Source organism: Crinia signifera, chromosome 5, assembly GCF_055691185.1.
Source record: "Crinia signifera chromosome 5, ASM5569118v1, whole genome shotgun sequence".
Classification (NCBI taxonomy): domain Eukaryota; kingdom Metazoa; phylum Chordata; class Amphibia; order Anura; family Myobatrachidae; genus Crinia; species Crinia signifera.
Genome location: NC_139221.1, coordinates 292,304,010 through 292,371,679, shown reverse-complemented (window position 1 = coordinate 292,371,679; position 67,670 = coordinate 292,304,010). Strand labels below are relative to the sequence as shown.

The 67,670-nt window shown below is 46.6% G+C and overlaps 1 long non-coding RNA gene across 1 annotated transcript; it reads left to right on the top strand.

Moving 5' to 3' along the window:
- The first annotated feature begins 8,829 nt into the window (after positions 1–8,829).
- Positions 8,830–45,144, top strand: LOC146079735 (uncharacterized). The gene is made up of 3 exons (XR_014474723.1): positions 8,830–8,957; positions 9,406–9,639; positions 44,964–45,144. It is a non-coding gene; the product is annotated as an uncharacterized LOC146079735 (long non-coding RNA).
- The last annotated feature ends 22,526 nt before the right edge of the window (positions 45,145–67,670 follow it).

Here is a 67,670-nt window from a genome sequence, read left to right as displayed (position 1 = left end):
CATTATTATTTGTAAACACAAGTGTGTTAGATTTTCATCGCAATCCAACGAGTTTATTTAGAGCTAATCATTAATAAATCAGTTATGTATGTTGATTTTTTTTTTTATTAAGTAATCTTTTTTATATAAAAATACTTTTTTATTAATGAAATATTTAATATCTTACTTTTTTATTCTCACTTTCCTGTCTATAGGAGACAATTCACGGCAGCACGCAACATGCAAAGTCTATCTCAAATGGGCAAATGCTGCTAATTTGCAGTCGCCATCAATCAGGTAAACGCTGATGAACTCCAGCCTTGCGAATAGATGTGCCAATCTATTCGCAGCCATTCAAATATTTCCAAATCCATATCTAATATCACCCAGCGCTGACCAGTGACTGGATCACCCCCATTACTCAGGTCCAAAATCACTTACCAATCTGCCCCCTCCTGGATAGAATTAACAGAGCCGATCCCACAATGATGTTAAACGTATCCACGTAGGACGATAAATATATTACACTTATATATACATTTCTTTTAAACATTTTCTTTATGCAATCAGGTTTTATTGAAGGACAAACAAGAATAGAACACGATGGCAGCAGCAAGTACAAGGAAAGGCAGAATAGGACACGCGCATTGTACATAATGAAACTTCTAAGCCTCTTCCACGCTTTCACTTGAGAGGTATGGCTCAAGGGTCCACTGCATAAAGGTCGACATGCGTTAGGTCAACCATTGAAGGTCGTTGGAAGGTCGATACAATCATTAGGTCAACACAGGGAAGGTTGACAGGGGTAGCTGCTTCCCCTGCCTGTGGCAGCGGCCCCCGTCTCCCTGACCGGCTGCATATAAATCTTTAATAAAAAAAAAAAAAAAAACTGAAAAAAAAAAGTTTTAAAGAAAGGTCAAAATCACTGCAACGCCAGCCCGTGACTGGCGAACAGGACAGGGCGGGCTTATCGTCTGCGAAGGCAATAATACATTGCCTGAGACAGGAAAACGAATAACTAAAACCAAGAAAACAGCACCTGAACGTTAAGCTCAGGGCTGCCTCAGGGGGGCGTTAACAGCCCCTTGCATACATAAGGACAAGCCAATAAATCACAGCTTTTATTAGCATTAGTGCAGAAAGAGCACTTAACGCTGCTTAATAAATCTGGCCCAGTGTTCTATGCAATTAAAGGGGCAGTACGGATGGTCTAATGGTTAGCATTACTGCCTCACAGCGCTGAGGTCATGGGTTCGATTCCCACCATGGCCATAACTGTGCAGAGTTTATATGTTCTTTCCGTGTTTGCGTGGGTTTCCTCCCACAAAAACCCAAAATATACTGGTAGGTTAATTGACTTCCAACAAAAATTAACCCTGGAATGTCTGTGTGTGCATGTACATGTGGTAGAGAACATAGATTGTAAGCTCCACTGGGGCAGGGAATGATGTGAATGTTCAAATATTCTCTGTACAGCGCTGCGGAATATGTATGCGCTATGTAAGAAACTGTTAATGATAATAATAAAAGATCTACTTTATTACAGAGGCCAATCCCAGGCCTTTTTTTTTTATTATTTAATACCGGGATTCAGGATTGAGAAAGGGGATTGGTGGTGGCACTAGCAGGCAGCAGCTGGCTGCACTCCATACCCCTTCCATCCCTTGGCCCCGTGACGATCATCCCTCTCCCCCACCCTTAAGGCCCATACACACTAGAAGATTTTCATTTCAAAAGACTGTGGCAAAATCTTTGATAGATATATCTTTCTCCAAAGTAGTGCGTACACACTGAGCTATTTTCCCAAAGAGCAAAATATTTTCAGGAGTCGAAAGACTTTGCTGAAAATCTTTTATTAAAAGGCGATTTACATAATGGGCTGGGTTTGAATTCGAAAGGCGGGAGCAGAGGCCATTATATTTAGTGCATCTCTGTTCTTGGGGCCTGATTCAGAACTAATGTAAACCCAGGGCCGGTGCTAGGGTGTCCGGCGCCCTCCTGCAAACCATAAATTTTGCGCCCTTTCACATTGCCATTGCAACAAGCTGCAGCACGATTGTGGAAGCGTATGCAACATGCGATCCTATGGAGGAACTCGGGTGCATGTACATGTATGCATACACCATCTCAGTGCTGTGTCCACAAAATGTTGCAGGCACTAAAGGTGGGTGTGGTATGATTCACCGACAGTCGGGATCCCGACAGTCATTATCCCGACATCGGGATCCCGACTGCCTGGTCTCAGACAGCGTGGCCAGCGCAACAAAGCCCCTTGCGGGCTCGCTGCGCTCGCCACGAGGGAAAATAGCCGACGGCCATCGGGAACCCGGCCGTCGGTGTTTTAACAGTCGGGATCCCGACGTCGGTTTAATGACTGTCGGAATCCCGACTGTCGGGACCCCGTCCGGCAGCCCTAAAGGTGCCCATACACCCTGCGAGAATCACATACATTATGGGCTAGATCGCATCGCACAGCATGCATGTATGGCCACCTTTATTATTTAAAAAGTGCCTAAATTAATATAAAAAAAATCTACAATTCTTAAATTTGGTATAAACATGTATAATAAAAGACTCACTGTGCTTTTGCTGTTTAACTCTTGTGCAGTCCCTCCTCTTCTATCTGCGTAGGAAGGACGCTGAGGACGCCATTACACCCCTCTCGTGACTGAGGGGGAAAGGAGAGGAGAGAAGGTGGAGATGGAAGAAGAGGGGAGGAGATAGAGGGGGCGGAGTGTTGAGGACTGGCAGTGGCACTGGCACAGCACACTGAGAAGAGGGAAGGAAGGGGAGGCGGCACTGCTGCCTGTTCGTCATTTGATTGACAGCTGACAGGCGCAGGGTGCAATGGGTAGGGGACGGATCCGGAAATGACATGTCATCCAGGCATTTACAGCGCAAGTGTCCGTGAGGAAGAGGGGGCAGGTCACAGGAGGAGGACAGTGTGTGCGCGGTGCAGGGAGCTGCTCAGCCTCTACATACTGCCGCCCGCTGTCAGCCAGGCACTGCGGGCGGTGTGCAGGCTGTGTGCACTCGCGGTGCAGGGAGCAGCTGTTTATACTGCTGCCCGCTCACTGTCAGACAGGCACTGTGGGCGGCATGCAGGAGGCAGTGACAGTGAGGGCTGAGGCAGCTTTAGCAGAGCAGAGAGGGAGACAGCGCCTTTTCAGCATGGCGCCTCCCTGCTTTGCAGGAGCTGCTGAGTGGGTAGCGCCGGCCCTGCGTAAACCCCACCCTATGCTGCTAGCTAGGGCTTTCTTGATCTTTGCCTGGGGTTACATGCTCTTTGCAAGGGGTTTCATGCTCTTTGCCAGGGGAAGTTACTCTGTGCACTGCACTCCGTGGTAAAGGAGACAGCCAGGGAATAGCAGTGGGAAACCCAGATGTCTCAGAACAAGTCTATCTGTCCGTGGCGCAGCTATTTGAAATGATGTGCCGGCTCGCGGCGTGGCATCGCCTGATTGGTTACCTGGCCGCTAGTCCGATTGGCTCAGGAGTCGCGAACCGGCGCATCATTTGAAATAGCCGTGCCACAGATGGATGGACCTGCTCTGAGACAGCCGGGTATATATTACTGACTAATAAATTGAGTAAATAATCATTGGTGGGTAGTGGTGTCAGTGATATATACATTGCTGGCACGTGCCAGCAATCTATATATTACTGGCTTATGATACGCATTGGTGCCCAGTGGTGCCAGTAATATATAAATTGCTGGCACATGCCAGCAGGGCAGGCGACAGGGGGGGTCAAGGGGGACAAGTGTGACGGGCCCCAGCAATCTTAAGGGCCCCAGAGCTTCCATGCCCCATCACGGCCGCTGGCCTGTCAGTGACCCTTGCGGCCAGGCCGTCTACTGTACACCATCTGTGTGTGGATGAGTCTGACTGACACTGTGTGCCACTGCTGTCTACTGTGTGTACGCCCTGCCGTTTGGTGCTCAGAGCCATCGCTCTACTCTGTGTGCGCACATAGCCTGTGGCCGCAGGTGCACAGCCATACCCGCTGCTGGCACTGTTGCCTCAGTATCTGGCTCCTGTACTTTATAGCACATGCGCAGGTCGTCTGTTCCGTGCCTGCTTGTAGTGCTCGGCGTTCTTTTGTGACCCACAGGACTGAGAACGAGAGAAGTCTGCACCTGAAAGCAGGATCTGGAGCAGCGAAAGGTTAAATGAGGCTCGTACAGAAGAGGGTTGTGTGGATTTGGGATTAGGTGGGGGCCCCAGAAATATAATTGTACAGGGCCCCAAGATTTCTGTTGCCAGCCCTGCATGCCAGCAATGTATATATTACTGGTTTAAGGATCTCATTGGTGCCAGTAATATATACATTGCTGGCACATGCCAGCAATGTATATATTACTACCTTATGATACGCATTGGTGCCCAGTGGTGCCAGTAATATATAAATTGCTGGCACATGCCAGCAATGCATATATTACTGGTTTAAGGATCTCATTGGTGCCCAGTGGTGCCAGTAATATATACATTGCTGGCACATGCCAGCAATGCATATATTACTGGTTTAAGGATCTCATTGGTGCCCAGTGGTGCCAGTAATATATACATTGCTGGCACATGCCAGCAATGCATATATTACTGGTTTAAGGATCTCATTGGTGCCCAGTGGTGCCAGTAATATATACATTGCTGGCACATGCCAGCAATGCATATATTACTGGCTTAACAGGGAAAACATTGGTGGACAGTGGTGCTCAGTGAGGAGCAGAACAGAGGAAGGCAGAGGGAGCAGGGTGTAGGGGGGCGGGGCGTCAGCATGTTGGTCAGTGTGGCCGGGCGGCAGAGCTCAAGGCTGGGACCCGGCAGGAGGACAAGTGCGGCGGACGGCAGGGGAACGAGGCTCTGCCGCATCCAGCCGCAGCAGCAGTGTGAGCGGGCAGCGCGGACCAATCCTGCCTGCACGGTAAGTATGACGGGCGGGGATTCAGCGGGGCGGTCGGCCGGGCTGAAAGTGGTTAATCTTTCAGCCCGGCAGGCGTACACACATGGCGATGATGGATGAAAAACCATCCATCATCGCCACATCTGCTGGTAAAACCAGCAGATGAACCACTTAACTAGCGATGATGCGGGAGCGCGCATCATCGCTAGTCGGCAATCTCTGGGGCATACACACTGGGCGATTTTCAGTCAAAAATCGCTCAAAACGGCTGTTTTGACTGATTTTCAGCTGAAAATCGTCAAGTGTGTATGGCCCTTTAGTCCTGATATCTCTCTCTCTCTCTCTCTTTCTCAATATGGAAATAGGGATCTTGTTAGGAATGAAGTAACATGGAATAGTAAATACACCCTGTAACCATGTAACTTATTTATACTTAATACTAAAACAATAAGTGTGTGTGTGCTGTCACCTCGGTGTTTTACAATATAAGTACAAACTTAAAATATTTTACAAACATCCAAGCGTTCCCTGAAAACTCACCTCTTCAGGCAAGCCTATAATGTTTAAGTTCTACATGCATAACCCTCTGAGGCACTTATGTATTATATAGCTACCCTTCTGGACTTGTAACTTGGTGGGACTGCTATGGTATTACTGGTGCCTGTCCTTGTGTTTCCCTCATATATCCCTATAAATTGTAAGCTTGCAGCAGGGCCCTCCTACCTCCAAGTCTGTCTGTTGTTACCCAGTTTGTTTTATCACTGTCTACTATTGTAAAGCGCAACGGAATCTGCTGCGCTATATAAGAAACTGTAAATAAATAAATAAATAAGTCCTATGAGGTGGAAACTGCGCTGGATGAAGGAATAGTTTGGGTGAAAGCTGCTGTATGGGAATACACCCATCGTGTCTATGTGACCTTGGAGGTGACAGAAGTGTAATGAGTTTATGCTGACAAACACGCTGGTAAGATACATCGCCCTCCTTGTGTGGCCACACATTGGGCCTGATTCTGGTTTGCCGGAACATCGCAGCTTACTGAGAACCAGAGACGCCGCCCGTCTGAATACCTGCCCCAGCGCCGCCACCACCAATTCCCCTCATGTAACATGCGAGGGGTGATTAACAAAAATACATCCCTGGAGCGGGCAGCTGACGTCTGCCCACCCCCGACTGGCATTGGCCCGCCCACGTATCCATGGGAATGCTCAGAGTTTTCATGGGGATGCCCATAAAACGCTGGACGTTCCCATGGGTGACCCCCATCCCACCCAGAGAGTGTGTAACGTGCAGAGAACTTTCTCTGTCAGGGTTTGCACATGCACAGAAATGCGCAATCCCCAACCATTGGGGCAGGGGCCGAGTGATCCAGAATCAGCCCCATCATCTCACGGGATCGTTTCAGCGCAATCGCTATATATATTTATCGGTGATCAGGTTTTCCAACTTGCTATTTTTGAGATACTGTGGTACATGTGTTACAGTGGATTTGGGGGCCACATGTACTACAATGTAGGACCACCTGGGCTAAGACATGCCAAAGTCTTATGGACAGAGCCAGTGTCAGCGCCGTAACTGGTTATATGTCACCTGACCATTACATCACCTACCTTGAAGGTGGACGGGGAAATTCACTTTTTGGGGCTGATGCAGATACAGTAAGTGCACCTTGATAAAACCATGTTGCCCTGCAGGTGGGGCAGATGCGAGATGTGCAGGGAGATTTACATGTGAGAGAGACATGCCCAAACTCAAATCTAAAGTGTAAAAATAAAGCTGCCAGTATATGTGGGCTACATGCAAAAGCAGCTTGTATATACCCTGCATGTAAAAACAAAACGGGGTAAATTTCCGAAAGCGTCTAAAAATGAAAAAAGGTGAGGTTGACCATAGCAACCAAGCAGATTATTTCACCCCCAGGGGTGTTTAAAAAAAATCAACTTTAATGAGTTGAGCTGTAGTGGAATTACGTTTTGATTTATAAGGTGGGGAAGCAGGAGATTACACACTGAAATGGGAGTCTCATGCAGAATGGATGAGGGTGGGCAACTATGATATATACAGTGACTTCTTTCTACAAAATAATGTACTATATACACACAGGGGCGGATTTTGGGATGAGGGCGCCCCTAGGCACAAAAATAATGTTTGCACTCCCCCTTGCCTAATTGTATTATTTTTATTGATTACCTATTACCATTTGGTAATAACCAATTTAATGGATTTATTTAAAAAAGCCACTAACTTTGACATGTTCTTTTATTATGAATAGATATTTACTAAGTAGGACAGCTTACAGGGGCAGTATCTGCATGTCCCATCCATTTACACTCTATTTAAGATGGAATATAGTACAGTGCAGTGGATATTTTGCAGTTATTGGTACATTTTGGGCTGACAGTACTATCACAGGCATCCAAGTGCTGCCCCCAAACATGTGCCGCCCCTAGGCACGTGCCTCACGTGCCTAATAGGAAATTCGGCTCTGTAAACACACCTATATTCTTTATAATACATTGACTTGCATGTGAGATAGGCATTCCATGGGTTGTATAAGGAATAATTAATTTTTTTGTAATGGCTCACCAGATGGTGCCTCATTTTAAATGGCTGCCAGCATCTGGAGGTGAAGGAGAAGCCTGCGCTGAGCGCTGGAGGCAGTTGGGGGTGTCAGAGTGGCCTCCCTTGAAGGAGGCATTGGCAACACCTGTAGTGCATATTTGCCCAGCATTAATTTCTTACACATGAGCTGAGCTGGGGAGGCCGGAATAATGGGATCAGCCATAATATTACACACCCTCCCTTAGACCCTTTTGCAGAGCCGAATTTCCCATTAGGCACATGAGGCACGTTCCTAGGGGCGGCACATGTTTGGGGGCGGCACTTGGATGCCTGTGATAGTATTGTCAGCCCAAAATGTACCTATAACAGCAAAATATCCACTGTACTAAACTATATTCCATCTTAAATAGAGTGTAAATGGACAGGACAAGCAGGTACTGCCCCTGTGATCGGTCCTACTTAGTAAGTATGTATTCATAATAAAAGAACATGTCACAGTTGGTGGCTTTTTAAAATAAATCTATTATATTGGCTATTATCAAATGAGGGCTTATAAGTAATCAATAAAAATAATACAATTAGGCGGGGGGGGGGGGTGCAAACATTATTGTTGTGCCTAGGGGCACCCTCATCCCTAAATCCGCCCCTGCCCTTTTGTAGTGGTACTGCTGGAGACAAGAACTGTGTCCTATTGAGAAACAAGCATCAATGTTCCTGCAGTCCATGGTCACTATTGTACCGGTTTCATACTTCCCCACATTCCAAAACTAAGGATTGGGAGAAATGACACCAGGTAATACTGATCAGGCAGCAGCGGCTACAGAGCTCAGAGAGTAGGTGTCCCATGTGCAGGATCCATGCAGTCGGCCTCCTCTCTCTCTGGTGGTACAGCTGAGATCACTCAGCCAAATCCTACTGAGCATGTGCAGGTTTCCTGGTGGTGTTTGTACTGCGCATGAGCAAGTCTTTAGGTATAATACAGGGATGCAGGGTGTGCGGCGTGGTTCCCTCTGTGACCTACACACCCTGCAGTCATTATACTAGTGATGGCTAACCTTGACACCCCAGCTGTTGAACTACACATCCCAGCATGCCCTGCTAAAACTTTACTATTTGGCTATGCTAAAACTGATGCAGGGCATGCTGGGATGTGTAGTTCAACAACAGCTGGAGTTTCAAGGTTAGCCATCACTGCATTATACTGTAGATAAAGTGGAGAAGTTGCCCATGGCAACCACAGTGTTGAGGAAGGGCTGCTTCCACTGGTCAAATGTGGTTTAAGGATAAGGGGCAGATTTATTAAGCCTGGTGAAGTGATAACGCACCAGCCAATCAGCTTATCGGTCATTGTGCTAACCCAGCCTGTAATACTTGACAGTTGGGAGCTGTTTGTCTGGTGCCACTTTATCACGTCACCAGGCTTCATGTATCTGCACCATTATTTGGGGTAGTGCTCACCCTTCTATAATTTATACGGATATTAGAAGTGACCGGGGAGATGAGACCATGTACAGGTCAGTAGCCTTGGTTATTACATAGGTCACAGACCTCTGGGGTCTGTGAGAGATAGGGTTGTGTCACACACACATCACACACGCGCATGTTCTGTTATTATACAGGATTTTATTGTACATTGGTTACACATAGGTACACGGATAGTGATATCTATAGATAGATAGATAGATAGATAGATAGATAGATAGATATCTAATATGTACAATATTTACAAATATACAAATATACATATATACAAATATACAAATATACATATATACATATATACATATATACAAATATACAAATATACAAATATACATATATACATGAATGTGCCGTCCTCCTCACTACCGACCAGCGGTAGATCTGCAGCCTGATGACAATAAAGGCCACAATGACGAATAGCACATATAAAAGTCAATAGGGTCCATGTCTGACGACTCCGACTCTATTCTTCATGCCCAGTGCCAGATGCCATGTCACAGCTCCCTGGGCGAATTCTGCCTCCATCTCCACTGCCACCAAGCTCCTCAGCGGCCTCCTCAGGCTCCTCCTCTTCATCAATGGGGGAGAGGGTTGGTGTAAATCTACACGCCTTGAGGCGTCGGTTTCTTCTGCGGCTAAACACCGGTCGGCTCATGTGGACATCCGCAACAAATTCTGCCTCCTCATAGTCCAATGAAACCCGGGTACTCGCAGGTAAGTCACTGTCACAGCATTTGCCGATACAGCAGCCCATCTTTACTGAGAACTTCTTCCTTCATCCAGTTCCAGTAAAGAAATGAGCCTCAAGCCAGAGAGCTTGCACTGTGACATCATGCCTCTGTGACATCATCAACAGGATCTCTTATACTGTATGTCTGCTGGCTTGATATGTGGGGATTGTAATGAAAATAACTGTCCACCGATAATTATAATGATTTTCCCATACACACTGCACAATTTGCTCCTAGTTGTTAGCGTCATTTCCTAAATAAAGTTGCATGTACAGACGTCAGATGACATCGCTAGCGTTACACATACTTCCCAACATGACCCATTCCAGGAGGGACAAGATGCACTGTTTCTGGACATCCATGCCATTGGCAGTTGCAGGGCTGCAGCACAGTCCAAAATTCAGATAGGGGAGCCCCATCAACTGACACCCAAACACCACAGTCTGGGACTCACTGGCAGGGGTGGCTCCCCTATTTGAATTTGCGACAGTGGTGCTGTCCTACCTCTGCAACTGCCACAGGCAAGGAGCAGAGCATTTTGTCCCTCCTGGAATGGGTCATGTTGGGAGGTATGGATAAAGGACTTTATTCAGGTCCATGAGCTCCCATATGAAATTGCATGGGAGCACGATGTTTCCTAACTGCACATGAGCATTTCTGCGCACGTGCATGCGCTGTGTGCGAGCGGCCATGGTGAACAGATTGTTCGCCGGTAGCTTGCACACAACAGTGTGGGGTGGCGGTCCGGGGGATGAACCCATGGGAACGCCCAGTGTTTCATAGGCGTTCCCATAAAAACACTGGGCATTCTCATGCTAATGCCCCAGTGACGCGGGTGTCGGGACTGGGCAGCTGACATCACTGGATGTCTGCTGCCCGCACTGTCCTCGCACAGGACACACGCAAGCCAGACACCTGAGAGTGTCTTAGATTTGCATGTGCACACCACATCATTCGATGGTGAACACCCAGCGTTTCATGGGTGTCCCCATACAAACGCTGGGCGTTCCCATGTAAATTAGGACATTACATGACACAGTGTGCCAGAAGCAGGCGGTTTATGTCACATGACAACCTGGGTGAGATTTAATAGGATGAGAGATACAGAAAGTGAGAGATTTGGGAAGAAATCTCCAGTTTTTTTAAAGCGGCAATCATTTACACTGCAAAACCAGTCTGATTTGCTGTTTAAATGATTGCCGCTTTAAAAAAAAACTGGAGATTTCTTCCCAAATCTCTCACTTTCTGAATCTCTCATCCTATTAAATCTCACACCCTGTCTTCATCCGGCCACATGCAAATATAAGTCAGTCCCCACTGATTTATATTTGCGAGTCAACAAGACATAATTTGATGGTCGCCGACCACGAATGATTTCTGCTGCGCCGGGACGTGCGAGGGGATGTATTTCCATACCACATTCCCTTGCATGGATAAGGCACCGGGGGGGGGGGGGGGGGGCGTGTATTCGCCTGGGTGCGCTCTCTGGGACTCAGTGGCATACACACTTGCCGGTGCCAGTGGGCGACGAGTGACACAGCATGGCCCTCGTTAATGATCCTCTTCCACATCTGTGCATGCACAGAGGAGGGAGCGGGTCATTAAGAACCGGAGGGAACGCGCTTCACCAGTTGAACATAGATACTAAGAAGAACACTATATACTAAGCGATATAATGAGTGACATCACTTACATGGGCTAAAATGAGCAATGAGTATACATAAAGATCTAAATATGTATACTTTAGAGCAGAGAAGGGAAAGGGGGGACATGATAGAAACTTTCAAATATATCAAGGGCTTTAACAAGGTACAGGTGGGAGACATTCTTCACAGGAAGAGGAGCAGCAGAACACGAGGACATGCACTGACACTAGAGGGAGGAAGATTCAGGGGAAATGTGAGGAAGAATTACTTCACAGAAAGAGTAGTAGATAAGTTGAATAGCCTCTAATCAGAGGTGGTAGAGGCAAATACAGTAGTACAATTTAAATATGCTTGGGATAGGCATATTGATATCCTTACAAAAAAATAAGGATCAAATATGGCTTGAGGTAACATGTTTAAAAAAAAAAAAGGGGAAGACTATATGGGCCAAGTGGTTCTTATCTGCCGTCAAATTCTATGTTTCTAATATTATCACGTGTGTATATGGCTCTAGTAAGGAGAATAAAAAATCAGGGAGAGTGGGAGTGTAAAAACTAACAAAGAAACAATCGGGCGCAATTACAATTGTGTACGCTCCACTGATATATATAGATCAGGGGTTCTCAAACTCGGTCCTCAGGACCCCACACAGTTCATGTTTTCCATGTCATCCAGGAGGTGCACAGGTGTACTAATTACTCACTGACACATTTTAAAAGATCCACTGGTGGAGCTAATTATTTCACTTGTGATTCTGTGAGGTGACCTGCAAAACATGCACTGCGTGGGGTCCTGAGGACCGACTTTGAGAACCTGTGATATAGATAGATGATATAGTATTCAATATAATAACTGATGTGGGTCAAAAATAGAAAATTACTACTCAGGGCTGCTCCCAGCGGCAATCTGAAAGTTGCCCAATTGGAAATGGATATAGAAAAATGATATAAGATTAAATTCCTACTAATAAATGTGGGTACTTATATGTTAGTTGGGCGCCCACTAAGCTATTTGCTTAGTTTTACGCGTCCGCTCGCCACGCTTCCGGCACGGTGGCTCGCTGTGCTCGCCACACTTTATAAAGTCAACTCCATGCCGACATGGATAGTGGGGGTAAGAGTGTAATAACTATAGTGAGCGCCCAACTAACATATAAGTACCTAAATGTATGTGTATATATTAGAGATGAGCGGGTCCGGATCCCCGAGATCCGACAGATCCGAATATCGGGGATCCGGGCCAGATCCGAGCCGGCTCGGGTGTTCCCGCCTGAATTCCGGACCAATAACGAGGCCGAACGTCATCATCGCGCTGTCGGATTCTCGCGGGAGCGGGATCTTATAAAAGACGCACGCGCGCCCGCCATCTTCACTCCAATCTTGGAGAGGGAAGAGGGTGGTTGGGAAGCTCCGTGTGCTCCGTGCTGTGCTTTGTGCCATGTGCTCCGTGACCTGACCTGTGTCCTCACTGCCCTGTGCTGTGCTCCGTGCCATGTGCTCCGTGCTGTGCTCCGTGACCTGCCCTCACTGCCCTGTGCTGTGCTCCGTGCCATGTGCTCCGTGCTGTGCTGTGCCCTGTGTTGTAGACTTGTGGCCTGAGCCCTGTAGTGTGATTTAACTAACTAGGTGCTGCAGTGCTCACACGCAGGGGCTGCAGTGTCCACTGTCCAGGGGCTGTCCTGTGGCCCGTGCCCTGATGTGATTTATTTAGCCCTAAGCCCTGTGTTGTGATTTATTTTATTTAGCCCTGAACCCTGTGTTTTTTTTGTGATTTAACTAACTCAGTGCTGCAGTGCTCACACACAGGGGCTGCAGTGCTGCTGAGTAGTACACTGTGTACAGGGGCAGCATTAATACAAGGGGCTGTGTCCAGTGTGACGGCCTATATCTTATCCAGTGTCACAAGTCACTCACGACATATATCCTGTGTCCTGTCCTGTGTGACGACTGACGACATATCCTGTGTCCAGTGTGAAGACATATATCCTGTGTCGTGCTGCAGTGCTCACACGCAGGGGCTGCAGTGTCCACTGTCCAGGGGCTGTCCTGTGGCCCGTGCCCTGATGTGATTTATTTAGCCCTAAGCCCTGTGTTTAGCCCTGAACCCTTTGTTTTTTTTGTGATTTAACTAACTAACTCAGTGCTGCAGTGCTCACACACAGGGGCTGCAGTGCTGCTGAGTAGTACACTGTGTACAGGGGCAGCATTAATACAAGGGGCTGTGTCCAGTGTGACGGCCTATATCTTATCCATTGTCCAGTGTCACAAGTCACTCACGACATATATCCTGTGTCCTGTCCTGTGTGACGACTGACGACATATCCTGTGTCCAGTGTGACGACATATATCCTGTGTCCAGTGTGACGACATATATCCTGTGTCCAGTGTGACGACATATATCCTGTGTCCAGCGTGACATATATCCATTGTCCAGTGTGACGACATATATCCTGTGTCCAGTGTGACGACATATATCCAGTGTCCAGTGTGACAACATATATCCTGTGTCCAGTGTGATGACATATATCCATTGTCCAGTGTGACGACATATATCCAGTGTCCAGTGTGACATATATACATTGTCCAGTGTGACTACATATATCCAGTGTCCAGTGTGACAGGGGCTGTGTCCAGTGTACAGGGGCTGTGTACAGGGGTTGTGTCCAGTGTACAGGGGTTGTGTCCAGTTTACAGGAGCTGTGCACAGGAGCTGTGTCCAGTGTCCAGGGGCTGTGTCCAGGGGCAGTGTCCAGTGTGACGGCTGTGTCCAGTGTACAGGAGCTGTGTCCCGGGGCGGTGTCCAGAGGCTGTGTCCATTGTCCAGGGGCCGTGTCCAGGGGCTGTGTCCAGGGTAACGGGCTGTGTCCATTGTCCAGGGGCTGTGTCCAGGGTGACGGGCTGTGTCCAGTGTCCAGTGGCAGTGTCCAGTGTGAAGGCTATGTCCAGTGTACAGGAGCTGTGTCCAGAGGCTGTGTCCAGTGTGACGGCTGTGTCCATTGTCCAGGGGCTATGTCCAGTGTGACGGCTGTGTCCAGTGTACAAGAGCTGTGTCCAGAGGCTGTGTCCATTGTCCAGGGGCTGTGTCCAGGGTGACAGGCTGTGTCCAGTGTACAAGAGCTGTATCCAGAGGCTGTGTCCATTGTCCAGGGGCTGTGTCCAGGGTGACGGGCTGTGTCCAGTGTCCAGGGGCAGTGTCCAGGGGCTGTGTCCAGGGGCAGTGTCCAGTGTCCAAGGGGCTGTGTCCAGTGTGACAGGCTGTGTCCAGTGTAAATTAAGAAAAACAAATAAAAGTAATAAATAAAATAAAAACACATTTTTGGAGGATGATGGAGGAGGAAATAGTGGGACATCAGCAACCTGATAGAAGTGCTGAAGCTTCTACCACCAGTCATGACAAGGCCGATACCTCTTTGTATTTGCTCTTTGGAGCATTTCTCTTTTTTTGGGATAGTTTATTAAACTGCCACCCTGTCTGCCCCTGCAGTGCCGCTCTGCCAGGTTGGAAGTGTAAGGTCCACATGTATGTGATGCCGACTGCTGTCGCTTAGCTTAGTCATCCAGCTACCTCGGTATACCCTTTTGGCCCAACTACAGTAAATGAAAACTATTTTGTAAGCTGTGAAGTGATCAAAATTGACTAGAAATGAGTGGAAACTAATGTTATTGAGGCTAATAATACTTTAGGGGCAAAAACAGGCCCAAATTCTGTTATTTTAGCCATTTTTAGCATTTTTTCATAAAAATCCAGATCCAAAACCAAAACCAAAACCCACAAGGGTGGTTTTGCCAAAACCAATCCAGATCCAAAACACGAAGGGAGATCCAGATCCAAAACCAAAACCAAAACCCGAAAAAGTGGCCGCCGCACATCTCTAGTATATATATATATAGAGGTGGATGATGTTCTGCACAAGCAAAAAATCAGAGTCGGCACTCTTCAATAGTAGTAGATAAGTTTTAGTGGGTAAAATACATTACAGGTGCTCCAGGCGACATCAACGTTTCATGGCCAAACCGGCCATTTCATCAGGATGTGGGCTGCGGGTAGAAGGTGTGCGGGTGCCAGGACGGTGTGCTGTAGGTGCAATCTTACCTGTCTTAAATAGGTGGTACCCAGGGCTTGAATGCTCCCAGCTGCTGCTCCGTTTCGCGCCACGGTCCGGCCGCCGTGTCTCTCGCTTCCGGGTTGCGTCGCGTCACTACGTCACCGTCAGGTAGCTTACGCTGTGCTTCCGGGTTCTGTGACACGCAACCGCTTCCCCGATGCGGTTCACATAGCGTCATTCAGGGGGCGGGACGGCTGTCAGCTGCTGGAGAGAGAAAAAGGCAAAGAGATATAACGAAAAACTCTGTAGGTCTTTGCTGTGTGTTCAAAAGAAAATGACTATACAGTGCGAAGTGTACATAAAGATAAAGGTGGGGATCCTGTAAAGCATAAGTGAAATTAAAGGGGCATGCAAGGTATGATAACGGAGTACCTAAACGGGTGAGAGAGATAGTTTAAAAAAGCAAGTGATACAAGAAATATAAATTAGGAGTATCAACCTGGTGAAGATAAAAAAGTAGATAAAGAGAACAGAGGCTACCATGCACTTAATAAATATAAATATAAAGGTAAATATAAAGGTAAAGGTGACATGCGCTACTGCGGGGCTGTGTCATAAGTATTCAGCACATCTGACCCCGGTGTTAGAACCATGCCCACCACACCTGTATGTGTACAACCGGGTGGGGGTACGGTTATAGGAGGTAAAGCAAACAGTTTTTATAAGAATACATTAAACGAAAATTTTTCATTTAGTCCTCCTGGTGCTACAGTGTTCAAGGTGTGGATCCATTTGGCTTCTCTCTGGATGAGGAGTTTTTGTCTGTCTCCTCCTCTAGGCAATGGTATATATATATATATATATACTTTCCAAAATAGAGGCGTCACTCCGGGACTTGTGAAAGCAAATGTGATTTATTAGCTTCTAAATGGTCAACGCCGTTTTGGGAGTTAACCCTTCGTCAGGACCAGAAGACAGTCTGGTCCTGACGAAGGGTTAACTCCCGAAACGGCGTTGACCATTTAGAAGCTAATAAATCACATTTGCTTTCACAAGTCCCGGAGTGACGCCTCTATTTTGGAAAGTGTACTGGTGGCTGCAACGCCACATTGGAAGGCACCCGGGCAAGCGATACCATCGATAAAGCGAGGAGTGCCGGACATTCACTTACCTGTATATATATATATATATATATATATATATATATATATATATATATATATATATATATATAGAGTGTAGAAATGAGGCTGGTACTCGGAGGACTTTGAAAAAACGTGCTGTATTATGCAAAGGTAAAAACCAACGTTTTGGGGCTGGCGCCCCTTTGTCAAGGTGTACATGTGAAAACAGGTGACAAATGTGCGTGCTGGCGGCACGACGATGGCGGAAGTGTATATCATGCTACAGCAATGGTCCTGATGATATTCTTCTGTACATATGCAAACTATACAATATATTCATTCAGTCCATTAAATGGCGGCTTCAACTTTGGACAGTTGATGGGTATGGTTAATAGATGGATTTATGGATAATATGACATCTCACGAAGAACAGTAGTGGTGTGTAGTCAGCTGTCTGAGAATTTGTGATGTCTTCACCTTTAGCAAACTGATACTTGGATAGCCTCAGGTCTTCAAATCTCAAGAGCTTTAACACAAGGTTCTGAAAGCAAGCAAGACAGAATCCCAAAGGTAACCCCCGGGGCAGGAATACATTCAAGAACACAAGTTCAGAAACTGGATCAGCAAAAAACAACAAACAAGACAGCTGATTATGGTAATAAGCAATTTAAGACCAAGAAAGCCAATGGAGGGATACATCAATTTTATTAATCAAGGATAAAACAAGGAAGCACCTGTAGTTGATATTATGAGATAGCATCCTCGTTGCCTAGCAACCTAAAGTGCAGACAAAATGTTGTATACAGAGCAATGAGCAACTGTCCTGGCCTCATCTGCTGTGGCTTCATCTGCCGTGGCTTTACCAGCTGATTTTTTACACTTTTGCTTTTTTAAGCCCTTAAAATTTGAACTCACATTTAAGGCTCAAACACACAAAGCGACTTGGTGTGCTTAGAGATCTAGGCTACTCAGGTCATTAAGCATACAGGGCTTGCTAGAGCCACCATACACACATACCGATGTGTGTATGGGTGATCTGTGCTAACCAGTGTTCTCTGATTAGAACCATGGTTGGAAAAAGAACAGTTTTAAAAACTTCACTGTTTTCTTTTTTTTGTGTAAACCAATGTTTTTTTTGCATTAACGTTTTAATGAAAACATTTTTAATCTGGTTTGTTGTAATAATACTGTACTGTGAAATATGCTATGTATTAGAAACCTGGTATTATTCCACATTCTTGTTGCTTGTGATCTTCATTTAAGTAAGCTGAACCAATGCAGTAAATCACACACCCACAAAGTTATAGAGAGTTGAAACAGATAAGAGGTGCTAAATCTGCCTAGCATCAAGCGTTGGTGTTTTAAGCTGGGTACACACTTATACAATCGTTGGCTAGTTCTACCAATATCAGGTGAATAGCCGCTGGATTGTATAGGTGTGCACGCAGTGCCGATGCAGGAGCGTCAACCGATAAATGGCTTATAACGTCTTATAACACTCCTGCATCGTTCGGGAACAGGAAGTCACATCTTATCTGCTTCACTTGTGACCTCCTGATCCCCATAGAAAGTGCCACTTACCATCTCCTGCTTCCCCCACCTCATAGGGGTCATGGCTCGATAAACACACAGCCTGGTTATCAGGAGCATTTACCCGATCAGCCGGGGTTCAAACAAGTGTGTACCCAGCTTTACTGTTCTAGATTGTGTTAACTGTTGTTAACACCGCTTGATGCTAGGCAGATTTAATAACTCTCTTATCTGATTCACCTTCCTCTAGCTTTATTGTGTGTGTTATTTACTGCATTGGTTCAGCATACTTAAGGCCCCCATACATTAGTCCGACTTGTCCTAAGGACAAGTCGGACCTGATTTCCCCCTGCAGCTCCCCGGGAGGGGGACACACGATTAGGCACTGATGTGCCAAGTTTTGCAAATGATACATCGCAATTGGCTGAGAGAGCGCTCAGCCAATCACAGGCCGCCCATTCATTGTATGGGCTTTTTTTTTCTCCAGCGCTGACAGCTCCCGGCTCCCCCTGCCTGCCTCTACGTTACTGCCGCCTGTGTCCCCCGCAGCGTCCGCTGCCTCTGCGCTACTAGAAGCGTCCTCCGCCCCCCCCCCTTCCTGCTCCCTCCACCGGACGGAGCATTGACAGCTCAGCTCCCTGCTCCGGCTCCCCCTGCCCATCTCCCTCGCCAGCATTCGCCGCCTGTGTCCCCTGCCCGGCTGCACATAAGATTTAGCAAATTTTATGTGCAGCCGGTCCGCATTGGGTCGGACCGGGTGTCTATACCTGCGATTTGGCCCGATTTCACTGCCCGATCCATCTGAATCGGGTGAAATCGGGACCAAATCGCATAGTGTATGGGGGCCATTACATGAAGACCACAAGCAACTTGAATGTGGAATAATACCAGGGATTCTTTACAATAGGCTTTTTATAAGAAGTCACGTTGTTACCTGTAGTCACAGCAGAATGTTTTTTTTTTATTTTTTTATTTGGTTTGAACTAGCCAACACTGATTAGAACACTTATGATTTGACTAGATCTTGACGACATGTAGTCAAGATCTAGTCAGGCGAAGGGCAACGCGCAGAACCGCACATGCTTAATTTCTAAGTGATCTATCCAGATCACTTAGAAAACGGGATAAAATTGCCCCGTGTGTATAGGCCTTTACTAGGAAATTCTGTCTGTGTTCTAGCTCTGTATTTTTAGATGATATTTAATCCAGGATAAAATATGTCACTTTCACTATCTATTTCCTGTATGCATTAAGCGGCCTTAATTTCAAGTCAATATATGTTTGAAGACAAAATACTGGAAACAATTAAGAAGCAATACCAAGCGGCAAGCCATACATCAGCCCATTCAGGAGTATGACAGATGTCTAGACAAATGTCTGCTGCCTGACAAATCATTTTCTAGAGAAAATTCATGACATTTAGGAACAAATTAAAAGACTCTTGTTTAATCACATTTCATAGCTAATGATCTCTAGTTTCTATATATTTCACAGAAAGTGGGGAATACATTAATACATAGAATTTTTTTAGCTTAAATTAGATTTTTTGGTACTTGTTTCCTAGCACGGCGCCCGTCGTGGGTCATCGCATACCTTAACTTAAGGTATGCGATGGACGCGATGGACGCGATTTTCTGTCTATTTTGAGCCTTTATTGCCGGCAATGAGAAAATCGTGTTGATCGCGACCAACGCGATCAATGTGATTTTACATAGGGTACAATGTTAAATGGCCCACTGGACCCAATTTTTTATTGTATACCCACCCTTATGGGTAATTTATATGTGAAATGCCCCCCCATTGCTAACGCCACCCCACTATTGACGCCAACCCGAAGCGTGGCAACCGCAGCAACCTTTTCATACCCCCACTATCCACGTCGGCGTGGAGTTGATTTTATAAAGTGTGGCGAGTGCAGCGAGCCACCGAACCCGAAGCGTGGCGGGCGCAGTGGGCCCCGCGAGGGGACGCATAATACCTGTGAAGTAATGTGCGTCCCCTCATGGGGCTCGCTGCGCTCGCCACGCTTCGGGCTCGCCACACTTTATAAAATCAACTCCACGCCGACGTGGATAGTGGGGGTATGAAAACATTGGAGGATGCGTACCACCGCCCCTCGCGTACCGCCACCCCTCGCAGGCTCGCTACGCTCACCACGCTTCGGGTTGTCGTCAATAGTGGGGTGGCATTAACAATGGGGGGGCATTTGACCCATGCGGGGGGGGGGGTATGCAATGAAAATTGGGGTCTAGGGTGTATTTTACATTGGTTCCAATGTAAAATTGTGTCTCAGGGACCATTTTACATTGGTTCCAATGTAAAAATTACGTCGATCGCATCGCATGCGATTTGGTTGCATGCGATGCGATCAACGCGATTTTTTTGGTCCCGATGCCTGCAATTAAAATCGCTGGCGCCGTGCTAGGAAACAAGTACCGATTTTTTTACCTCTCTATTTTCAATGTCTTTTTATTTGGAATATTTTGCTAACTTCTCTATAGTACAGTATACATTCATCACTTAGTCGATACCTTGGCTTATGTACTGTATCACCTTATTACCTGAAGGGACCAGTTCTACCAGAACTGAATGAACAAAGAAATATAGTGAGACGACAGATAAGAGTTTTTTATAATATGAGGCATTTTGTGGCCAATATTTCCAGTTGTAATACAGTAATTGATACCTAGTTGTACTTTAATTCCCCAGTTTCTCGTTTTATTCTGGAACGTTTGGATTGTACCATATTGCTCTTGCCTCCTGAGGCCTCTGCACGATGTTGGAACCATTAAGCAGTACCTGCTATTTTTCCTATATCAATAATAGGTACTTTCACTGCTGGAATTGACTGTAGCAGTTTCCTTCGCAAATGAAAAAATTCCGCAGCTAAAATTGCCCCTGCGTATTCCATAATCATATAAGAGGATTCCTCGTTAAATATTTAATAGTATTTTAATCATTTCTTGGCCTTGTTACCTACATATATAATTCTACTGTAGTTAAAATCACATCTACTGTCTGTACAGAATAAAATGCAACTCCCTTATATTTGATCGGCAATGGATACCAATAGCTTTAAGGTGCTCATGTGACTATAGAAAGTGGATACAATTTTCCAGATCAACCAATTAGCTTGTCATTGTAGCTGAAACAATTCTATTGAGAATGGTCCTATCAGGGCCTGCGCCACAACTAGGCAGGTCTAGGCATTTGCCTAGGGTGCCGGACACTGGAGGGCGGCAGTTCGCCCCTCGCCCCCGTGCAAAGGGGGTACCTGCTGCGCCGTCTGGGGAGCGGGCAGGGGGGTCCATGCCGGCTTCTGACAGGAGCCTGCAGTGGTGTCCTTGCTGCGCGGGTACCTGCGGCGCTGTGTATAAAGCTGGCGGCGGTGGGGGGTCCCTGCAGTGAAAAAGAAATAACTAGCGCTATCCGCCGGGCTATGCGGCGGCGCGGGAAGCCGGGTTTGAAAACACAGGCCGCGCGCTGATTGGCTGAGATTCAGCCAATCAGCGTGCGGCCAGTGTATTCAAAACAGAAGTGCTTCCCGCGCCACCGCTTAACGCTAGTTATTTCTTATTCACTGCAGGGACCCCCTGCCGCCGCCAGTTTTATACACAGCGCCGCAGGTACCCGCGCAGCAAGGACACCACTGCAGGCTCCTGTCAGATGCCGGCATGGACCCCCCTGCCCACTCCCCAGATGGTGCAACAGGTACCCCCCGGCACCGGGGTGCCTTGCACCGGCCCTGGGTCCTATTGATTCAAAAGGACCTAATGACAACTGCCAGTCTCTCCCCCTAAACCGGTTATGTCATGATGTCACACTTATGGGACAGGGCTGTAGGCTCTGGGAAACTGTACACTGCCCGAAGAAGCAGCTCCTCAGGCTCTGCAGTAGTGCTACTGGCTGTGTGCCATTCCAGGGACCCTGCAATATACAAGCAGGAACTGTAGGGCAGTGATGGTGCCTCCCCCCAGGGCACTTTGCCATCAGATCTGAATTGGATCGCACACATCTGAAGGTGAATCACTAACGGGACTTACACATGTAGCAACACTGCTGAGCGTTGTGAGCGATGCTACATGGCTCAGAACGCTCAGCAAGATTGCTCGGCACACAATGATGTGCCAACGCAGCAGTGGCGTAAGTTTGCCCCAGTCGCCCGGAGGCATGATAAATTCCGGTGCCCCCCAATAATATATGGAACAAAGGAACAGAGGGGGCGCCTGATGGTGTATTACCATTTTTATTCTTTAAAAAGAGTAATGATCATTCATAAAAAGTAGGGATATAGCACATGTACCAAATCATTTGTCAGCTGTGGACTTAATTACCACATGGTTTCAAAAACAATCCCACTGGCACAACTGCTACAGAGAACACTGTCGTCAATGATGTTTTATGACTCACGGGACCTCCAAGCGCCTATCGGCAATGTCCAGCACTGTCAGACACTGCAGGGTCCCGGCGGCTTCTCAGTAGCCCAGTCAGTAGGGAAAGCGTCTTGCGTCACTCTGGCCACAGACATGCGCACGCACATACACACCTCTCACTCAGACGCCCACATACACACCTCTCACTCAGACGCCCACATACACACCTCTCACTCACGCGTGCACACACAAACACACCTCTCACACGCGCACACACATCTCAGTGAGAAGCACACCTCTCATACAGATGTGTGCATGATACACACATACTTAAATGCACACACAAACACCTTATTCACACAGATGGGCGCATACTAGAGATGTGCACCGGCCACTTTTCGGGTTTTGGGTTCTGATTACCTTGAGGTTTAACGTTCTAATGGGTTTTGGCAAAACACCTCCTAAGTGTTTTGTGTTTGGATTTATTTGGGTTTTGGGTTCTGATTTTTTTGTTAAAAAAGCTTAAAAACAGCTAAAATTGCAGAATTTGGTGTTTTTTTTGCTCCTACGCTATATTGACCTCAATAACATTCATTTACACTCATTTCCAGTGTATTCTGAACACCTCACACCTCACAATGGCCCTTATTCTGATCGGTGCGGATATTCCCGCATTCTTACGGAGCGGTCCGCACGCCACGGTGTTCTGCCGCGTGCGGCCATCGTCCGTAGAAACGCCCACGGGTCCTCCGCATTCGGACGGACTCACTCTTTAAGAACAGGGCGTGTTTACGGACGACATACAAACCATGCGTGTGCGGGAGAAACACTCCGATTCTGCACGGTATTACAGAGTATTACAGAGTATGCTCGGGAATACCGCATCCGAACGGGAGCCAAGCGGTGCTACCGCCCGTAAGCGGAGTATTTACGCCAAACAACCCACTATTATGTATCTTCTGCAATACATCACATGACCCACTTATTCAATTACCTATCCTCATAAAAAACTGCTTATTTGGAATTGGAATCAATTAGATGCCAATATATCCTTACAAGCATGCCTAACACATGCATTGCACACATTAACCCTTACAGCAATTGAAGCTGCAATGGTTTCAATTAAAGCACTGACAAGCGTCCTATTAGTGATTAATGAGTAAAGGAGTCGATTTTATTGGGTTCAGGTGTTAATGCTTGTAGTCATTAGGCGGTCCGTTCGCCTCCCGCAGGAACGAGTGGTGTCCGCAAAGCAATAGTGGCCTTTTGGACACCGCACATTTCTTCCCTTTTTGTTCGCGTGCATTCGGAGTGCTATCCGAATGTACGCCCCCCAACATAAGTGTACTCCCCCGTGTCCGCCCATGTTTCCGCCCCGTTTTGCCCACTTTGAAACTACGCCCATGTGTCATTCCGCATGACGCCCATAATACGCCCATATTTCCCGAATGATTGCGGGGACCAGTTTTGTACGGGATTTGCCCGAACAGGTACGGAGTCAAGGCGTGGCACATGCGCGTAGCGTTCTCCACGCATGCGCAGACGCCGTAAAGACGCGATCCGAAAGTATGCGGAAAAGTACGCATCAATCAGAATAAGGGCCCATATTGTTTTTATTGCCAAAGTTTGCACTGAGGTAGCTGGATAACTATGCTAAGCCACATAAGTGTGCGGCACAAACACGTGGCTCATATAAGAGTGGTACTGCAGCGGCAGACATGATGGCAGTTTAAAAAAATAGGCCCATAAAAGATACCTATCTGGCTTGATCATGCACTGTTTACCATGTGCAGCCAAGGAGCGGTGGGCATTTTGTGCAGCACAGAGTTTGTCTGCAAATGTGTAACTGTTTCGATCACTTTAACATCCAACAAGACCCCTATCTGGCTTGATTTTGTGATAATGTAATCTGATTGTTTAATTTTGTGATTATTATTCATTTATTATTACCAGTCGTCTCTTAAATCATTGCCTAATGGGTGTAGGGGAGTGGGCTAATCAATTTTAAGGTGGCAGATGGAAGATGTAATGTAATGTAAACCATCACTAGCATTGGTTGCAGCAGTGGCAAATGGAAAGCCAGCAAACTGTTGCTCCATGCAGCGCTGGAAAACTTCGCTGCCCGTGGTGATGCCATAGGGCATGCGTAACCATCACTAGCATTGGTTGCAGCAGTGGGAGTAACTGATGGACCCGGCTGTGCAGATAAGGAGGATGCTGACAGCAATGATGTCAAAGGGAGAGCCAGCGAACTGTTGCTCCATGCAGCGCTGGAAAACTTTGCTGCCCGTGGTGATGCCATAGGGCATGCGTAGGAAGACGTAGCACCCAATAGGGGTCATAAAGGCAGTAAGCATGGAAGAGGCTCTGTCCAGAGGGATCTGCCAAAACCCACACTTGGCATTCAGGGTGCTAAAGACCGTTGCACCTGGCATGTCAGTGATCACCTGCTCGATGGTGCAGAGTGTGTATCTGTTTTGGTCAGTTTAACATTTCATAAGACCCCTATCTGTCTTGATTGTGATTATGATTATTTATAATTAATTTCATCTGATTTTTAATTTGGTGATTAGTAATATTATTCATTTATTATTTATTATTACCATTTGTCTCGTCAATCATTGCCTAATGGGTGGAGTGGAGGGGGCTAATCAATGACTAGGTGGCAGCTGGAAGAGTTCTATCTGGCTGCGACTTCTGTAACTCTATTGATCGCTAGGGTGGATTCAGATGATCTGGATCGCTAGGCGGGTGTTCCCTTTGCTCACTGCTTCACATGCGTCCCTCGTGAAGCTGTGCGCTCTGTCGAGGAGGATGTCCTTTGCCGGTAGAGAAGTACTGATCTTCTCTCAAGGTGTTACGACTCGTAGCTGCACTCCCCTGCTACAACCTCAAAACAAGCACCAAGACCCCTATCTGGCTTGATTGTGCACTGTTTACACAGTGCAGCCGAGGAGCAGTGGGCGATTGGTGCAGCAATCAATTACTCTCATTAGTGGAATGCAATCAGTTGTATGCATTTAAAAGACAAGTCCCTCATACGAATGACTCTCAGCAGTGGGCACCAGACCAGACAGGTTGATGAAGCAGTACTAGACACCACACGGTAGATACTGCAGTACTAGGCACAAGACCGGTAGATAAGGCAGTACTAGGAAGTACTAGGCACCAGACGGTAGATACGGTAGTACTAGGCAGTGGGCACTAGACCAGACAGGTAGATGAGGCAGTATTAGTTGTGTGTGTATCTGTTTTGGTCAGTTTAATATTTAACAAGACCCCTATCTGGCTTGATTGTGATTATGATTGATTGATTGATTATTAAGTAATTTAATGATGTGATTGATTCATGGTCGAAACCCAGTTTAACAACTTTCCTAATCCTGACCCTGATGTGCAGTTTGTCTCTGTGCTGAAAGATCCCAATCTCAAATGGCAGACTGAACAACCTGTGGATAGCCATATTTCAAAAAATGTGAATGGGCTTGTGTGGCAGCCCACTACAGGATACCCCCTGTGCCCCTGGAGTGCCCCCAAAGAAGTTTAATTGCAGCCAATGCTGCTCAGAGGAAAACTGCAGGGATGTGAGGGGTTAAACAGCCCCAGCTCAGTCCACGTGCAGGGAGCCTGACACCCCCCTGATTGGCTGCCCAGGGAGCGCAAAAGGAGAGGTCAGAGGTGAAATGAAACTGTGCAGCGTGACGGAGGAGGGTTTGCAGCAGCGTGAGAGAGGATGACACGTGCTTAGAGAGAGAAGACAGGCTGGGCACCCTAAAGATCCACAGAGAGGAGAGCAGCAGAGTGCGCAGCCTGGAAGCGTGCAGAAGTGAGACCCGCTAGAGAGGAGAGAGCCGGGCAGCGTTTCCGTGCAGGAGACCCGGCGGTGATGGACAGCGGCGCACACAGAGAGAGCCAGCAGCCAGCATCATGAGGAAGGCAAGAGGGAGGCCCTGCAGAGTGCCAGCCGTGACACCAGGGAGACGCTACCGGCCGGAGCCGGCAAAAGCAGCAGAGTACAAGGGTGCCCTACCCCCACTCAGCCTGTACCCTTCCTGCCCCAGCCCTGACTCCCCCAAGTCAGGGAGATCACATTCTCACCCATGAAGATGGTGATGGTGACACAATTTTAAAAGAGGACAGAGAACAATCTCATGCACATGAGACCACTGTGCTTGATACAAGACAGACCAGAGTCCACCTAAAGGTGTCGGCTAGTACAGCATCCCTAAAAGTCTCAAGGCTCCAAAAAAAATTAGGCAGTGAGCCGCTGACCAGACAGGTACAGCAGTATTAGGCAGTGAGCTCCAGATCAGACAGGTAGATACGGCAGTATTAGGCAGTGAGCCCCAGACCAGAGGGTAGATACGGCAGTATTGGGCAGTGAGCCACACACCAGACAGGTACGGCAGTATTAGGCAGAGAGCCCCAGACCAGACAGGTAGATAATGATATACGGCAGTATTTAGGCAGTGAGCCCCAGACCAGAGGGTAGATACGGCAGTATTGGGCAGTGAGCCACAGACCACACAGGTACGGCAGTATTAGGCAGAGAGCCCCAGACCAGACGGTACATACGGCAGTATAGCCAGTGAGCCCCAGACCACAAAGGTAGAGATATACGGCAGTATTTAATTATTTATTAGCCAGTGAGCCCCAGACCAGACGGTACATACGGCAGTATAGCCAGTGAGCCCCAGACCACAAAGGTAGAGATATATGGCAGTATTTAATTATTTATTAGCCAGTGAGCCCCAGACCAGACGGTACATACGGCAGTATAGCCAGTGAGCCCCAGACCACAAAGGTAGAGATATATGGCAGTATTTAATTATTTATTAGCCAGTGAGCCCCAGACCAGACGGTACATACGGCAGTATAGCCAGTGAGCCCCAGACCACAAAGGTAGAGATATACGGCAGTATTTAATTATTTATTAGGCAGGCAGTATTTAATTATTTATTAGCCAGTGAGCCCCAGACCAGACGGTACATACGGCAGTATAGCCAGTGAGCCCCAGACCACAAAGGTAGAGATATACGGCAGTATTTAATTATTTATTAGCCAGTGAGCCCCAGACCAGACGGTACATACGGCAGTATAGCCAGTGAGCCCCAGACCACAAAGGTAGAGATATACGGCAGTATTTAATTATTTAGGCAGGCAGTATTTAATTATTTATTAGCCAGTGAGCCCCAGACGACAGACCGCCAGACTGGCAGATTCAGTGCAGGCAGCAGTGCAGCACCAGTGGACTATATATATTTATATTTAATATAATTAATTAATAATTATATATATAATAAATGGCACAGCACAGCACCAGAGGTATGCCCCAGCACAGAGGAGACAGTAGTACTACAGGCAGGTACACACAGTTAGACTGTTCTCCTAAGCAGAGGAGAACATAGTACACAGCAGCACTGAGGGAGACAGCCCTAGCAAATAAAAAGATTAATTATAGCACAGCACACCAGAGGTAGACCGCACAGAGGAGACAGTAGTACTACAAGTACACAGTTAGACTACTACACAGCAGCACTGAGAGACAGCACCAGCGATTGCAAAAGCTCAAGGTCAAGCTCAAGTTTAAGCCCCAGCAGCAGCACCAACACACCCTCTCCCAACCCACTACTTGACTGGAGTGAAGATGGCGGGGGCGCGGCAGCTGCTTATAAAGTCTTGCGAAATCCGACGCCGGGAGATGACGTTCTAATCACGCGGACGGACCGAGTCAGGCGGGAATCTCCGAGCGCTGCTCGGAATCGGGCTCGGAATGATGACGTCCGTGGGGGCTCGGATCTCTGAAATCCGAGCCCGCACATCTCTAGCGCATACACACACACACACATGCCTTTTTCACTTAGATGCACACACATACACACAACTTTTACTTAAAAATACACACACTCACTCCTATTTTAATTAAACAAAAACAACATTCCCTAAAAAATAATAATACAAACACTCCTCACAAAAATGCTGTAAAATCCCATTACTGCCAACATTTAATACCCCCACCCCACATGTACCACACACACACACACACACACACACACACACACACACACACACACACACACACACACACACACAGTGCAGCTACAGTGCTGAAGTGGCATTGCCACCTGCAGCAGGCTGCAGCTATCTCATTCTCCCCATAATGGAGCAAAAGAGTTTGTCATCTCCAGAGTCCCGAACAGTTCATAAAATGCCTTGGCGGAGCTGTACGCTGGAGCTCCCCCTTGTGTCAGCCAGCTGCCGACTCACACTGTCTGGGTGAAAATTAATAAAAAGAGGCAGCTGGCGTGACACAGCTCCTCCGTCTGATGACAAAAAAATATTTTAAACTGCAGGGATGGATCGGCGGCCAGTGGGAGGCAATGGAGAAGTGCCCCCTTAAGAGAAAAAGCCCAGCGGCAAGTGACTCCATTGCCTCCCTCAGTTCCGCCACTGCAACGCAGTGTCCTGAGCGATTTCCAGTGAGAACGCTGGCCCTGACCGGTGATTAATGGGGCTTGCACAAAAACGCTTTAGGCGGTGTGGGGTTTAGGGAAAGGGGGCCGGAGGGACTGCTAGTGGCATGGGAGAGGGCAAGCAGAGGTCGGTGGCGTAGCATAGTGCTAGAAGTAGCGCTACCGGGCAGCGAGGGTCAGCGGTGGCGGCAGAATTGTTTAAAACACTGGACAGTCCTCTGATTGGCTGAGCTCTTTCAGCCAGTCAGAGGGCTGCCCAGTGTTTTAAACAATTCTGCCGCCACCGCTGACCCCCGCCGCCCACTAGCGCTACTTCTAGTGCTACGCTACAATGCCGCCCTCTTTCAGCACCCGATGAGTCATCTCAAGATGCCATGCGACATCGGGTGCTGAAAGGGGGCACTTTTTGCACCACAAGATGCGATCGGATTCGATGGACATCGCACTACTATTTCGCATCGAATCCGATCGCATAAGTGTATGGGCAGCATTACACACAAACCTAGTATGTTGGGAGACTACGGGGCCAAATGAAAGTCCTGTAACTGCATTAGTATGTTCTAGAACAAATTATATTATATTCAATTATTAATATACTGAAGAATATATGAAGGAGAAAGTATCTCATAGAGAAATGATGTGACTCTATTTGTTGCAAATTTACTGCCTAATATGTCCACTTATAATTTGCCTTTAAGATAAACATCTGAGCTATGGAACATTGCCTCAATGCGATCCGTAATATAAATGATTATGGATATATATCTTTCAGTGCAGACCCACCAGTAGACTACGGAAGTAAATCAGAAAAGTAACATTATGAGTTTTTTAGTGATTTAATTTCTTCGTTCTACCAAGCTCCCACCTGTGCAGCAGATTATTGGATTTCAATGCTTCAGGGCTGTTGATCACTCGGAAGTTCCTCTCAGCTTAAATCACAAGATTTGTCATAAACGCTTTAGCGGCTGATGACAGCTTCTGCTCCAAATTTGTAATGAATAATGATTAGACCTACGCATAGTGGGGGAGATGTATCGTGCCTTGGAGAGAGATGATGTGGAGAGATAAAATACCAACCAGTCAGCCCCTAACTGTCATTATTCATACCTGATGCAGACCTGTTGGCTAGACTGTGGACACTCGCAGCCTACCGAACAGGTCAGCGCCGCCCGCTGCTCTGCCGAACAGGTGCCACTCCTCCTTCGTTTGCAGATCGCTCAGTACTTTATTTCTCTCCACTTTACCACTCTCCGAGGTTTGAGGCGTCTCCCTCATCATGAATCACTATACATATCATTTTAAATAATGACACAGCCATAAGTGATGTGAAATTGCTCATCTGTATCAGTTAAATAAAATTGTGTAGTTGTGAAAGAAGAAATGACCAGCAAGTTCACTGCTAACATCTGCATGGGACAATTTACCTAACAAAAATGGCTGAGAGGTATGCGGTCACATAGCAATAACCAGGACTGCCGTCAGAATTTGTATAGCCTGGGATTGACAAAATAGACAGGGCTCTCTTCCCCTCCTTGAACCCTTGCTTGCCAATTTTCACACTGATTTTTTACAAATTCCCTCTGCACTCAAAGAGATAAAGAAGACATTCTGTGTATATATCCTCACTGTGGGGGAGAATCTGTAAAGGAAGAATGCGGTAAAAATCCCGTTATCTGGGTTTTTTGATACGCATTTTGATATGCAGCAAAACCCGCACGGTGGGTTTTCGCTGTGAGGGGTATCGCCAGCAAAAGCTGGCGATACCCCATAGAAGCCTATGGGCTTCTTAACGCGACCCACGCCGCCCCAAACGGACCCCTGCCGCCTCGCGCCGACACCCCCCCTCACCTGCTGTGTCCAGGCAGCACAGTATGTGCTACCTGGACCTGTGACCTCCTCCCTGCACTGTATCCTCTTCTGGGTGCAGGGAGGAGGAGGAGGAGAGGCCACCCGGCAGCAGCAGCCCGGGTAAGGGAAGGAGGGGGGAGCCGTCGGGACCCGCAGCACATCGCCGGCAAGATCGCAAAGGACAGCTCTTAACACAAGATAATTATCGCATATGTTACAGGATATGTGATAATTAGGTGTGCGGTAGCTGGCTATGTGCGGCGGAGCTGGGGTGTGGATTTTACAGCATCCCGCCCTGTTACCCGCCACTGTAAGACCATAGTGACATGGGAGCAGAGTAGCGGTGGCCCACTGTCTGTCCTTCTGCATTTGTCCTCTTTATAAAGTTGCTGTTTCATAAAATTGTCGGGTCCAAAAATGCCCATGTAACCTGGCCCTTAGGGGTAAATATACTAAGATGGGAGTTCTATTGAAGATGGGATCGGTCTATCTATTATCTATTATGCAAAACCAGTTTGGTTTTGCCGTGTAAATGATTGCCGCTTTAAAAAACTGGAGATTTCTTACCAAATCTCTCACTTTCGGAATCTCTCATCCTATTAAATATCTCTCTTAATACCTATAATTCATTAAATAAACTGAGTAATTTAACACAAAAAAAAATCCTGACTGAAATGTAATAGAGACTGTGAACCTGACAGCAGTTTTTCCATTGTCAATGATTAAGAGCCAGCTTCATATGATAGTAATTATAACACGAAGATGCCACAGATATTTTTGTCGCTGAAACGGCTCTGAGTGACATTATTTCCATTATCAGCCGGGCTAGAAATCAGCAATCACACATTCTGTGATGTCTGTAGCGGATGAAACATTTGTGCATCAGGATTGTAGTTTTGTGGGTTATTTTGTTGTTATTAATCGTTATTGCCGGGTCTGGGGAAATGGACTCAATACATACTGTGTAGGAGCATTTCAAGTTCACTGCACAGTAATATCCCCGCCAGGAATTCTCATAAATCAGCCCAATAAAAAATAAAAGTATAGTAAGAAAAACATATAGTGCACACTAAAAGGTAAGAAAGAAAAATACAACATTTAAAGCTAAAACAAAATATTATCAGACTGTGGGGGGAATCCAACTACCTGCTATGAAGTCAGGGGGCAAGTAACTGTGACTGTGTCTGTATGCTGCACTTATGGTACCATCGACCTTGTTGATTGTTTTCACTGGAAAAATGTGCAACTTCCGCTCTAGAAGGGGGCGGATCTGGATGTTGTTGTCAGCGGTTACAGGAGCTGTTTGTGTGCGATTGGATTCCGACCTGTATATTAATAGCAGTCTGTTTGGGGGAATTTAGAAGTGATGGGCGTCCTCCTGTCATCTCCGGTAATCTCTGGTATAGCTCTGAAATTCTTATTAATATTTTGTCACACTTTACGTTGCCACACTTCACAGCTACACACAACACAGCCGCACACCACAATCAGCCGTCCAGATTCAGGTTAAATAGAAACGTAGCAGACCTGGTCCTTAATTGATAGCCCCACCCACAGCAAAAGGTAATTAGGTGGCATAGAGAAATAAGTTCCCCCACCTCTGCATGACCACTTTGAGCCCTGGTTGGGGGTGATCCAGCGATGGACGCAGATGGGATGGTCGTCACAGCTGCTTCTGCTAAAGTATGCACCAAGAGGTATTTTGTGTTAATAGACGCCTCCCACAAACTTCTGTGATCTGCTGCTGCATCTGATAACACAGCATCAGATCACTTGGTGAACATCAGCCACTTGAGTAATCCTTGAGCTGCTCAGGGACACATTTGGAATACTGTGCTCAGTTCTGGGCACCGCACCTTGATCGCTGCCGCCGGGACCCGGACCACTGCGCTAGGGGCAAGCCCAGCACTAATGTAATCTGCTGGGTTGCCCCCAACCCCCGTGCACCCCCCCAGCCCTCGTCCGGCAGGTGAATTGATGCCACACACAGGCATCCATTCACCTCCTCCACTGCCGCTGCTGCTGTCTGCAGAGTATAGCAGACAGCGGCGCAGGCTGTCTGTGCCCCCCTGTCCAACTTGCGGGCACTGCGGTCCGCAGGTTGGATGTCCCCCATTCATGTAAACGAGAGCCTGGTCGGATGACCCGGCGTACCCGTTTGCACCGCCCTCTACCCAGGTCCCAGCCGTGTTCTACCCAGGTCAGGACCTGGGTAGAAGTGCCGTGTAAAGGGACACGGCGTGACCCATTTACACCGCCGCTAACCCAGGTCTGACCTGTCGATGACCCGGGTTTTTGCGGAGGTGTAAAAGGGGTATTAGATAGTAAAAGGTCTCGAATCACTAGAATACAAAGATAGGCTAACCAGGCTGAATATGTTTTCAATGGAGAGACGGAGGTTGAGAGGTGATATGATTAGTATGTTCAAATACAGGATTGGGAATCATATGAAACTGGGAGTTGATTTGTTCACTAACAAGCCTATACTTAGGACACGCGGGTGTGGTGCACGGTGGGCGAAGGGAAAGGGTTCCTCTTACCTTGCCCCTTCAAAGGCGACCCAGGTTCGTCCGTTCTTCTGTTGCCCGGTGGACCAGAGAGGGAACGCTTCAATGAAGGGGACACGTTCTGCAGTAAAACTCAAATTTATTGTGTAGTAGGTACAGCTTTTGCCCACTGACCCTCACGGTGGAGCAGTGACTGCGGGTTAAGGCAACGGTAATGAACAACAAGTAATTACGAAACAAGTATCCTGATAACGGTCGGTTATCGCACACAAAACAGTAATACAGAGTCAGAATACATACCCACTTGGGCCTATAGGTTTCACGTGTCCAAGGTACCGTGACGGCGCTCTGGGTCAAACACCCCTGCTTTAACGTTACTACCGGATCAAGTAGTCGACACGGTACCATTGACACTGAAGTCCACTCTCAACATATTCACATATAAAACCACGACAATAGTTATGACAGTAGCAATAAATTGACTTGACTGGTGCACCAGGGTACCATCTTAACCAACAACCTGAAGTGACGTCACCACTTATATAACTCAGTCCCGGGCTGCCTGTGCACAGGGGCGGGATAATGTCAATCCAGGATAGCTGCAAACAGTGGCCCCGGTATTACCTTTGGGACAACGGCCTGTTGGTCAGGGGTCGGGACAGCAGGACTCCTGCGGGGATTACACCCTTTGAGACCTGGGGTGCTATTTCCAAGATGGCCACAAGATGGCGTTGCTCCCTCACAAAATGGAGCTGTCCAGTGGCAATATCAGTGTGCAGCTTACGATATAGATAGCAAGCCCTTGCAACAAGGGCCGTTTGGGGCCAACTCTGAGACCCAGAGTAGAGCCTTAGTGATCCAGCCTGGGGCACCCTTCCTTGTGTGCCTGGGCCGCCGGGTGCAATGGGGGGGGACAAAGGTCCACCAACCGGGGCTTCCTCTCTTGCAGGGTGCCGGGGTTTGGGTGCTCGGGAAGGGACCTACAAACGCAGGTCATCGGGCAGGAAGGGGCAGGAAGGGGAGTATGGCTGCTGCGGAGGCCGGGCAATTATCTGTACCTGGTGGCTGCTCACTGTTGCAGGCTCCTGCCCGTCACGTGCTCCCACTCCTGGGCTCCGTCCTTGTCTCTTGAACTTCTTCTTTTGGCCAGGAAGCACACTAGTGTGGGCGCTGCAGCCGCAGCGTTGCCGCACTCAGTGGCTCTCCTGGTCCTTGGTTCTCCCTCTTTGATGCGGCTGACAGGCGGCGGGGTCAGCGGGGGTCACGGCCTCGCCGCGCGCTTGTCTCTGGCTGGCAATGGCAGGAAGGAGGCGCGCTGCCTTTCCCTTCTGTCCTGGAGGTCAGCGGGGGTCACACCGCCGTGCGCCGCGTCTCCAGGTGTCTTCCCGCTGCGGCGATTCTCCGTGCGCTGTCCTCTGCTCTGGAGGTCGGCGGGGGTCACGCTGCTGCGCGGCTCCCTGTCACTTCTTCACGCCGCTCGCCACACGTGAGAGCTCTCCTGCTCCTTTTCTCAGCACCCGCGCTGAGCTTCCCTTCTCTCCTCCTCTTCAGCCTTCCCAGCCAATCCCTGCCTGCCTTAGCCCATCAGTCACTCTCTGCGGCGCGAAACCCTGGGGCGCTGTTAACCCTTGGCGCCCTGGCTGTTAACCCCTGGTGTTCTGCAATGGGGAGTGTGGTTACACAGTCCTGGGGCACCACATTCACCCCCGCTTTTTCGGATGCGTGTCCCCGCGCATCATAACACAACGAATAATTGTTTTTGACGATCACATGACATTTATAATGGTAACAATGACAGTGCTTTACATTTCACAGTACATAAACAACAGGTTATGGGAAGGTATCTAATCCTGGTACTGCCGGGGAAGTGTACCCCGAGTACTCCTTTCGGAGCGCCTTAGCTCAGGCTCGGGGGCCACCTCCTCGGCCGCGCGAGGCGCGATTAATTCAACTGGCGGCCTAGGCTGGGCTTGCCGTGGAATAATGGACCAGCCCACCATCATCAATAGCTCGAGAGGGTCAGTGGGCAGCGGAGGCGAGAGGACCGCTCCACTCTTCGGCTCTTCATCCCCACCATCCTTTGGTGCTCCTTTTAGCTTCTGGTCTTGTCTTAGGCGGAGCCTACGCTGACTTCTATAGGCCGATGCTGGAGGGGCGCCGTCGAACTCCGAGGTCTGGCCACCCGCCACTATTAACATGGATTCAACCGCGCTCGAGTTCAGCCCCCGTTTTGAGTTCACTTCGGTATGTGACTGTTTCCTCCTCATTGGTTCGCTCTGTACTCGAACCTGTGAACTCTGCTGGCCACATCCGTACGCTTTCCCGTTACTTCTTCCTACCCCATCTTCTGTTCCTTCGGGGTACACACCACTCCGTTGGGGCGGATCTTTCGGGGGGTAGTACCGTGGATGACTTCTGTGGCAGGGGTAATTCCAACGGCGCTCTCTTCTTGCGGCATATCGGGTGCCTCTGACTGGAACGCCACCAGGGCCAGTGACGTCGACTGCCCGGAGGCCCTTTCTTCCCCTGATGATGTCGAACTCCACCGGCTCCCCGGCTTCGAGGCTTCTGTAAAGATCTCTCACATTCTTCTTTGGGATAGCTGTGAAGTGGACGAAGACATCCCTTTCTGTATCGGCACAATTGATAAAACCGTATCCCCGTCGTACATGGAACCAGACTACCCTTCCCTGGTTCTTTACGCGGGCTGAAGGGTACCGATCCGATGTGGCAGGTGATTCGCTCGCACTTATATAGCATTGTCTGCCATAGCAAGCCTGCCCATCTTCTGGGGCTGGACCTAAGCTTCCCGTGCTCCCCGAGGTTCGGCCCTCGACCTCGGGGTGTTGGTGTTTAAATCTTCGTCCCGGTTGCCGTCTCTCTCTGTGCTTCCGGCCTCCTGGCTTCGGTAGTACGTCGGACGTCCCTGCCCCTCCAACCGGTCGGGAGGCTGCCGCCCATACTCTCGGGGCGGTTCCCACCTGCTTCGGGCCGGACTTTGTCTTTCGGTTCTCCATCTTGGTTCTGCATAGCTCGGTGCCGGTGCACTCGCCATCCGACGCATTTCTCTCTGCATCTCCGCCATCCCAGCAGCCAGTTCCTCCATTTGCTTCTGGAGCGTCTGCATCGCATCTCTGTCGGGCTGCTGGCCACCTTGCACCGCCAAGCCTTGGGTCTGTTTTGCCCTGTCAGTGGGGCTGGCCGTGGCTCCGGTTGAGTTCGCTCCTTCTTTGAAGCCGATCCATTCTGGATACCCCTCTTCCCTATTTTTAGGGTTACCAATGATAGCGAGGGCCGCCGTCTTGAAGTCCCGGAAGGTCTTGCCAGGTATCTGCGACCTCAGCAGCCGTAACTGGACCTTGACATTTTCTTGGGCCACCCCTTCGACAAATTGAACTGTTAAGGCCTCGTCGGCGTTTCGCACCTCCTCCGGGTCCACTGCTTGGATAGCCTTTAACGTCTCCTGTAGGCTCAGGGCGTAGTCCCGTAGGGACTCATTTGGCTGTTGCTTGCGAGCATACAATTTCATCTTCAGCTCAGGGATGGTCTTCGTTTCAAATGTCGTGAAGATTTTCTTTAGCATGTCTGTCGCACTTTTTCTATCTTCCGTTGACCATGAGGCCACTTCTCTGCGCGCCGATCCAGTCAGCTGCCCCATCAGCATTTCCACCTTCTGCCGTTCGCTAGGCTTATACATCCGGAACGTGGATTCTATGTTGTTCCTGAAGTCCGCAAATGGGGTTTTCTGTAGCTGGTCATCGTCTCCGCTATAGGTCAGGAGCCACGGGGCTCCGAAATAGTACGGTAGGGTGATGGCCGCGGCCGGTGTCGCATCTTCTTCGTCTTGAACATCCTGTTCTTGATTCTGTGGGTTTGGCGGCTGTGCCGCCCCTCCGCCTTGTTGCTGCTCCATCTTTCACCGAGCTGTCACTCTCCTGATGCACCCGGATCCTGTTCTGTGTGACGCCAAAAGATATGTGGTGCACGGTGGGCGAAGGGAAAGGGTTCCTCTTACCTTGCCCCTTCAAAGGCGACCCAGGTTCGTCCGTTCTTCTGTTGCCCGGTGGACCAGAGAGGGAACGCTTCAATGAAGGGGACACGTTCTGCAGTACAACTCAAATTTATTGTGTAGTAGGTACAGCTTTTGCCCACTGACCCTCACGGTGGAGCAGTGACTGCGGGTTAAGGCAACGGTAATGAACAACAAGTAATTACGAAACAAGTATCCTGATAACGGTCGGTTATCGCACACAAAACAGTAATACAGAGTCAGAATACATACCCACTTGGGCCTATAGGTTTCACGTGTCCAAGGTACCGTGACGGCGCTCTGGGTCAAACACCCCTGCTTTAACGTTACTACCGGATCAAGTAGTCGACACGGTACCATTGACACTGAAGTCCACTCTCAACATATTCACATATAAAACCACGACAATAGTTATGACAGTAGCAATAAATTGACTTGACTGGTGCACCAGGGTACCATCTTAACCAACAACCTGAAGTGACGTCACCACTTATATAACTCAGTCCCGGGCTGCCTGTGCACAGGGGCGGGATAATGTCAATCCAGGATAGCTGCAAACAGTGGCCCCGGTATTACCTTTGGGACAACGGCCTGTTGGTCAGGGGTCGGGACAGCAGGACTCCTGCGGGGATTACACCCTTTGAGACCTGGGGTGCTATTTCCAAGATGGCCACAAGATGGCGTTGCTCCCTCACAAAATGGAGCTGTCCAGTGGCAATATCAGTGTGCAGCTTACGATATAGATAGCAAGCCCTTGCAACAAGGGCCGTTTGGGGCCAACTCTGAGACCCAGAGTAGAGCCTTAGTGATCCAGCCTGGGGCACCCTTCCTTGTGTGCCTGGGCCGCCGGGTGCAATGGGGGGGGACAAAGGTCCACCAACCGGGGCTTCCTCTCTTGCAGGGTGCCGGGGTTTGGGTGCTCGGGAAGGGACCTACAAACGCAGGTCATCGGGCAGGAAGGGGAGTATGGCTGCTGCGGAGGCCGGGCAATTATCTGTACCTGGTGGCTGCTCACTGTTGCAGGCTCCTGCCCGTCACGTGCTCCCACTCCTGGGCTCCGTCCTTGTCTCTTGAACTTCTTCTTTTGGCCAGGAAGCACACTAGTGTGGGCGCTGCAGCCGCAGCGTTGCCGCACTCAGTGGCTCTCCTGGTCCTTGGTTCTCCCTCTTTGATGCGGCTGACAGGCGGCGGGGTCAGCGGGGGTCACGGCCTCGCCGCGCGCTTGTCTCTGGCTGGCAATGGCAGGAAGGAGGTGCGCTGCCTTTCCCTTCTGTCCTGGAGGTCAGCGGGGGTCACACCGCCGTGCGCCGCGTCTCCAGGTGTCTTCCCGCTGCGGCGATTCTCCGTGCGCTGTCCTCTGCTCTGGAGGTCGGCGGGGGTCACGCTGCTGCGCGGCTCCCTGTCACTTCTTCACGCCGCTCGCCACACGTGAGAGCTCTCCTGCTCCTTTTCTCAGCACCCGCGCTGAGCTTCCCTTCTCTCCTCCTCTTCAGCCTTCCCAGCCAATCCCTGCCTGCCTTAGCCCATCAGTCACTCTCTGCGGCGCGAAACCCTTGGGCGCTGTTAACCCTTGGCGCCCTGGCTGTTAACCCCTGGTGTTCTGCAATGGGGAGTGTGGTTACACAGTCCTGGGGCACCACACGGGCATGTGCTGAGGCTCTGGAAAAGAAATTCAGTACTGAACTAAGAAGAGGATTCTTCACCATTAGAGCAGTAACATTCTGGAACTCATTGCCGGTGGGGGTAGTTACAGCAACTACTGTTAAGAATTTAAATCAAAACTGGATACATTTTTTGCTACTAAGGGAATCCTATAGATATGACTCAAGTCAGTAGTTACAAGTCAGATAGGTTGAACTTGATGGAATAACATCTTTTTTTCAGCCTTAATTACTATGTTACTATGGGCCTTATTCTAGTTCACTCTTTCTGACAAAATCCTTCTTAGATTGACAAAACCATGTGCACTGCAGGGGTGGGGGGGGGGGGGGCAGATGTAAAATGTGAAGATATATTTAGATTTGGGTGAGTTATTTTGTTTCTGTGCAGGGTAAATACTGGCTGCTCGATTATTCCACTGCAATATAGATCTCACTTTGAAGTAAAACCCCACCCAAATCTAATTCTCTCTGCACAAGTAACATCTACCCCACCTGCAGTGCACATGGTTTTGTCCATCTAAGAATAATTTGTCAGAAAGAGTGAACTAGAATAAGGCCCAAGTGATAAAATACTGATAAACTACCAGCCAATCATCTCCTAACTGTTATGTCAAAGGTTGGGTTTGAAAAATGACAGGTATGAGCTGATTGGCTAATATTTTATCACTCTCCATTTTAGCACTTTTCAAGGCTTAGTACATCACGTCCTCAGTATGGCCAGGCTGTTTATGCTGCCAGGGATAGTAAGTCTGCATCGAAAGATGCAGGCCCTGGCATGCCTACAAAAGATTGTTTAGAATGCTACAGCCCCTCCAAACAGCCCGCTGTGACTTATGGGGTACTGACCTGTACATGTACTGTCCCATAGACATCGGAGATGTATGAAAACCATCGTGTTTACGTACATTTCTGAATGATGTCCTAGGTCCCCATGTCTTATATTCTACAACGGATGAAAACTTTCATCAATAGAATGTTGATTCCCCAAAGTGACCTCTCATTGGATCAAATGGTATTTTAGCTAAACTGTTCATGTAAGTAATTATTTTTCTACTTCTGCAGTAAAGCTCTTCACAGCTGTCAGCACTGATAGCCAACCACATCTCTGTGGCAGAAGAAAATACACATTTCTATTGACATAACAAAGGACATAGACGGGAGTGACAATAAAGGACATTCGCTGTGTTCCCATGATTATAAATAGAAAATCTGTCTACAGAAGCAGTGAGCAACATCGCATAAAAATACATTAATATTAATAATCATTTAAATGTGCTCATGTTTATGGAAATGAAAGGAGAAAATCAGTTTAAAGAACTCAAATAACAAATACAGCTGAAGTGAAAGATGCTGAAAGTCATTAGACAAATTCCTATTTACATTTTTACAGATGATAACATATAGTATAGGCACATATGGGGAGGGATTCAGCAGTGTCCCCACCTGTTTGTATGACGGGGCAGCAGGGATGGTGTAATGGTTAGCATTACTGCCCCACAGCACTGAGGTCATGGGTACGATACCCACCATGGCTCTAACTGTGCAGAGTTTGTATATTCTCCCCGTGTTTGCGTGGGTTTCCTCCAGGTACTCCGGTTTCCTCCCACAATCCAAAAATATACTGGTAATTCAATTGGCTTCCTACAAAAATTAACCCTAGAATGTCTGTGTGTGTGTGTGTACATGTGGTATGGAATATAGATTGTAAGCTCCACTGGGGCAGGGACTGGTGTGAATGTTCAACTATACTCTGTAAAGAGCTGCAGAATATGTATGCGCTATATAAGAAACTGTTAATAAATAAATAATAAATAAATGACCCAGCAGTTTGTGGATCTGAGTGATCAATTATTGCACCAGAGAGAGAATCTGGTTAGTGATCATTGGGCCTGCATATGTCTGACATACTGGGTGAAATTTGATAGGATGAGAGAATCAGAAAGTGAGAGATTTGGTAAGAAATCTCCATTTTTTTAAAGCGGCAATCATTTACACTGCAAAACCAGTTTGATTTTGCAGTGTAAATGATTTTGCAGTGTAAATGATTGCCGCTTAAAAAAAATGGAGATTTCTTACCAAATCTCTCACTTCCTCTCATCCTATTAAATTTCACCCAATGTATTTTATGAACTGCACTCTGGGCCTGATTCAGACTTGATTGCTGCTGAACAAATTAGCTGCATCCAGCGATCAAGTAGACACCGCCTATAGTGAATTTCCGCCTTGCGAATTAATGCGCTCAGTGTGTGAATGTTTGTGTATCATACCTCTCAACTTTGCCTTTCTGGAAGGAGGGACTCTCTCGGGTGCCCAAATTTGGGAGCATGTCTTAGCGACCAGGGGCCTATGACTGCGGCACTCCCGCGAGGCCACGCCCCCATTTTTAGCTGATGTGGGAGCATGACCAGAGCTCTGAGAGCTGCCCATCTGTCACAGAGAATAGAAGCTGTACGCATGACCGCTTCTATTCATGCTGCTCCCAACTGCCTCCCCTACTGCCAGACACTGCTGGCTCTGGGAGGGATGCTGGACAGTCCCAAAAAGATGGGACTGTCCCGTGAAAATCGGGACAGTTGGGAAGTATGGTGTATGGCTGGTGTAAAAGTTGCAGCCAAGCGAAAAATTTTAAAAATCGTTTGTAACAGGCTCACCATCGAATGATTTTTCAACTGAGCATCAGTCATCACAAGCTGGGAGTAGCCAGGGACTTACTTGGTGGCTGCGATTAATACAGGCATAGCCGGCCTGGAGATGACATCACACACCCTCCCCTAACAGGCCCTGGTATGTCTTTCCCTGACACTTCCTGGTTTTTATGAACGCCTAGCGTTTTCCTTAACACTCCCATTAAATAGCCAATCACAACCCACATACGCCTCCTTTCTGTCAATCACCTTGCGAATGGCTAGTAAAGGAAAAAAGTGGCAGGATTTCATCACACGCTGGCCTTGCGCGTGCGTACCATGGGCCCTCTGTTTCAGGCAGACTATAGCTGGACACATGCTAATTATTGCATGCTTCATGTGCTGGTCACAATTCAACATTGCTCCGGCACAGAGACAGCAGATCCAATAATCAGCTGTCACTGAAAATCCTTTCGCCGGTACTGAAACTGTGGATTCTGACCTGGCAGTGCTAATGCAGATGCCTCAACTCAAGTTCACACATGTATGACTTCCGGCGGAAGGAGACGACCACACCAGGATGGACTTTCCATAACATAGTTCCATGTTACGCGACCATTCCAAAAGCCCACTGTGCGGCTTCAGGAGGAACTTCCTGCAGATGCCGCTCTCTAGAGGGACCTCACCGTTGATCGAGCAGTCCGGCAGCACCCCCCCACCACCACGTGGCTGCAGACTATTAAAATGTAGCTCCTTACCTTGCCTCTTTTACCTAGAGTCTAGAATGAAGAGCAGGTGCTAAAATATGGGTACTTGTGTAGTTTCATGGCGCCCGATATATCGGATGTAATATATTGATGCGATCCGAAGCGATTTTTGACCTGGTTATAACCCCACTATCCACTACGCATGTAGTTGATTTTATATAGTATGGTGAGCGCAGTAATCCGCGTCCCTTCGCCATGCTTCGGGCTCGGTGGCTCGCTGCGCTCGCCACACTATATATAATCAACTCCATGCGTAGTGGATAGTGGGGTTATGAACAGGTCAAAAATCGCTTCGTATCGCATTGATATATCGGCCGATATCGCATCCGATATTTCGGGCGCCGTGAAACTACACAAGTACCAAAATATGTTCCGGACATTGATGGTTGTGACGTTCCACCCATATATATTTATTTAGAAATGTTATTGGATATACTTTAAAAAGATATTCTTTACCTTATTCAATTGTTAAAAGAGTACAATTATAAGGCGGTATTTGTAAAGAAATGAATAAGCTAGCTAATTGTTAATTAACATGAGCTTTCCGCCCATTTTACTACAGTATTTATATACAGCCTTTGTAACTACAAAAAACTAAAAATACAAGCTTAAATAAGACATACACAAAAGATTGGGCACCGCATCAATAAATTGTTGTAGCCAGGTAGGAGTTTTATCCGACGGTCCCTTGCAGAATTCTCCCAGCGGTATGCACTGCATGTTTGAGATCTCCCCACAGATTTTCAATTATGTTCAGTTCCGGGGACTGCGGAATACATTCCAAAACCGTAATCTTTCATTCCTGTACTTCACGGTTGATGTTAAGGTATGTTTTGGATTGTGGTTTTTGTCGTCTTTTCAACTTCCGTATCTTCACCATCTCGGCATCATTCACTTGTGGGATTTGTTGATATTTATCTTAATTCTAATCTGACCATTTTCACTGAGTTCTATCAGTTCAGCTCTGCAGATTTGGACTTCAGCAGTTCTCCTTAACGTCCATTCCTTAATAATGATGAATAAAAATTTCGATTTGGCAATTTACTTGGCACCCAGACTGTTAAATATGTTATACAACTTTTTTGCAGCTGTGTAACTGTCAATTATCTTTATTTTCCAATCTTTCGTTTAGGTTGTTGAGTATTCAGAGCATCGTGGGGGATTAGAAGGCTCACAATATTTATTCAACTCCAGAGTTGCTGTCACCTGGTTTATCTCAATGACTTTAACTGGCCTTACACTTATGCGATTTCGCCCGATTTCACTTGACTCTGACGGATCAGGCTGAGGAATCGTTTTAAAAAGTATCAAAATTGCATGTGCATTAGATCCGACCCGGTCATGTGCGCATCGGATCGAAGCCCAAAGATCACAAGTGCTGCGCTATAGATCGATCAGATCCGGCAGCACTTGCTGGGATCGCATGCAATAAATTGCATGCAAAAGAACCTCATGCGATACAGTATATCGCATGCGATCCTGCTGCCTGGGAAGCTGCCGGGTGGTTCACAGGGGTCGGCTGCTACTTCTCCCCTCAGAGAAGTAATATACTGCCAGCTTATGTGTGTATATGTGTGGCACTGTGGGGGCATATGTGGCACTGGGGGCATACTTGACACTGTGGGGGCATATCTGGCACTGGGGGCATATGTGTGGCACTGTGAGGGCATATCTGGCACTGTGGGGGCATATTAGTAATGGGCATCAGTTGTGCGGCAGCGGTGCAATGAGCATTATGGTGTGGGGCATAATGTGTAACAGGCATTATGGCATGGGTCATATGTATTCTGTGTGTGACGCGTAACAGGCATTACTGCGTAAATTTTGGCCGCGTGCCTTCGGCGTGCAATATTCCAGCCACTCCCGCTAGTGTCATGCAACCACGCCCCTGACCACGCCCATTTTTTGGCGCGCATCACAGTACCACAGAGTCGTTTTTTATACTTGCACCACTGCCTCTACCCCCACACACATCCTACCCCTCCCTCCGCTGTACCCGAGCTGCTCAGGGAGTGACAGCATTGGGGACAGGGAGCAGTTGAAGAGAATGATAGACCAGGGAGAGAGGACTGACAGGGGTAGTGATGTGCGGATACAGGGGGTGGCGATCGCTGCTTCAAGTTCTGACATCTGTGGGAGGTCAGTGCGCTGCTGCTGTGCGTGTCTCTCTTTGCCCTGCTGTGGGTGCGCTGCTGCTACAGGTGCCCTGGTGTCATAGGTGCCGATTTATGCTTTTTCTGGTGGGTGCCCTTGAAGCCACTCCCCAAAAATATAGGGGAGCAGCTTCATGGGGAAGGGGCATGGCCACAAATAATACCAATTTTTTTTTTGCAGCTTGCCAAGCTGCTTAAATACAGGCGCCCTATCCAGATATCTTGTTATCTGTTTCTTTACAACACATCCCCAGGACATCAAATGGTTTTGCAGGTGTTCGCAGATGAAAGACACCTCTTTGCTGTTTTACATCTGCGGGCGCCCTATACAGGAAGCTGCCGTCAGCTGCCCGCACCTGCGTTATGGGTACATTTACAGGGAAACGCCCATCGCCGCCGCATCACACTGTTAGGTATTGTGTATATGTGGATATATGTGTATATATGAGAGATTGACTATGCACAAGATGAGAATAGCAGATCATTGTATTCAGAGAAAATACCTTTATATTTTGTATTTATATAGCAGTGCTGGAAAACATGTCGCCTTATTAAAGAATGAGTCCTACTGTTTCCTAAGACATCGCATTTCTGCAGGACCAGAGAATCATTCCGCAGAGAACACCGAGACATATGTACTTTCTACTTGCTCTTTTGATCACGTCTGGAGGTTTTTCCTGTGTTGGTTTTGAAAATGTACAATTAAAAGTCAGCCATTGTCATCACCTATTTTATATTACCCACAGGGCTCAATTTGCAAACTGCCTGTTTACATTCTATGGCTGCTAAAATGCCCAGAACATGTGCATGTATAACCAGTGCTTATCAGGCGTCTTCATGGGTGATTTCGGGAATAGCTTATCAGATGCGGAAGACAAAGTCACAGATAGGAACATGATCAAAAAACATTTCCCAGTCGTTTCAATACACCAGATGGCCACATTTTTCAGCACAACCTAATTTAACGAGAGAAATGTACAAAGTTAATTAGGAAGTGGATTGCTAGTATCCGTTAATTCCACATTTGTCTTCTTTTTACATTGGTGACAGCTCAGAAACCATCCACTTTTAGCCAGTATTTGGGACAAATTAGAGAGATTCCAATAGGCACAAAAAAAAAAAAGCAAATCGGGAGAGAACGAGAGACAGAAAAAGGGCTGCGTTACAATACAGATGTTTACAGAGTCTATGTTTTTTGACTGCGCATGCATGAAAATCCCTAAAAACCTTGTGCGGCGCATGTATTGCATGTACGCACAAAAAAAAAAAGTGCTGCTGCGATTGAGGCGCACGGTATCCGAAAAGTGTAAAGTGGTTACTAGGAGAAGACGCGTCGAAAAGTTCCATTGTATAGACATGCTATAGGAGTGCCAAGGTCGTGTTTTTTAAGTGTTTACGCACACAAGCACACAATCGTTCATACTGGACGATACTGGATCAGACAGGAAAACTGCATATGCCATATGACTGGTGCAAGTTTCGTGGTTAATCCATAGTGGCATCTATAGAGACACCAGGCAGTATAACAACTCAATGTGGGCGTGTCAGTCCTTGCACAATCATAGGAATGGATGAACATAGGGGAGGGGTTTGTAGAAGGATTTGCATAAAGACAAAAAGGGGCAATCGCCAAAAGAAGAAGTCACGCTCTAGGGGTGATCGCCAAAAAAAGCAGTCATGCTCTAGCGTTGAAACATGCCAAAAAGAGATATACATGATATACATTGGAGAGACAATAGAAGCTACATGTATACAAAAAGATGGACCACTGAACAATAAATGATCGTTATCTGGTAAAAAATAACCTGTACGTTAGGGCCTGTATGTATCACAGAGACTTTGGGAGTGTGGACAGGTCCATGTGATGCCATGACATCATGACGTCACGCAATGCTCCTCTGGGAACGTTTCGGGCAGCCATTTCCTCTACAACTGCAGCCTAGCTTGCAAGGCCAAGTCTGCACCTCACAGTGCAGTCCTTGGCCCAATCACTCTCTTAAAACTTTTTAAAACACCGGCCACCCTGCAAACGCCTCTGCCTGTAAATCAGTCACAAGCAATCACATTATAGCGATGTATACACAGGACCCGTCCTATACTTGTGCTTGCAACATTGGGGAAAATACACAGGGCGTTGAATATGCCCCCCCCCCCTTCCTGAATTGTCTCCTTTATGCAAAATCAGTGGAAACCCAGCTCTGGTGGTCTCCCTCACCTCAGAGACCACCCTCTACTTTAGCTATTGGGCCCTTCCATCCTTCTGCCTGGCACAGGGCCTACCCTCCCTGACATGTCAGCTGTGCATGTCACGGATTGCTGCATTGTGGGGAGGAATTGCACCTTTCTCGGGTGCACTAGTCCCCCCAAGAGCTGAATGCTGAGTAAGGGGAGCTATGCCAGGGGCAGCAGGATGAAGAAGCCACCCGAATTCAGCTGCTGAGATTTTTAAATTGTCTCACCAGTTAGTTTTTTTTTCCATTTTAAAACGTTTAAGGCTGCAATGTGAAAGTTCCAGAGTTTATTTACCGGTTAAAGTTAACCGGTATTTCAACACGGTTAAAAAGCAGAGTCCTACACGTTTTAAAGCCGTTTTTTTGGCAGTTTGAACAGCTCTATTTCTATGGCTTGAAACGTGTCCCTTGGGGGTTAAACGGGTTGAATGTTTGAATGGTATTAAATGATTTTAAAACGGTTTTCACCTGCAATGTGAAAGGTCTCAAGGCTCAGACCCGTTTTAAAGCCCCATTTAAGAATACTGTATCATTACCCATTTCTGCAATGTGAAAGCAGTATTACATTATAGAACATGTATCATGTAGCTCAATAATACACAAGCCTAAACATCAATGTTTAGTACTGGACTTCCTTACAACATAACTTTTGTCCTGGCCTATTTCCTCATTGTATTTCCGGTCAGTACTGTTAGAACATTATCTGTCCAGCCCGCAGACTTACAGAAGACTTCAGCCCGCTGTCCGGGGCTCTGTATTTGTGAAGCCGTACATTTTACGGAGGAGCCGGGGATGTTACCTGATAATAATCTAATTCTAACTCTGCTTAACCTTCTTTTATTCCTCTGAAGTGAAAGACATCAGAGAGAGCTGTTCAGTCAACATTAAAGAGCAGAAGAAATGGGTATTGTCAAAATGTCTTTTACACCTCTTGTTCTGGCTGTTATGTGCAATTCTCCTCTGCCGTCAGGACACATTTATCTCACTCCAATACTTTTCATGTACGTCTGTAATATTCTATACTTGTGTCTGTGTTGTTAGAAACTACATGCAAAGTATGAAATAAAGCTATTGAAAAAAAATAGATTTTAATTACAGTAGCTGATGATGGAAAAAAGTCAATTTCTCATACAAATCACTTCACTATGGGGAAAATACAAGTCCTGAGAATGCAGCAAAATGTGGATAACTTGGTTTAGGCAGAGTTTTTGGGCGCTGCTATTGATGTTATGCAGCCTCAAAATCACAGAAAGGGGCTATTCCTTAAAACCCCCCAAAAAGTGGTTACAAGGTTGCAAAAGGAGTTTTGTGATTATGATGGTGCTACCTCAAATACACATAAAGCGGTTACTACTTAGCTTTGATTTCTGATGCTTTGGTTCTTGGTCCTGTTCAATGTTTTGTAGATGTGTCCTCATTCGGCGGGTTTTTTTTTGCTAAAAAATTTTTTTCATACGCCGAATGAGGACACATCTACAAAACATTAAAGAGGACCAAGAACCAAAGCATCAGAAATCAAAGCTCAGTAGTAATCGCTTTATGTGTATTTGAGGTAGCGCCATCATAATCACAAAACTCCTTTTGCAACCTAAGAATACAGCAGTAGTACATTAGGCGTATTCTCTGCTCATATTTTTGTCCTCTGGTCTCTTTTACACTGCCTCTGGTCACTTGTACACTGCCTCTGGTCACTTGTACACTGCCTCTGGTCACTTGTACACTGCATCTGGTTTCTCATACACTGCCTCTGGTCTCTCATACACTGCCTCTGGTCACTTGTACACTGCCTCTGGTCACTTGTACACTGCATCTGGTCTCTCATACACTGCCTCTGGTCTCTCATACACTGCCTCTGGTCTCTCGTACACTGCCTCTGGTCACTTGTACACTGCCTCTGGTCACTTGTACACTGCCTCTGGTCTCTCATACACTGCCTCTGGTCTCTCATACACTGCCTCTGGTCACTTGTACACTGCCTCTGGTCACTTGTACACTGCCTCTGGTCACTTGTACACTGCCTCTGGTCACTTGTACACTGCCTCTGGTCACTCGTACACTGCCTCTGGTCTCTCATACACTGCCTCTGGTCTCTCATACACTGCCTCTGGTCACTTGTACACTGCATCTGGTCTCTCATACACTGCCTCTGGTCTCTCATACACTGCATCTTGTCACTTGTACACTGCCTCTGGTCTCTCATACACTGCCTCTGGTCTCTCATACACTGCCTCTGGTCACTTGTACACTGCATCTGGTCACTTGTACACTGCCTCTGGTCTCTCATACACTGCCTCTGGTCACTTGTACACTGCATCTGGTCACTTGTACACTGCCTCTGGTCTCTCATACACTGCCTCTGGTCTTCCATAGGCAGTACACCCCACCAGGCTTTTGAGCCAATTGCGGCTGCCAAAATACAGGGGAAAGAAAGACCTGGGGTCCTCCTGTATTTCTATAACCAGCAGTAGTAGAACTAGCAGCTTTGTCAGCTTGATGCAGCAAAACGCGTCAGTGAGAGCTTTCACTGCATCCTACTGTGACCCCTCAGGTGGACGACTGCCCGAACCAGCCCTGGGAAATCCTTCCATTAAGAACTCTGGATTACAAGCCATTTAAAGCTGAATTCCACACACTGTACTGCAGGTGGATTAAAGGCAAAGGTATTCAATCCAGAATTCCGACTATCGTAGTGTTCCAACAGTCAGAATCCCGTCCGATTTTGCCAGCTTCCGACATTAATTTGACTGTTGGTATACAATGTACCAACAATCTATGACGTTTTAACCAGAGATTCATCTGTCAGTAGTTCTAAACGTGTACAGCTTGTGTGCTACATTCTGTATCACAGGAAGCAGAGAATGTGTGATGCGGTCTGTTAGCAGAATATGCTCCGCAGTCTTTCAGTGTATCAGGTTAGTCATTTACTTGACATACAGTAAGTGTAAGCAACCCACAAAGTCAGAATACTTTAGTGCATCGTTATTCGGTAAACTGTTTACTCAGAGCAAGCTGCAATTGTCAATGTAGATCTAGTCAGTGTTTGTTAAAGCATATTGATTAACAGCTAGTTCATTACGTCGGTGCTCTGTCTTTTTGTGGAAAGTACAAAAGGAAGGGGGTGAAAGTGTGTTTGAGGTATTTGGACATGTAAAGGTTGCTTTCGACTATTTTTAACACCGTTAGTATAAAAGTAATTATTTTTCTATGACAGTGGAGACTGCGATGATAGGGCGATGTGCAGATTTTACACACTGCGTGATTTTTTTAAAAAGTACACTATGTATATTGCGCATTTTGGCACACAAATCTCATAGTGTGTATGAATGATGCTCGCTCCCCTGGCCGTTAATGCCCCATCACCACCATCGTCTGTACATGTAGCTCAATTTGACGCATTATCAAACCACTGTATGCTCAGCAGGCGAACTATATTGATAATGGTATTGTTCAGTGTGTGTGCCCTATATAGTTCACGATATCAGTGGTCAGCGCCAGATTAAGCCTTAGGAGTGCCCGGGTCACTTAGGACAGGGGGCTCTGGTGAATGGTGGGGGTTATATTAGACTGTACATATCTCCTACATGACCCATTCCAGGAGAGACAAATGCTCTCTACCTGGACTTCACTCTTATGGGGCCTACACACAGGGAGCTTTTGCAGAGCGATCTGAGCAATGTAGATTGCTCAGCACACAGCACTTCACAGCGGTATGCCAGTGCTGTGTGCTGAGCGATCTGTCAGGGCCAGTGTTCTCCGGTGAGTGACACCTAGAGCGGGGATGGACTGTGAGCACCCCACTAGCCAAGCTTATGCATGGCATTTTACAGTTATATGAGGATTACCAAGTTGGCTCCAATGCATTTTGCTGTCATAGCTTGTCATTGGGATTGCTCAAATACTGCAATCATTTTTAAAAAAAATCATCAAACCAGCTAAACTCCAAATTTTGGGTCAAAATAATACAGACAATATTAAAATATATATTTTTTATTTAGAAACCACCAGCGGGTGTAATTTACATCTGCTAGAATGTTAGTTCCCATTTGAAGTTCCCATTTGCAGTCAAAATAAGTTAAACTATGACATTTTTGGGGGGGGGGGGTTTAAAGGGGCAGTCATCTAGAAGGCAAAACCGTGCCTTCAAAATGATTTCCCTTTGATTGCCCTTCAGCCTGCATCCCGCACAGCCACTGAACTCAGGGGCTATTACATCTGTTCCAGAGACAGAGATACAGAGAGATTTTACGATAGTGAGACAAACACTGCATATTTTTATGATTTATTCATTTTTGAGATATCATCACTCTCAGTAGAGCTAATAAACAATCACCTGACCTCAATCCAGCTCTAAGTTTATAAAGCATTGCAAATGTTGGCAGCTAGGCCGATACACTGATAATGGGAACCGTTGGGGAAGCATCTGCCACTCTGTCCCCCAGCCCATCCCGCTGAGTTTCTGGTTCTTAGCAAACTGCTACAATTTCATACACATTAGTTTAGCCTACAAACTGAGCAGCTACTAGCAAAAATAAAACTGGGGCACGGTGTGCCAGATAATCCGGCCATTACAGAGCAAGCTTCAACATGTCTGAAAGTGTCAGAACCTGTTTACTTGGTCAAGTATGGTTACATTGTGCAGTCCACCTGAAGTTTGAAATTGTATTTTATTCATGGTTGCCGACTTTTGTAATCTCCTCTCTCCGGGAGAAGCCCGAAGAGGAGACTCTCAGCAGGAGTTTGGGGGCAGGGCTTAAGTGTGCCATCATTAAGCCCCGCCCGCATGATGAAAACTGACCCGATTTGCCTATTTCCTCAGAGGGGGTGGGGCTAAAATGCAGCGATTATGCCACTTTAGCATCACCCCCTCTGTGGAGTTCAGGGAAGGGGAGAGCGGGGGTCCCCCAAAAACCGGGAGGGTTGCCCACCTTTCCGGGGGGCTGGGAGGGTGACCCGATTTTCGGGACCCTCCCAGCCATTCCAGGAGGGTAAACAACCCTGATTTTATTTATTATAAGAATTCTAGAATATGTGATAGATAGATAGATAGATAGATAGATAGATAGATAGATAGATAGATAGATAGATAGATAGATAGATAGATAGATACGTAGATAGATAGATTTATTTTAAAGTTCTTGGTGAAACTTTGGTGCATATACAAATTAATCATGGCCACAACAAAATATGAAAATATGATCAGATTCTTACTTGAGTGGAACAAACACTGTATACTTGTATGAATTATTCATGTCCTGGAAAGCAGCTCTCTCTGTAAAGCTAATAAGCGCAAACCTTAACTCAATACTGATTTTCTATGTTGCAGATGGAATAATGTTCGGAAAGTACATGTTATAGGTTATTGCACAAAATGTCCCATTCCCATAGTTTGCTGGGGAGGCAGAAAAATACAACCTGTGGACACTTGGATGTGGATGCTTTTAAAAGTGTGAAAATAAAGCAAGAAAAGTATAGAGAGGTTGGCGGCGCCAAGAGTTGCAGCCGTGGGTATATTTGTGGGGCACTAGCTCCCCTTGGGTACACGTTCAAAAAGCGAAGATAAATATACACTTCGGCGCTACTCAAACGAATTTTTAACAGTATGCCTTGTCTTGCTGGACTCTATTCCTCCTGGTTTTCCTATTTTGTGTAACGTCTTAAGGGCACCTACTGACCTTAATTAAGGTCCCTATGTGCCCGTAGAGGTTTCTTTTGTCCTTCTCAGGAAAACACTGGTACTCTCAGCAAAATAGCAATGAATTACTGACCTTATGCAAAGGCCCTATGTTCATATAAAGGTATCTTTGTCCTATTGTTCTTTCAACAACAACAAGTTTGCATCAGCTTCACTCCACATGTAATCATAGGAAACACACTCACCTCAAATTGAGGCCCTATGTTCATGGAAAGGTATCTTTAGATATGTCCACGTCCAGTAATCCCCTTGTAATAAGGCTCAGATATAGCCGTAGCAAAAAGATATTTTATTCCAGGACGTATACAATAAAAAAAACATACAAAAAAATCCAATTAAAATACACACAGTCTCAGGTGAGCCCAAAAGCACCTCACTCCCTGTATCCGGATACTAGGAGGAGTACTACCAGATGGAAAAATGGTAAAGGGTCTCACCTATGCTGTGGGTCCAGTCCTCACCAACGCGTTTCGGGCTCTAGGGTAAGCCCTTTTTCAAGGTGTGAGGAGTGTTGTAACATCAGGGTATTTATACCCTCTAAGCAATAAAACATAGTACAGACATCTAAAAAACCCGGCCTGGAACAATGATTCCCTTTCCGGTATTCACCTATGTACCTATCTAATACATTCACAAATAACCTCTCTATCCACTAAACATATACACCGCTATAGTCATACATGTAAGGGAGAGATATGCGCTGTATCATAAAACGGAGAACCATATTCATATGTATTACAGTCCGGTGATCCCGGTTTTCTATTTCTCCTCTTCCTCCGTTATGCCGATCAGCTGTTCGCGGGGACTCGTTCTAACGGAAGTGCGTCATTGCACTTCCGTTTTCGGATCTCCTGCGTCGTTGGAACGCATACTTCCTGACTTTGCGTTCCAAAGTTGCGGGCGCCATTTTGTCTGTGGTCTGTTAGCGCTTGGTGTGTATTCACAGTTTGTTTTCTCCACCATATTGGAGATTAACTCCTCAGGGTCCACATATCATACAAACAACATATAAAAAGGAGAATTAGTGTTGTGCATTTGGTTATCCTATTTACCAAACGAAAACATTAACGTTATGCAGACATTACTAAACCGATAAAAATATAGGGAATAGAGTATTAAAAATTCTTATGATATATAAAAACCGGTTAAAAAACGGGTTAAAAAATCGTGGAGTAGTAGGAAACATGCAAAATTCATAGAGAAAATACAAAAATATAAAAATATAAATATATATGTAAATGAGTATATACAACAACCCATATAAATCATATGCATAAAGTGCATAGGAGTGCAAACGTGTGCAAATTTTCTAGGCAGATTCTCTACAGGACACATTCATTTGGGCTAACCGAATTTATAAAAAACATTTAAGTTCAAATCCAATGTTTAAACCTCGGGGCTCAATGGTTTTATGTGCATATATCTTTTTCATTTCAAGACACGCTAATCTCTTTTCTTTGTCATTGGCCCGCCAATTATCCTTAATAATGTTAATACCACAAAAGGATATTAAATGCCCAATTTCCATGTTATGAGTACGTTTAAAGTGGGCTGAAACGTTATGGGTCTCCATCCCCTTTTTTATATTTCTGACGTGCTCGGCCAGGCGTGTTTTTAACATTCTGGTTGTTTTTCCTATATATTGTTTTTGGCACGAACACTCCATTATATAAATACAAAATTTACTGCTGCATGTGATAAAATCCTCAATTGGAAACCATTCATTAGTCTGTGCCACTTTATATTGTGTAATGGATCCACTTCCTGTTCCTTTACAGGCTCTACATATGGAACAAGTCCCACACCTATAAAATCCTTTTGACTTGATGTGGTTATAAGGAGAGGGGGTATTTATTGCACTCTTTACAATAAGGCTTTTTAAATTATTGGCCTTTCTGTATATAAATTGTGGGTTCTCGCTCAAATATTTCTTTAACATGGGGTCTCCTTTGAGTATCCCCCAATGTTTTTTTATGATTTTCTCTATCTGTTTTGACTGACATGTATACCTGGTAATAAAATTTACACCCGGCTTTTCTTTTGAGGGCTTGGGTATCATCTGCATTTCTACTCTATTTGCCTGTACAGATTGTCTCCCTTTATTCCTAGCTCGTTCTATGATTTCATCTTTATATCCCTTACATTTGAACTGGTTCTTTAATTTTTCCGCATGAAACTCATATGTATCGATTTCTGTGCAATTCCTGCCTATTCTCTGAAATTGGCTACTAGGGATACTCCTCAGCCAATTAATGTGATGGTTGCTGTTATAATTTATAAATGAATTGCAGTCTGTTGCTTTTTCAAAATTTCTGGTTTTAATCATGCAATTTTCTATATATATATGTAAATCCAAGAAATTCACGTGATCTGGGCTTATATCGAACGTCAACTTGATGTTCATATCATTATTGTTTAATTCCTGACAGAAACTTTCAAGTGTTGTATCATCGCCCTTCCAGACAAACATTATGTCGTCGATATAACGCTTCCAGGACACTAGACTGGCACCATACCTCGCATTGGCATATATATTCTGCTCTTCCCATCGAGCCATAAAAAGGTTCGCATAGCTTGGTGCCAGTCTAGTGCCCATCGCGGTACCAGTAAGCTGCAGGTAAAAGTCATTATTGAACCAGAAGTAATTGTTATTCAATATCATTGCTATACCCTCTAAGATGAAGTTTTTCTTATCTATAGGGGTGCCTTCTTTATCCAAAAAATGCGCAACCGCATTCAATCCCTTTGCGTGATCAATAATTGTATACAAAGAGGTCACGTCTGACGTGACCAATTTGTAATTAGGCTCCCACTCTATGGTTTTTATCATTTCCAGGGTGGCTATTGTGTCCTTTAAATAAGAGGTAGTCTTTAGGACCAGTGGCTGTAAAAGGGTATCCAAGTAGTGTGATAGATTAGACAAAATCGAGTTCGTGCCCGCCACAATCGGGCGGCCTGGGGGATCATTAATGCATTTATGTATTTTTGGTAAAATATATAGGACAGGTATAGATGGAGTTTCTATCATTATATATTCTTTTACCTTTTCTTCTAACACCCCTTTAAGCATGTACATATTCAAGAAGCTTTCTAGTTTTTTACTAATGGTGGCTGTGGGGTTACCTCTCAATTTTTTGTAAATTTTCACGTCCAAAAGTTGTCTATAGATCTCTTTGTTATAATCTGCTGTGTTGAGGATCACCACACTACCACCTTTATCAGCTGGCTTAACTATTATTTCGGTGTTGTCTTTCAAGGTCTTAATTGCATCCCTTTCTCCTTTTGTAAGGTTAGAATTTTTATTAGGTCTAATCTCCATTTTCTCGAGATCGTCCCTTACTAATTTTTCGAAGGATTCCACTAAACATCCTCTTTTATGTGTGGGATTAAACGTGGATTTCCTCTTGAAGACAGAGATGGTGTCTACCTGGGTTTCCACTATTTCATTGGTATCATCACATCCTTGATCCTTATCCTCAAAAAAGCGCTTCAGTGCTAATTTGCGCACAAATTTCTGCAGGTCAACAAATACCTCGAATTTGTCTACCCTGTTGGAGGGGGCAAATTTTAGGCCCTTCTCCAACAGGGCAGTCTCATCCGCCGTAAGTTGATGACTGCTCAAGTTTACTATTTTTGTTTTGTGTTCTTCCACCTGGAGATTGACCTCAGTGGGCGTTTTTTCTGTCTCTATAGTGGGGTGTTTTTTTCTTTTTCTTATTCTGTTGTGTCCCTTGCCTCTTTTTCCCCGGGATCTAATGTTTTTGGTTATCTGTATTTCGGGGTCTCGGGACCTGGTTCTAAAAAATTTTGTTGTTCCTCATCTCTTAATGTATTGAACCTGTTCTCAGTTTCCCAATCTGTTCTTTCCTCCCTCCAATTGTCTTTTTGTCTAAAGTTCCTTTTTCTCCATCTTTTTTCTTTGGGTTTCTCCCAATATTGGTTCTCTCTACTACTATCTTCGTCCCAATGATTATATTTATTTTTAAATGGTCCTAGATCTTCCTTATTTCTATCGTTTTGATACCTAGGGGGATAATTCCGGTTTCTTACTGGTGTTTCCTCTCTCCTATAGTGGTACCTGTTTTGATTGGTGGGGTGATACCTATGTTTATATTTTTTGGGAGTTTGGGTTGGTACTACCTCCCGGGAACCTTCTTCCTGTTCTTTTTGTGCAAAGCGTACCTCATTTCTGGTGAGACAGTGCTGACTACCTTTTTTGTAATCATTCTTGTCTCTCCAGAATTTCTTCTTTTTCTTTAGCATAAGTTCTTTTTCATTTTTCTCTATTTTAGAAGTAACCATTCCTTCTAACTCCTTATATTCTTTTGATTTAGAGTATGGTTCGATTAGTGATTTATATATAGCTATATCTTCTTCTATTTTACTTAATTCTTCATTTTTTTGGGCAATGATGAGCTGCATAAGTTTAATGGAGCAGTCGTCCAGAGTCTGGAACCACCTGTCCATAAACTCTTTGGATTCTCCCCCAAACGATGGGATTTTTTCAAGCCTTAAACCGCGTGGTACTATCTTTTCCTTGCAGTAGGTCTCAAGTGTGGTTAATTCCCACCATATTTTTCCCTCGCGGATCAGGGCTTTTTCTAATTTCCACATCGCTGTGTCTAAGTCCTCATCTAATAGGTTAGCTTCATCTTTACTACTTTCTTTCTGGAAAGTTTCTTTGACGAACCCATTTCGCCGTCCTTTATGGGCAAACATGATAAGATATATATAGCCGTAATACAGATGAAAAAGTAAATATAGTCGCACGCCCACTCTCTATTAGCTAGTACACGAAACTAAAGCAAGAAAAGTATAGAGAGGTTGGCGGCGCCAAGAGTTGCAGCCGTGGGTATATTTGTGGGGCACTAGCTCCCCTTGGGTACACGTTCAAAAAGCGAAGATAAATATACACTTCGGCGCTACTCAAACGAATTTTTAACAGTATGCCTTGTCTTGCTGGACTCTATTCCTCCTGGTTTTCCTATTTTGTGTAACGTCTTAAGGGCACCTACTGACCTTAATTAAGGTCCCTATGTGCCCGTAGAGGTTTCTTTTGTCCTTCTCAGGAAAACACTGGTACTCTCAGCAAAATAGCAATGAATTACTGACCTTATGCAAAGGCCCTATGTTCATATAAAGGTATCTTTGTCCTATTGTTCTTTCAACAACAACAAGTTTGCATCAGCTTCACTCCACATGTAATCATAGGAAACACACTCACCTCAAATTGAGGCCCTATGTTCATGGAAAGGTATCTTTAGATATGTCCACGTCCAGTAATCCCCTTGTAATAAGGCTCAGATATAGCCGTAGCAAAAAGATATTTTATTCCAGGACGTATACAATAAAAAAAACATACAAAAAAATCCAATTAAAATACACACAGTCTCAGGTGAGCCCAAAAGCACCTCACTCCCTGTATCCGGATACTAGGAGGAGTACTACCAGATGGAAAAATGGTAAAGGGTCTCACCTATGCTGTGGGTCCAGTCCTCACCAACGCGTTTCGGGCTCTAGGGTAAGCCCTTTTTCAAGGTGTGAGGAGTGTTGTAACATCAGGGTATTTATACCCTCTAAGCAATAAAACATAGTACAGACATCTAAAAAACCCGGCCTGGAACAATGATTCCCTTTCCGGTATTCACCTATGTACCTATCTAATACATTCACAAATAACCTCTCTATCCACTAAACATATACACCGCTATAGTCATACATGTAAGGGAGAGATATGCGCTGTATCATAAAACGGAGAACCATATTCATATGTATTACAGTCCGGTGATCCCGGTTTTCTATTTCTCCTCTTCCTCCGTTATGCCGATCAGCTGTTCGCGGGGACTCGTTCTAACGGAAGTGCGTCATTGCACTTCCGTTTTCGGATCTCCTGCGTCGTTGGAACGCATACTTCCTGACTTTGCGTTCCAAAGTTGCGGGCGCCATTTTGTCTGTGGTCTGTTAGCGCTTGGTGTGTATTCACAGTTTGTTTTCTCCACCATATTGGAGATTAACTCCTCAGGGTCCACATATCATACAAACAACATATAAAAAGGAGAATTAGTGTTGTGCATTTGGTTATCCTATTTACCAAACGAAAACATCATTAAGCCCCGCCCGCATGATGAAAACTGACCCGATTTGCCTATTTCCTCAGAGGGGGTGGGGCTAAAATGCAGCGATTATGCCACTTTAGCATCACCCCCTCTGTGGAGTTCAGGGAAGGGGAGAGCGGGGGTCCCCCAAAAACCGGGAGGGTTGCCCACCTTTCCGGGGGGCTGGGAGGGTGACCCGATTTTCGGGACCCTCCCAGCCATTCCAGGAGGGTAAACAACCCTGATTTTATTTATTATAAGAATTCTAGAATATGTGATAGATAGATAGATAGATAGATAGATAGATAGATAGATAGATAGATAGATAGATAGATAGATAGATAGATAGATACGTAGATAGATAGATTTATTTTAAAGTTCTTGGTGAAACTTTGGTGCATATACAAATTAATCATGGCCACAACAAAATATGAAAATATGATCAGATTCTTACTTGAGTGGAACAAACACTGTATACTTGTATGAATTATTCATGTCCTGGAAAGCAGCTCTCTCTGTAAAGCTAATAAGCGCAAACCTTAACTCAATACTGATTTTCTATGTTGCAGATGGAATAATGTTCGGAAAGTACATGTTATAGGTTATTGCACAAAATGTCCCATTCCCATAGTTTGCTGGGGAGGCAGAAAAATACAACCTGTGGACACTTGGATGTGGATGCTTTTAAAAGTGTACTTAGGACAAGACCCAACGTCCGATGGATCAGAGATCGGGTAACATGCATCCATATTGCTTGCCCTCTTCTTCTTTTCATCTCAATGATTTTAGGTGTGGGTGCAGGTAAGGCACTTTCTGTAGGGCCTGATTCAGACCTGTTTGCTAGGCTGCATATACTCGCAGCTTACCACCTTGCCCGCCGGACACCCCCCCACACCAAATCCCCTCACTAGCATGTGTACTCAAACACCTCCCTGTGCATGGGCAAGCCCCAAACAGCAAGGAAGGGGACGAATTCAGCCAGCCAATTCAGATACATCACATGTGAAATTATCGCATGCCTGCCGCCCGGGGAGGCTCAGATGGACATCCACTGCTCCACAAATAATAGTGCAGTGAAGAGGAGCTGCTGGAGGTACGGAAACTCATCTGCATGAGGCTGCACAATGCAGCGGCCTGGGACAATGCGCCGCCACAACAGTGCTGTCAGTAGGACTTCAAGAAGGGTATGGGAAAATACGGAAACTGCACAGTACCCCGGAATGCCGGACTGTGCATTGCTGGGGGGTGTCCCGTCCTGTGGGGCTGCATCCATCCCAACCTCCCTGTGGGAGTGCCATGGCGACTATGCAAGTCGCCTAAGACGCCTGCATGAAAGCCGGGCACATGGTCATATGCGATTATGCGCAGGACAGAAACATCGGCTCCTGGCGTGAACACGTCGGGGAATGAATCAACCAGAATGAGGGCCAATATTTGGGCAACCTTCCAGCAGCAATTATTTTAGGTACACCTGGTCAAAGTCAGTGATTTTGTAGGATTCTACACAGCTGTACGATTAACCAATCATACCAAACAGATGATAATGATCCTCGTTTGCATATGTAGATTGCATTACACAGCAGGTCCGCTGAGATGTCCTCAGATAAGTCCCAGCAGCCACTTTGCTGCCTTTTCAGTGTATGCTATATTCAACCACTGCTTGGTAACCAGTCATCATATTCACATGGAGTTAACAATTAAAAAATATGTAATTATACCCCAACAGTGTAATCTTTAATCAGGATGCAGTAACGCATTTCTACTTACTGTAATACTAAGCAGCGTGTATATTCAAACTTCTCCAATATGTTCTTCAGGAGAACCAACAGTCATGGGCCCAGGGTAAGAAACAGACCTGGATCTAAGAACCTATCAATTCCTTTACCTGGGAACAGGGGAGGTATATTAGCAAACAGTGGGATTTGAATATGGAAAACAGGGCCATCAATAGAGGGGTGCTGTGGGTACAGCTGTCCCAAGCCCCGGCCTCTGGAAGGGCCAGGACAGATGATCTTGCCCACCGCAAACCCCCCCCCGCCCCCCCCCCCCCCTTACTGCCTCCACTGTGCTGTCTGCGCTGCCCTCGGTGCACTGAACAAAGCACAGGCTACTTCAATGCAGGCTGCATAAAATGCTGCACTGGCTTTTGAGACAATCAGAGCTTGTGTACTGTTAGCCAATAAGAGCTCTGATTGGCTCACCAGCTGGTGATGCATTTTAATTGGCCGCTGGCGTCCTGCATTGAAGAAGTCTTGAAGTCTTGGGGACCTGTTGCGTTCAGTAGGAGCGGATGAGGGAGCAGGAGTCAGGTGGTAAGTGAAAGGTGGGGGGGGGGGGGGGTGGCTGGACTAGAAATCCTAGTGGCAGCCCTGTGACCCAGTGTCACAAATGGGTAGCTTATGATTTGTACCAGAGCATCCCTGACCCTAAGACAACAAGAAAGTATAGCTCTGATGTTACCTCCAACCCTGTGAGACAATCCTTATTGTCAATGTCTCCTCCAGTACCTTTCATTTTAGACTTCTTGTGTACAGCGAGATTTATCAGGCTAATGCCTACTGTAGCTGCTGGAACTGGCATTACAATGTGGCGGCTGTATCAGTCACTGCTGCCTTCCAGTAGCATATGGTGTTATATGTAACCATCCACACAGGCAATTGAAGGTCACTTTGTGACAGGCTAAATGTGACTCATCTTGCTCAATTTTTATGGACAGCAATCGAATTTGTAACAAAGCTCATCTATTGAGCTTAATGGTGAATGTGATGTATAACTATGCGCTGCAGCCTTGGGATAGGTTATTTAAAAATAAAATGGAAATGGCACCGATGCATACAAGTGCATTCATATAACGTGATGTTAAGGGGGTATCTAATTACATCCCTGTTAAATCAACGCGAGTTTTGCCCCCAATGTTTTGCTGATGTTTTTTAAAGACCTGGTTATAGCATATAAAAAAAATATATAAAACTAGTAAGCCCGCTCGAAGCAAATGCTTTGAAAACTAGTCTGCTACCTTGTAACTGCCTCTGTGTTTGTGCATGTGTGAGAGAGAAAGAGATGTAGTTTCACTCGCTGCCAGCAGATGGCAGTGCTTCGGAGACACACTAACTGGCACTAGACATATAGGGTGACATTCTATGGGATGAGATTTGTGTTATTTGGCGAAATTTTCGCAAAAAACGGCCGAAATCCTGTTTTCGCATATTTAATAAGATGCGAAAAACTGCAAAAATCGCAGATTTTGCTGCGGAATCGCACTTTTACAAAGTGCGATTTTAACTCGTGCCGAAACTCGCATCCAGATGTTTTCCCATTGAAAAGTATACAAATCGCATATTTAATGAGATGCAAATTTTGGAAATGTGTCTTAAATTCGCCAAAAAATCAGACCAGGTTCTGATATGCGAGTTGGCCAGAACCCTGCACAGATCATTGAGATCTGTGCATGGTTCTGTGGTAAAAGATGTGTTATTTTTTTTTTCTTGAAAAAAAATGCGTGGGGTCCCCCCTCCTGAGCATAACCAGCCCCGGGCTCATTGAGCCGGACCTGGTTCCAAAAATACGGGGGACAAAAAGCGTAGGGGTCCCCCGTATTTCTGAAACCAGCCTCGGACTCTTGGACCGGTCCTGGTTCCAAAAATACGGGGGACAAAAAATCTGGGGGTCCCCCGTATTTTGAAACCAGCACCGGGTTCCAACAGCCCGCAGTGTCATGCCACAGCTGGGGGACACTTTTTACATAAGGTCCCCCGGCCGTACCATGAGCACCGTGGCTGGTCAGCCTTGGACGGGGTACCTGGAGGAGTGGGGACCCCCCCAATAAAGGGGTCCCCCCCAAGGCATCACCCGTCCAAGGCTGAAGCCCGGGGCTGTCACCGGCGTCCCTGGACAGTGGACGCCGGCCTGATGTTGTAAAATATTTCAATCCTAACATTACTTTATACAGGAGAACCACAAGTCCCAGCAGACCTCCCCCGCAGGCTGGGACTTGGAGAACCACAAGTCCCAGCATGCGGGGCATTAATGGGCCCGCTGGGACTTGTAGTCCACCTGTAAAAAGAATGTTAAAAGAAAACACACACACAGAAAAGTAAAACTTTATTACATACACATCCACACACCTCACTTTTACACAAATATACTTACCGATCCAGGATCCAGTGCTGGTCTCCCTTCTGCTGCAGAGCCGGCTACCCCCGCACTATCAACGGGCTGAACCGGCTTTCTCAGATGGAGCTAACAGCTTCTGTCGTGCTGTCCCAGCACAACAGAGGCTGAGAGCGTCTTTGGCTTATGAGTCTCCATGGAGACACATAGCTCAGCCAATCAGGGCTGAGCTATGTGTCTCCATGGAGACACATCGCCCAATCACGCTCTCAGCCTGTGTCGTGCTGGGACAACGCGACAGAAGCTGTTAGCTGCATCGGAGACAGCCGGTTGTCCCCGCTGTCAGTGCGGAGGTAGCCGGCTCTGCTGCAGAAGGGAGACCAGCGCTGGATCCTGGATCGGTAAGTATATTTGTGTAAAAGTGAGGTGTGTGGATGTGTATGTAATAAAGTTTTACTTTTCTGTGTGTGTGTTTTCTTTTAACATTCTTTTTACAGGTGGACTACAAGTCCCAGCGGGCCCATTAATGCCCCGCATGCTGGGACTTGTGTTTCTCCAAGTCCCAACCTGCGGGGGAGGTCTGCTGGGACTTGTAGTTCTCCTGTATAAAGCAATGTTAGGATTGAAAGATTTTACACCATCAGGCCGGCGTCCACTGGCCAGGGACGCCGGTGAAAGCCCCGGGCTTCAGCCCTGGACGGGTGAAGCCTTGGGGGGGGGGACCCCTTTATTGGGGGGTCCCCACTCCTCCAGGTACCCCGTCCAAGGCTGACCACGGTGCTCATGTACGGCCGGGGGACCTTATGTAAAAAGTGTCCCCCGGCTGTGGCATGACATTGTGGGCTGTTGGAGCCCGGTGCTGGTTTCAAAATATGGGGGACCCCCAGATTTTTTGTCCCCCGTATTTTTGGAACCAGGACCGGTCCAAGAGTCCGGGGCTGGTTTCAGAAATACGGGGGACCCCTACGCTTTTTGTCCCCCGTATTTTTGGAACCAGGTCCGGCTCAATGAGCCCGGGGCTGGTTATGCTCAGGAGGGGGGACCCCACGCAATTTTTTTTTTTATACAAACCCAAAATCGCACATAAGCTCAAATTCGCACATTTTCATGCCGAAAATTTGCCCATTATCGCACTCAATCGCACTTTTCTTGCCGGAACACGCACCTCATTAAATATGCGAATCCAAGGCAAAAATGCGATTTGAAAAAAGTGCGATAATGGGCGAAAAACTGACGTGCGAAAAACTCTCATCCCATAGAATGTCACCCTTAGGGTGAGATTTAATAGGATGAGAGATTCAGAAAGTGAGAGATTTGGTAAGAAATCTCCAGGGTTTTTTTAAAGCAGCAATCATTTACACGGCAAAATCACACTGCTTTTCCAGTGTAAATGATTGCCGCTTTAAAAAAACTGGAGATGTCTTACCAAATCTCTCACTTTCTTAATCTCTCATCCTATTAAATCTCACCCAGTCTGTATATAGATGAAGAGAAAATATATGCAAAAGTATTACTAACTAGTCATTTAATTTAACTGTCTGTGCTAAGCCATGGGATGCCTCTGTCCTAAAGAAAGACATTAAGCAATAGGAACTCCCTTCTTTTAAATGTGGGTGTCCTTAGATGCAGGTGCCATTAAGGGGGGATACGGCATGTGTAACCCCTATCCCAGCTGCAGGAACTGTCTGTTTCCAGGGTAATATTGTCTGGAGCTCACAAAGCAATCGCTGCTAAGGATTTGCATCACTTGAAATAAAATAACAGAAGCCCAGATGAGATCTTCAACCATCGCTGGGTCCATTTATTTTTCCTGCAGTGTTGGAGATTAATGTCTGGTGATCACACAGATCACCAGGCAATGGGGTACATTTAGTAAGATGGGAGTAGGGTGACCAACTAATCCCTTTAATCCGGGACACATATTAATTACACAGGTTCTGTGGCAGTTTAAATCCAGGTGAAAGCCAGCCACAGAACCTGTGTAATTAATGTGTCCCGGATTAAAGGGATGAGTTGGTCACCCTAGATGGGAGTTTGATTGAAGATGGGATGTTGCCCATAGCAACCAATCAGATTCTATCTATTATCTTCTAGAACAGTGGTGGAAAAACTACGGCCGCGAGCCGGATGCGGCCTGCGACACGATCCGGACTGGCCCGGTACGTAGTGCAGGTGTAGTGGTGACATGCGGGGGGGCGGTTGGCACGGGCTAGGTGCTCCTGTGTGTGCACGCAAGTGTGGCACAGTCCTGTGGAGCCACCGCCGCCCGTGATCAGCCTGTGCGTAGCAGGCGCCAGTCGCGTTCCAGCGCATGCGCAAAAGGCTCTCATGGACGGTGGGGCTGCAGTCGGCGCCATTACATGGTGTTTGCAATAGATTCTGCTCCAGTGGCAGGTGCGTTAAATAACTGAGGGGCACTTGTGTGGAATTACTATGGGGGAGGTATTACTATGGTGTTTGGAACTACTAAGTGTGTGTGTAATTACCAGGGCCGGCGCTACCCACTCAGCAGCTCCTGCAAAGCAGGGAGGCGCCATACTGAAAAGGCGCTGTCTCCCTCCCTGCTCTGCTAAAGCTGCCTCACTGTCACTGCCTCCTGTACTCCGGCACACCGCCCGCAGCGCCTGTCTGACAGCGGGTGGCAGTATGGAGAGGCTGAGCAGCTCCCTGCACCGCGCACACACTGTCCTCCTGCGACCTGCCCCCTCTTCCTCACGGACACTTTCGCTGAGGCATGTAGCGCTGTCTGTGAATGCCTGGATGACATGTCATGTCCGGATCCGCCCCCTACCCATTGCTCCCTGTGCCTGTCAGCTGTCAATCAAATGATGAACAGGCAGCAGCGCCGCCTCCCCTTCCTTCCCTCTTCTCAGTGTGCTGTGCCAGTGCCACTGCCAGTCTTCGGCAATGAGCATGTAATCCCATATGGCAACGAGCATGGAACCTCTGGCAATAAGCATGGAACCCTTGGCAATGAGCATGTAGATAAGCAGCACTTATGTAGCATAATTTTTAATAGGCATTATGGTGTTTGGCATAATACATAATGGACATAATGGCGTGTAACTTAACGTGTATTGGACATTATGGTGTAAATGTTTAATGCGCGCCTTTGGTGGACAATGTCCCTGTTTATGAAGCGTATTGTGAATTTTGGCTTAATCTGTGTGGCATTATGTGAATTCTGGCTCAATCCGTGTGGCATTATGTGAATTCTGGCTCAATCCGTGTGACATTATGTGAATTTTGACACAATCCATGTGGCATTATTTGAATTTTGGCTCATTCCATTTGGCATCATGTTTAATGGGCAAGTATAATGGGGTCTAGTATTTTGTTGCATAATGTGTAGAAGTTGTATATGGTGTTGTACACTACACTCAAGGACACGCCCCCTGTTGAGTGGCCACACATCCTTTTCCGGAGCGCGCCTTCGGCGCGCGCACAACTACATCCTTCACTTTTTGTCGCCATGGTGGGCCTGCATATTTTAAATGCCAGGGCCTATTTTTAATCCCATTCCCACCCTCTCTCTGCTGCTCTCTTAGCATGTACACTGGCACCACTAACACTGCCCCTCCCCCACCTAAACCCTCTTTTATCATTGTGCCCCCCCTGTCATTTTATCCTGGATCCGCCCCTGCATACACTGCCACAATTGGGCTGCAGCTTGTTGCAATGGCAATGTGAAAGGGCGCAAAATGTATGGTTTGCAGGAGGGCGCCGGACACCCTAGCACCGGCCCTGGTAATTACTATGGTGTTTGGAACTACTAAGGGGAGGCAGGTGTTTGGAATATCTAAGGAGGGGCAGGTGCGTGGAATAACTAAAGGGGGCATGTGTGTGTGTAATTACTAAAGGGGAGCTGGTGTGTGGAATTACTAATGTAAGCGGCAAGTATAAGGGGCCTACTACTGTGTTGCACGATGTGTAAAAGGGGTATATGGTGTGCTACAATACATTCAAAGACACACCCCCTTTTAAATGACCACACCCCCTATTTCTGGAGTGTGGCACTCGAATATCTGCTGGAAGTATTAAGTGCCCCCCCCCCAGCTGAAATAATTGCCCACCCCTGTTCTAGAAGGTGCTAAATAAATAGGTAATACCTGATTGGTTGCTATGGGCAACATTCCATCTTCAATACAACTCCCATCTAAGTAAATTTACCCCCAATGACTTATATGGTAACACATAGCTTAAAACTAGGGTGTCCCCATCTCTAAAGGTTCCAGGATGGGAGAGATATATGGTGACATTCTATGGGATGAGAGTTTTTTCGCACGTCAGTTTTTCGCCCATTATCGCACATTTTTCAAATCGCATTTTTGCCTTGGATTCGCATATTTAATGAGGTGCGTGTTCCGGCAAGAAAAGTGTGATTGAGTGTGATAATGGGCGAATTTTCGGCATGAAAATGTGCGATTTTTAGGCATGATGTGCGATTTTGGGTTTGCATAACCAGCCCCGGGCTCATTGAGCCGGACCTGGTTCCAAAAATATGGGGGACAAAAAGTGTAGGGGTCCCCCGTATTTCTGAAACCAGCCCCGGACTCTTGGACCGGTCCTGGTTCCAAAAATACGGGGGACAAAAAATCTGGGGGTCCCCCGTATTTTGAAACCAGCAGCGGGCTCCAACAGCCCGCAGTGTCATGCCACAGCCGGGGGACACTTTTTACATAAGATCCCCCGGCCGTACCATGAGCACCGTGGCTGGTCAGCCTTGGACGAGGTACCTGGAGGAGTGGGGACCCCCCCAATAAAGGGGTCCCCCCAGGCTTCACCCGTCCAGGGCTGAAGCCCGGGGCTGTCACCGGCGTCCCTGGCCAGTGGACGCCGACCTGATGGGGTTAAATCTTTCAATCCTAACATTGCTTTATACAGGAGAACTACTCGCATATCAGAACCTGGTCTGATTTTTTGGCGAATTTTAAACACATTTCCCAAATTCGCATCTAATTAAATATGCGATTTGTATACTTTTCAATGGGAAAACATCTGGATGCGAGTTCCGGTGCGAGTTAAAATCGCACTTTGTAAAAGTGCGATTTCGCGGCAAAATCGCAGATTTTTGCCGTTTTTCGCATCTCATTAAATATGTGAAA